This window comes from Aegilops tauschii, chromosome 7 (genome assembly GCF_002575655.3).
Source record: "Aegilops tauschii subsp. strangulata cultivar AL8/78 chromosome 7, Aet v6.0, whole genome shotgun sequence".
Lineage (NCBI taxonomy): Eukaryota > Viridiplantae > Streptophyta > Magnoliopsida > Poales > Poaceae > Aegilops > Aegilops tauschii.
The window spans coordinates 306,522,005-306,594,093 of NC_053041.3; the positions used below are offsets into that span (position 1 = coordinate 306,522,005).

Consider the following 72,089-nt stretch of genomic DNA (forward strand, 5'->3'; position numbering starts at 1 on the left):
AGCCCCGAGCGCGACGAAGATCCCCGATTCGTCTTCTTGCCTTTCGCCGCCCCCGTCGGCTTCTTCGCGCGTTCCAGCGCCGCCATCTTTTCCTTCCTCATGGCGGCAGAGCGGTGGCATCGAGAGTGGAGAAGCCGGATGCAGTGGAGGAACAAGAGGAGGAAGAAGGAGAATGGACACGCACAGTGCAGACGCCTCGGCCTCGCCGCTTTTAAAGGCCCACTTCCGAGTGGCTGACGCGTGGGCCTGGGTGATCCTATCAAATACCTCAACAGTCACACGCGGGATACGTGGCGAAAAAGGTGGCGCGGAAATTGAAACGTTCCTGTTTATCCACTCCGCTTGCCACGGCGCGCTCCGCCCGGCGCGCTTCCCCGAAATTTCGAATCCCGTGAAATCCGGGATCCGCCGTAACCAATCACGCAAAAGATTTTGCGTCAAAGACAACACTCGACGGGTGACGTTATAAAACCAATCGACAATTTCTGAATCGATCAGGGCGACTGAAACGAAGCCGAAGTTCCAACACTGGCCTCCGTTCAGAGATGAATAGTTGAGAAACACAAGAGTCAAAGCAAGATCAACTTCAACCTTCTTTTCATTCGGACCTCAATCCATTCGGGGGCTAATGATGAGGACATAGACCTGGGGTAGGGTAATAGGCCTGACCTATACGTCCTATCCAAGGTTACTGTCTTAGAAGCAAAGAAGCTCAAGAGACAACAGGGAGGGCCCAACAAAGGTGTCGAGTGCAATCCACTCGACCTACCAGTCACTCGGAGACCCCTCCTTCCTTAGGTCACTCGACCACTCGATCATTCGACCATGCAAGAATCCATTCGACCTGTTTGAAGACCAGGAGTCATCCAGAACAGCAACGGGCAAGCGTCCACTCTGTAGTCTTTAAGGCCATTAAGGCATTTAAGGCTGGCGTTACCAGTAACGCCACCTCTTTATGTACATTGAAATCTTGGTAACGGAGGATGGCCGGGGTCCTAGCGCACTCTATATAAGCCACCCTCCTCCTCTGGCACAAGGGTTCTCACCCCCTGTAACACACACACGCATAATCTAGTCGACCGCCTCCGGGCACCGAGACGTAGGGCTATTACTTCCTCCGCGAAGGGCCTGGACTCGTAAAACTCGTGTGTAAAACTTCACCATAGCTAGGATCTTGCCTCCTCATACCTACCCCCCATTCTACTGTCAGTCTTAGATCCACGACAGAAGGCACCTGCAAGAGAGTGCCCATGTCTAAGGCCAGAGCCTCAACACAGGAAACCATTGAGTTCACTCTTGAACCAAAAGAGGCTGGTGAGGGCAAGAAGAGAAAGGAAAGGGTCAAGAAGACCATAGCCAGAGTAATTGGAAGATCCTCTATGATAAAAGACCCAGCTGAGGATGAAGAAGATGAAGAAGAGGATGTTGCACCAGCACCTAAAGCTCAAAAGCTGACAGGGGATGCCATCAAGTCTGGGGCTGCTTCATCTAAGCCCAAGACTGCCCCCAAAGCTTCTGCTCCAGCCCCCAATACTGCACCAAAGAGGAGCACAAGAAACATACCAGCTGGTGAGAAGAACAAGGCCCCAGTGCCTGAGATTGAAGAAGACAAACATGAGGAAGCCCAAGTGCTCAGGAAGCTAAAGCCAAAGATCCCTGACCATGATGACAATCATCCAGTGGCTGAGAATATGGAAGTCAGAAAAGATGCAGGTCTCAAATTGTGGAGACAATCAGATCCATATGCTGTGAGGAGAAGGACCGCTGTGGACTATAGATTTCACACCAAGGAGCAATAGGACTTCTATGAGACAATTCTTTTGGATAAGAAGCCCATAGTGTGTGACATGAAGTGGGTAGACTAGAATACATCGACAACAATGAAGACCACTTTCCATGAGTGCATGAAAGATTCAGACTCAATGGAGTAGATACTTTTGTGGGTCAGAAACTGACCAAGTGGAATGATGAGCTCATTATGCAATTCTATTCTATAGCTCATTTCTATCCAGATGGAAGGATTGTATGGATGTCTGAAGGTACAAGGTACCAATCAACAGTTGCTGCATGGGCCAAGCAGATCAATGCCCCTGTAGAGCTTGAGGATGACATAGATGTCTATGCCAAGAGAAAGAAAGATCACAATTCCATGGCCAACATTGTAACGCCCACGATGCGGCTATATCTCCCACGTGTCGAGGCAAGACTTAGAGGCATAACCGCATTGTGGTTTTGTCGCAAGAAGGGTCATCTTCACACAATCCCATGTAATGAACAAGAATGGGATAAAGAGTTGGCTTACAATCGCCACTTCACACAATACATAATTAAATCATACATCATTCAAGATACACACATAGGTCCGACTACGGAACCAAAAGAAAAGAAGACAACCCAACTGCCAGATCCCCGATCGTCCCAACTGGGCACCACTACTGATCAAAATGAAAAGAAACAACACAACGAACAAGATCTTCATCGAGCTCCCACTTGAGCTCAGTTGCGTCACCTACACTGGTCTCATCGGCACCTGCAACTGTTTGGAAGTATATGTGAGTCACGAGGACTCGGCAATCTCACACCCGCAAGATCAAGACTATTTAAGCTTAAGGGTAGGAAAGGGGTAGTGAGGTGGAGCTGCAGCAAGCACTAGCATATATGGTGGCTAACATACGCAAATAAGAGCGAGAAGAGGAGCAACGGAACGGTCGTGAACTAGCAACGATCAAGAAGTGATCCTGAACTCCTACTTACATCAAACATAACCCAGAAACCGTGTTCACCTCCCGGACTCCGCCTAGAAGAGACCATCACGGCTACACACGCGATTGATGTATTTTAATTAAGTCAAGTGTCAAGTTCTCTACAACCGGATATTAACAAATTCCCATCTGCCACATAACCGCGGGCACGGCTTTCGAAAGATAATACCCTGCAGGGGTGTCCCAACTTAGCCCATTATAAGCTCTCACGGTCACGAAGGATATTCCTTCTCCCGGGAAGACCCGATCAGTCTCGGAATCCCGGTTACAAGACATTTCGACAATGGTAAAACAAAACCAGCAAAGCCGCCCGAATGTGCCGACAAATCCCGATAGGAGCTGCACATATCTCGTTCTCAAGGCACACCGGATTGTCCAAGCTTCCGGTAGGCCAGACCAGAGTTGCCCCTGGTGGCCACCGGCGACTGACAGGTTGGACCAACACTCGAAGGAGCACTGGCCCGGGGGGGTAAATAAAGATGACCCTCGAGAGCGCGACTCCCAAGGGAAAAAGGCTAGGTGAGGCAAATGTAAAACCAAGGTTGGGCCTTGCTGGAAGAGTTTTATTCAAAGCGAACTGTCAAGGGGGTCCCATAAATCACCCAACCGCGTTAGGAACGAAAAATCAAGGAACATAACACCGGTATGACGGAAACTAGGGCGGCAAGAGTGGAACAAAACACCAGGCATAAGGCCGAGCCTTCCACCCTTTACCAAATATATAGATGCATTAATAATATAAGAGATATTGTGATATCCCAACATAAACATAATCCAAATGGAGCAATCTTCATCTTCACCTGTAGCTAGCAACGCTATAAGAGGGGCTGAGCAAAGCGGTAACATAGCCAAACAACGGTTTGCTAGGAAGGGTGACAAAGGTTAGAGGTTCATGGCAATTTGGGAAGCTTGAAGAGCAAGTGGTAGGTGGCGCTGCATAGCAATAGAGCGAACAACTAGCAAGCAAAGATAGAAGTGATTTCGAGGGTATGGTCATCTTGCCTAAGATCCCGCTAGGAAGAAGAACGAGTCCATGAAGAAGACAAACAGACGGAGTCGAACGAATCCTCACAACTCCGGAAAGAAACCGAAGCTAACGAGAGAAGCAACCCGGAAAGAAACAAACAACAAAGTAAACAACTACCACATACACATGGCATGATGCACAAACAAGTATGATGCATGACCGGTTTAAAGAGGCATGGCATGGCAAAGTGCACAAACAGAACTACCAGTTAAGTGGAGCTCAATATGCAACGAGTTGCATATTGACGAAACACCACAACAATTGTTTAGTTCTCTCGGTTATATACCCAACAATATTAAAAGTTGATTAACATGGCAAGAGGTGAAGCATAAGTAAACTAACTATCTAGGCAATTTAAATGAGGCCGGAACAACAAACAATAATTCCGGAAAATCCTCATGTCATTTAGCAATTTTAATGCAAACATCAATTGTAAACATTTAAATGTTGTTATCATGATGCGAATGACATATGCAAGTTTTTAAGCAATTTTATAAAACGTGGACAAGAGCATGTTATGAAGCATTTGTTACCGTGGTGGAACGAAAAAGGGTGCCACGGCAACGATAACGAAAATGATGCCACGGCAACATATCGGTTCCGGTAGCTCATGGAGATACCGGCGCAAAAGAGAATTGGGCGGATGTGTGAAACACGCAAGAGATGGTGGGGTGCTCCCGGTTACCGGGTTCCCACGGTACGGCGGCATGGCAATCGAGGAACGTGCAAAGACCTCTCTCGGACACGGTGCACACACGAGCAACTCATACAACACATGCATTCGTACACGAGCGTCGCCTCGGGGTTATACCTTCGAAGCGTGCGTTTTCGGGGCGGATCGAGTCGGTGCGATGTAGAGGAAGTAGTTGTTCACGGGGTCATCGTGGAAGTAGTCGTTCTCACGACGGTAGTGGAAGTAGTGGTACATATTCCGTAGATGCTCGGGGTCACGACAAAGAACTTGACGTCCACGGGGTGTTCGCGGGTCGACGGTAGTGGTACACGTTTCGTAGTCGTTAGAGTCATCGGTAGAGGAACTTGGTGGTCCATGTAGTCGCACTTGGCGCATCCGAGGGGTACTTGGTGAAATCACGTAGTCGTACACGGGTCGTAGAGGAACTTGATGCATCTGAGGTCTTCGAGTTCATAGTTGTACTTGGCGTTCGGTGCGGTAGTCGTTCGGGCGCCGTGTGTCGTGGTACTTGGCGGTCACGACGGTCGTCGTGGTACTTGTCAGTCCGCGAAGTCGATCTCGGGGTCTTGGCGTATTCATCGTGGTCAAAGTTGCATCCAGCAACAACAGGATCCGGAGTTGCAGAGGCAAGGAGCAGGCCAACGACGAGGCTCTCGGCAGCGAGGGCCAGCAGCAGAGCCACGGATGCGGAGTGAGTGAGAAAAGCGGTGGCAGCAAGAACTTGGCACACAGGCGAGGGGCTTGGCGCACAGAGGAGGCCAGCGGGAGGAAGAACATCGTCAGGCGCGCTCGGCGCCGAACTTGCTGAAACCGGTCGCGGGAGGTCGCCGGGGTCCCGTTCCTGCCAGTCCACAGCGGAGGCAGGTCGACGGACTTGGGGCTCGGGCAGCAGCAAGGAGGCGATGGAGCAGAGGCGTCCACGGGGTCTTCGAGGTCGAGGCCGCCGGCAGCAGAGGCTACGACGCGGCCGGGCTTCGGCCGTCAACAGCCCTGGTGGCCGGGACGGTCGATGGAGGAGGCGAACGGCGGGTTGGTGGCGACGAGGAGAAGCAGGAGGAGAGGCGGCGCTGAGGAACCTTGGTCGTCGGCGGCGGCGGCGAGCTGGGCGGCCTAGACTCGCCGGCCGGAGGGGCGACGGGGCATGGCTTCGGGCGCCATGGGAGGCAAGGCGTGGGCGCCGGAGGAGGACGAGTGAGGGGAGCAAGAGGAGGGAGAGATGGGGATCGGGCGCAAGGTAGCGGCGCTGGAGGGAAGGAGATGGGGATTCGATCGGGCTAGGGTTTGGCTTAGGTGGGCCGCGGGGATGGGCCGGCTTGGAGTTGGGAGGCCCAGCTGGGCCGGCTGGGGGTCTCTCTCTTCTCTCTCCCTTATTTCTTTGGCAGAAAGAATTAGAGAAAAGGAAAAGAAAGAGAGGGTTAGAGAAAGAATTTGCGCATGCGGACAATTTTCCCGGGCTCATAAAAATGTGCTTGATCCAGGAAAAATAGAAAAGGCCAGATTGAAAAATATAAATTCAAAAGCATTTGAATAGGAAGTGAGGGTTGGGAAGGTCCAAAAATGATCAGATTTTTGGTGGAGCTCCGGAAAGTGAAGAAAGAATATATGGCAAGATTGGAGACCAAGAATTAAGATAACAAAGGCATTGGGATATTTGCAAGTGTGTTATGGTGAACTCCAATTAATGGAATATTTTAATATAGTTCCCTAATAATATTGGGAGGATATATGTTATAAAGAGAAATCACCATGTGCATTTCCCTCGATTTAAATGGATCGAAGATCCATGCAATTTACTTAGTTGAGTTTTTAAAAAATTAATGACATGATGGCATGATGACATGATGCAATGAAAAAATAAAAGAGCAAGCACAAAAGAAACACACGGTGATCACGAAAAATATGGAAGTCTTCTGAAGCGTCGGTCTCGGGGCGTTACAACACTCCACCACTACAAGAGGATCTCGTCCCGAGATCTAGGATGGCACCGGAGAGAAACGGAAGAGGAAGAGGTAAAACAAATTGCTTCTTTGACAAAGGAGTGAAACCAAAAAACCTTGAGAGGTCGCAAAGCTTGAAGAAATGACACGACGGAGGTGAACAAAATTTACAACACTCCGTTCAGCAAGAGGAACAAGGACCATTACAAGAACCTTGTAGGTTGAAAAACAAACAAAAATGGTTAAGATGGACAAGAAGTACATGCAAGCACTCCGGTTGAAACGAGATGTATAAGGAACGATAAAGATCAATTATGACAACACTCCGGTTAAAACAAGATAGAGAAGGAATAAGAGTGATATAATTTGGGCAGCACTCCGACTGTAAATGGAAGGAATTGAACATGATCTTGACAAGATGAGAGGATACTCGATGAAATTAACAACACATTTCCTCCGGAACTAATGAAAGAATGGCACAAGGGGTAGGAAAGATTTCAGACAGCACTCCGTTTGAAAAGGAGACAAAACTTGACAGAATGGGAAGAACTTGAAAAGAGGGCACGACACTCCGGTTGGAAATGGATAAGCACGAAAAGAACACGGTCCTCACAAACCGAGAAGATGAGTGAAGAGAGCAACATCACAATGCCTCCGGAAGAAATAAATAATAGAAGATAGATCCTTGGAATAAAGAATGTAGAAGAAAATGACAACTTCTGCCACAAATGAGCTTGGAAAGCATCCTTCCAAGAAGGTAATAACGGAGTTGATGGGAAATCAACAACGAAAAGAACAAGCTTGTAGTGGGCTTATGGAACACATCTCAAAATTATGAGGTGACAAACGGCCACTAAAGGAAGCCATTGGTTTGAGTGAGAGCACCAAGGCGATGAAAAAAACTTCTTTCACCAAGAGGATAGGAGAAAACTTGGATCATTGATAAGCACCATAATAGCAACATTCCTTAGGGAAGGCTTTAGGTGAAACATGACACAAGATAAATCCAACGAAGAGATTGGTGGATTTAAAATATCTCATTCTTGACAACATGTGAATCATGAAACGCGAACTCAAATTGTCAAGAATGACATAACACCACCTCAAAACATAAGAGAGAAAGAATTGCACTTCGGAATGCAAGATGAAGAATGCTTGAACTTCTCAAAACAAACATGTGTTGAGCACCATGTTTATTTTAGAGTATAGCTTGACGGATCTTGACTCCAAGAGAAATCTTGAAGAACAATTGAAGAATGAAAAGAATCCTTGACGAACCACCCTGTAGAGCCTCCATGAAGAACTCCGGTAATAAAATAATGATCAAACGAAAGGGAAAGTTGAAAAGAACTCCGGGAGAAGCCTTGCAATGATTAGATGAAGCTTTGAAATGATATAATCTATAAAACATGGAACTCCGGAAAGAAAAGATGAACAACTTGCAACCGAGAATTTGATATCAAGAACGAACTCCGGAAGAAGGAATTACTCACTTGGAGGAGACAAGAATAAGAATTACATTACGCGTATCCTTCACCAATTTAGATTGATGACAAACAACGGATTTGGCATACTACTTATTCTCGTAGAAAGGATTAAGATAGATATTGTTGGGGATCGTAGCAGAATTTTAAAATTTCCTACGCATCACCAAGATCCATCTATGGAGTATACTAGCAACGAGGGGAAAGGAGTGCATCTACATACCCTTGTAGATCGCGAGCGGAAGCGTTCCAATGAACGGGGTTGATGGAGTCGTACTCGCCGTGATCCAAATCACCGATGACCGAGTGCCGAACGGACGGCACCTCCGCGTTCAACACACGTACGGAGCAGCGATTTCTCCTCCTTCTTGATCCAGCAAGGGGGAAGGAGAGGTTGATGGAGATCCAGCAGCACGACGGCGTGGTGGTGGAAGTAGCGGGGATCTCGGAACGGCTTCGCCAAGCTTCTGCGAGAGGGAGAGGTGTTGCAGGGGGAGAGGGAGGCGCCAGGGGCTGTGGTGCTGCTGCTCTCCCTCCCCCCACTATATATAGGGACCCCTGGGGGGCGCCGGCCCTGGGAGATCAGATCTCCAAGGGGGGCGGCGGCCAAAGGGGAAAGGGGGGTGGCTTCCCCCCAAGCCAAGTGGGGCGCCCCCCACACCCAGGGTTTCCAACCCTAGGCGCAGGGGGAGGCCCAAGGGGGGCGCCCCAGCCCACTAAGGGCTGGTTCCCTTCCCACTTCAGCCCATGGGGCCCTCCGGGATAGGTGGCCCCACCCGATGGACCCCCGGGACCCTTCCGGTGGTCCCGGTACAATACCGATAACCCCCAAAACTTTCCCGGTGGCCGAAACTGGACTTCACATATATAATTCTTCACCTCCGGACCATTCTGGAACTCCTCGTGACGTTCGGGATCTCATCCGGGACTCCGAACAACTTTTGGCTTTCCGCATACTAATATCTCTACAACCCTAGCGTCACCGAACCTTAAGTGTGTAGACCCTACGGGTTCGGGAGACATGCAGACATGACCGAGACGCCTCTCCGGTCAATAACCAACAGCGGGATCTGGATACCCATGTTGGCTCCCACAGGTTCCACGATGATCTCATCGGATGAACCACAATGTCGAGGATTCAATCAATCCCGTATACAATTCCCTTTGTCAATCGGTACGTTACTTGCCCGAGACTCGATCGTCGGTATCCCAATACCTTGTTCAATCTCGTTACCGACAAGTCACTTTACTCGTACCGTAATGCATGATCCCGTGGCTAACTCCTTAGTCACCTTGAGCTCATTATGATGATGCATTACCGAGTGGGCCCAGAGATACCTCTCCGTCATACGGAGTGACAAATCCCAGTCTGGATCCATGTCAACCCAACAGACACTTTCAGAGATACCCGTAGTGTACCTTTATAGTCACCCAGTTACGTTGTGACGTTGGGTACACCCAAAGCACTCCTACGACATCCGGGAGTTAAACGATCTCATGGTCTAAGGAAAAGATACTTGACATTGGAAAAGCTCCAGCAAACGAACTACACGATCTTTTATGCTATGCTTAGGATTGGGTCTTGTCCATCACATCATTCTCCTAATGATGTGATCCCGTTATCAATGACATCCAATGTCCATAGTCAGGAAACCATGACTATCTGTTGATCAACAAGCTAGTCAACTAGAGGCTTACTAGGGACACGTTGTGGTCTATGTATTCACACATGTATTACGATTTCCGGATAACACAATTATAGCATGAACAATAGACAATTATCATGAACAAAGAAATATAATAATAACCATTTATTATTGCCTCTAGGGCATATTTCCAACAGTCTCCCACTTGCACTAGAGTAAATAATCTAGTTACATTGTGATGAATCGAACACCCATAGCGTTCTGGTGTTGATCATGTTTTGCTCTAGGGAGAGGTTTAGTCAACGGATCTGCTACATTCAGGTCCGTATGTACTTTACAAATATCTATGTATCCATTTTGAACACTTTCACGAATGGAGTTGAAGCGACGCTTGATATGTCTGGTCTTCCTGTGAAACCTGGGCTCCATGGCAAGGGCAATAGCTCCAGTGTTGTCACAGAAGAGAGTCATCGGGCCCGACACATTGGGAATCACCCCTAGGTCGGTAATGAACTCCTTCATCCAGACTGCTTCTTGCGCTGCCTCTGAGGCTGCCATGTACTCCGCTTCACAGGTAGATCCCGCCATGATGCTTTGCTTGCAACTGCACCAGCTTACTGCCCCTCCATTCAAAATATACACGTATCCGGTTTGTGACTTCGAGTCATCCAGATCTGTGTCGAAGCTAGCGTCGACGTAACCCTTTACGACGAGCTCTTCGTCACCTCCATAAACGAGAAACATATCCTTAGTCCTCTTCAGGTACTTCAGGATATTCTTGACCGCTGTCCAGTGTTCCATGCCGGGATTACTTTGGTACCTTCCTACCAAACTTACGGCAAGGTTTACATCAGGTCTGGTACACAGCATGGCATACATAATAGATCCTATGGCCGAGGCATAGGGGATGACACTCATCTTTTCTCTATCTTCTGCCGTGGTCGGGCATTGAGCCGTGCTCAATTGCACACCTTGCAATACAGGCAAGAACCCCTTCTTGGACTGATCCATATTGAACTTCTTCAATATCTTGTCAAGGTACGTACTCTGTGAAAGACCAATGAGGCGTCTTGATCTATCTCTATAGATCTTGATGCCTAATATATAAGCAGCTTCTCCAAGGTCCTTCATTGAAAAACACTTATTCAAATAGGCCTTTATACTTTCCAAGAATTCTATATCATTTCCCATCAATAGTATGTCATCCACATATAATAAGAGAAATGCTACAGAGCTCCCACTCACTTTCTTGTAAACACGGGCTTCTCAATAAGTCTGTGTAAACCCAGACGCTTTGATCATCTCATCAAAACGAATGTTCCAACTCTGAGATGCTTGCACCAGTCCATAGATGGAGCGCTGGAGCTTGCATACCTTGTTAGCATTCTTAGGATCGACAAAACCTTCCGGTTGCATCATATACAATTCTTCCTTAAGAAAGCCGTTAAGGAATGCCGTTTTGACGTCCATTTGCCATATCTCATAATCGTAGAATGCGGCAATTGCTAACATGATTCGGACGGACTTCAGCTTCGCTACGGGTGAGAAAGTCTCATCGTAGTCAACCCCTTGAACTTGTCGATAACCCTTTGCGACAAGTCGAGCCTTATAGATGGTCACATTACCATCCGCGTCTGTCTTCTTCTTAAAGATCCATTTATTTTCTATGGCTCGCCGATCATCGGGCAAGTCAGTCAAAGTCCATACTTCGTTTTCATACATGGATCCTATCTCGGATTTCATGGCTTCTAGCCATTTGTCCGAATCCGGGCTCGCCATCGCTTCTTCATAGTTCGAAGGTTCACCGTTGTCTAACAACATGATTTCCAGGATAGGATTGTCGTACCACTCTGGTGCGGAACGTGTCCTTGTGGACCTACGAAGTTCAGCAGTAACTTGATCTGAAGCTTCATGATCATCATCATTAACTTCCTCCCCAGTCGGTGTAGGCACCACAGGAACATCTTCCCGCGTTGCGCTACTTTCCGGTTCGGAAGGGGTGACTATCACCTCATCAAGTTCCACTTTCCTCCCACTCACTTCTTTCGAGGGAAACTCTTTCTCCAGAAAGGACCCATTCTTGGCAACAAAGATCTTGCCTTCGGATCTGAGGTAGAAGGTATACCCAATGGTTTCCTTAGGGTATCCTATGAAGACACATTTTTCCGACTAGGGTTCGAGCTTTTCAGGTTGAAGTTTCTTGACATAAGCATCGCATCCCCAAACTTTTAGAAACGGCAGCTTAGGTTTCTTCCCAAACCATAATTCATACGGTGTCGTCTCAACGGATTTCGACGGAGCCCTATTTAAAGTGAATGCGGCAGTCTCTAAAGCATAGCCCCAAAATAAGAGCGGTAGATCGGTAAGAGACATCATAGATCGCACCATATCCAATAGAGTGCGATTACGACGTTCGGACACACCGTTTCGCTGAGGTGTTCCAGGCGGCGTGAGTTGTGAAACGATTCCACATTTCCTTAAGTGCGTACCAAATTCGTGACTTAAATATTCTCCACCACGATCTGATCGTAAGAACTTTATTTTTCTGTCACGTTGATTCTCAACCTCACTCTGAAATTCCTTGAACTTTTCAAAGGTTTCAGACTTGTGTTTCATTAGGTAGACATACCCATATCTACTTAAGTCATCAGTGAGAGTGAGAACATAACGATATCCTCCGCGAGCCTCAACAATCATTGGACCGCACACATCGGTATGTATGATTTCCAATAAGTTGGTTGCTCGCTCCATTGTTCCGGAGAACGGAGTCTTGGTCATCTTACCCATGAGGCATGGTTCGCACGTGTCAAATGAATCGTAATCAAGAGACTCCAAAAGTCCATCTGCATGGAGCTTCTTCATGCGCTTGACACCAATGTGACCAAGGCGGCAGTGCCACAAGTATGTGGGACTATGGTTATCAACTTTACATCTTTTGGTATTCACACTATGAATATGTGTAACATCACGTTCGAGATTCATCAAGAATAAACCATTGAACAGCGGAGCATGACCATAAAACATATCTCTCATATAAATAGAACAACCATTATTCTCGGATTTAAATGAGTATCCATCTCGAATTAAACGAGATCCAGATACAATGTTCATGCTCAAAGCTGGCACTAAATAACAATTATTGAGGTTTAAAACTAATCCCGTGGGTAAATGTAGAGGCAGCGCGCCGACGGCGATCACATCGACCTTGGAACCATTCCCGACGCGCATCGTCACCTCGTCCTTTGCCAGTCTTCGCTTATTCCGCAGTTCCTGTTTTGAGTTACAAATATGAGCAACCGCACCGGTATCAAATACCCAGGAGCTACTACGAGTACTGGTAAGGTACACATCGATTACATGTATATCACATATACCTTTGGTGTTGCCGGCCTTCTTGTCCGCTAAGTATTTGGGGCAGTTCCGCTTCCAGTGACCACTTCCCTTGCAATAAAAGCACTTAGTCTCAGGCTTGGGTCCATTGCTTGACTTCTTCCCAGTAACTGGCTTACCGGGCGCGGCAACTCCCTTGCCGTCCTTCTTGAAGTTCTTCTTGCCCTTGCCTTTCTTGAACTTAGTGGTTTTATTCACCATCAACACTTGATGTTCCTTTCTGATCTCCACCTCCGCTGATTTCAGCATCGAATATACCTCAGGAATGGTCTTTTCCATCCCCTGCATATTGAAGTTCATCACAAAGCTCTTGTAGCTCGGTGGAAGCGACTGAAGGATTCTGTCAATGACCGCGTCATCCGGGAGATTAACTCCCAGCTGAGACAAGCGGTTGTGTAACCCAGACATTCTGAGTATGTGCTCACTAACAGAACTATTTTCCTCCATTTTACAGCTGAAGAACTTGTCAGAGACTTCATATCTCTCGACCCGAGCATGAGCTTGGAAAACCATTTTCAGCTCTTCGAACATCTCATATGCTCCATGTTTCTCAAAACGCTTTTAGAGACCCGGTTCTAAGTTGTAAACCATGCCGCACTGAACGAGGGAGTAATCATCAGCACGTGATTGCCAAGCGTTCATAACGTCTTGGTTCTCTGGGATTGGTGCTTCACCTAGTGGTGCTTCTAGGACATAATCTTTCTTGGCAGCTATGAGGATGCTCCTCAGGTTCCGGACCCAGTCCGTATAGTTGCTGCCATCATCTTTCAGCTTGGTTTTCTCTCGGAACGCGTTGAAGTTGAGGACAACGTGGGCCATTTGATCTACAAGACATATTGTAAAGATTTTAGACTAAGTTCATGATAATTAAGTTCATATAATCAAATTATTCAATGAACTCCCACTCAGATAGACATCCCTCTAGTCATCTAAGTGAAACATGATCCGAGTTAACTAGGCCGTGTCCGATCATCACGTGAGACGGACTAGTCAAGATCGGTGAACATCTCCATGTTGATCGTATCTTCTATACGACTCATGCTCGACCTTTCGGTCCTCCGTGTTCCGAGGCCATGTCTGTACATGCTAGGCTCGTCAAGTCAACCTAAGTGTATTGCATGTGTTCCGAGGCCATGTCTGTACATGCTAGGCTCGTCAACACCCGTTGTATGCGAACGTTAGAATCTATCACACCCGATCATCACGTGGTGCTTCGAAACAACGAACCTTCGCAATGGTGCACAGTTAGGGGGAACACTTTCTTGAAATTATTATAAGGGATGATCTTACTTACTACCATCGTTCTAAGCAAATAAGATGCAAAACATGATAAACATCACATGCAATCAAATAGTGACATGATATGGCCAATATCATTTTGCTCCTTTGATCTCCATCTTCGGGGCACCATGATCATCTTCGTCACCGGCATGACACCATGATCTCCATCATCATGATCTCCATCATCATGATCTCCATCATCATGATCTCCATCATTGTGTCTTCATGAAGTTGTCACGCCAACGATTACTTCTACTTCTATGGCTAATGCGTTTAGCAACAAAGTAAAGTAATTTACATGGCGTTATTCAATGACACGCAGGTCATACAAAAAATAAAGACAAATCCTATGGCTCTTGCCGGTTGTCATACTCATCGACATGCAAGTCGTGATTCCTATTACAAGAATATGATCAATCTCATACATCACATATATCATTCATCACATCTTCTGGCCATATCACATCACATAGCACATGCTGCAAAAACAAGTTAGACGTCCTCTAATTGTTGTTGCAAGTTTTTTACGTGGCTTGTATAGGTTTCTAGCAGAACGTTTCTTACCTACGTAAAACCACAACGTGATATGCCAATTTCTATTTACCCTTCATAAGGACCCTTTTCATCGAATCCGTTCCGACTAAAGTGGGAGAGACAGACACCCGCTAGCCACCTTATGCAACTAGTGCATCTCAGTCGGTGGAACCTGTCTCACGTAAGCGTACGTGTAAGGTCGGTCCGGGCCGATTCATCCCACAATACCGCTGAAACAAGATAAGACTAGTAGCGGCAAGAAGAATTGGAAACATCTACGCCCACAACTGCTTTGTGTTCTACTCGTGCATAGTAACTACGCATAGGCCTGGCTCATGATGCCACTGTTGGGGATCGTAGCAGAATTTTAAAATTTCCTACGCATCACCAAGATCCATCTATGGAGTATACTAGCAACGAGGGGAAAGGAGTGCATCTACATACCTTGTAGATCGCGAGCGGAAGCGTTCCAATGAACGGGGTTGATGGAGTCGTACTCGCCGTGATCCAAATCACCGATGACCGAGTGCCGAACGGACGGCACCTCCGCGTTCAACACACGTACGGAGCAGCGACGTCTCCTCCTTCTTGATCCAGCAAGGGGGAAGGAGAGGTTGATGGAGATCCAGCAGCACGACGGCGTGGTGGTGGAAGTAGCGGGGATCTCGGCACGGCTTCGCCAAGCTTCTGCGAGAGGGAGAGGTGTTGCAGGGGGAGAGGGAGGCGCCAGGGGCTGTGGTGCTGTTGCTCTCCCTCCCCCCCCCACTATATATAGGGACCCCTGGGGGGCGCCGGCCCTGGGAGATCAGATATCCAAGGGGGGGCAAAGGGCAAGGGGGTGGCTTCCCCCCCAAGCCAAGTGGGGCGCCCGCCACCCCCAGGGTTTCCAACCCTAGGCGCAGGGGGAGGCCCAAGGGGGGGCGCCCCAGCCCACTAAGGTCTGGTTCCCTTCCCACTTCAGCCCATGGGGCCCTCCGGGATAGGTGGCCCCACCCGGTGGACCCCCGGGACCCTTCCGGTGGTCCCGGTACAATACCGATAACCCCCAAAACTTTCCCGGTGGCCGAAACTGGACTTCCCATATATAATTCTTCACCTCCAGACCATTCCGGAACTCCTCGTGACGTCCGGGATCTCATCCGGGACTCCGAACAACTTTCGGGTTTCCGCATACTAATATCTCTACAACCCTAGCGTCACCGAACCTTAAGTGTGTAGACCCTACGGGTTCGGGAGACATGCAGACATGACCGAGACGCCTCTCCGGTCAATAACCAATAGCGGGATCTGGATACCCATGTTGGCTCCCACATGTTCCACGATGATCTCATCGGATGAACCACGCTGTCGAGGATTCAATCAATCCCGTATACAATTCCCTTTGTCAATCGGTACGTTACTTGCCCGAGATTCGATCGTCGGTATCCCAATACCTTGTTCAATCTCGTTACCGGCAAGTCACTTTACTCGTACCGTAATGCATGATCCCGTGGCTAACTCCTTAGTCACCTTGAGCTCATTATGATGATGCATTACCGAGTGGGCCCAGAGATACCTCTCCGTCATACGGAGTGACAAATCCCAGTCTGGATCCGTGTCAACCCAACAGACACTTTCAGAGATACCCGTAGTGTACCTTTATAGTCACCCAGTTACGTTGTGACGTTGGGTACACCCAAAGCACTCCTACGGCATCCGGGAGTTACACGATCTCATGGTCTAAGGAAAAGATACTTGACATTGGAAAAGCTCCAGCAAACGAACTACACGATCTTTTATGCTATGCTTAGGATTGGGTCTTGTCCATCACATCATTCTCCTAATGATGTGATCCTGTTATCAATGACATCCAATGTCCATAGTCAGGAAACCATGACTATCTGTTGATCAACAAGCTAGTCAACTAGAGGCTTACTAGGGACACGTTGTGGTCTATGTATTCACACATGTATTACGATTTCCGGATAACACAATTATAGCATGAACAATAGACAATTATCATGAACAAAGAAATATAATAATAACCATTTATTATTGCCTCTAGGTCATATTTCAAACAGATATAGCGCAAACTTGGGAAGGTCTTCATCGAACCACCGGTAGGATTGAAACAACGAATAAATTGATATGATAACGAAGGAATAGAAAAATCTTGAGCGAACCACCGCGAGAATTGAAAACAATTAAAGAAAAGAGGACGAAACACCGTAAGAAATAAAGAACGCGCGAAAATACTCGAGGGAATTTAGATACATGAGAACGAATAGATCACGAGCTGACTAGAGGATACTTGAACGATGCACCGGGAGAATATGGAGATGAACGAAGAGACAACAATTTAGAATAATTGGAGAACAAATCTGAAAACTTAGAACGAAGAAATCTTCTGAAATGATGGCCTTTGGATGATCAAGAAATGAAAACAACTCATGAAATGCTCCAGATGGGTAAGAAAAGAATTCTCACAATCGAAAAACAATTATGAGAGGATGGCATAAGCTAGAACTATGAATTTTCAAGAGAACGGACCAAGATTTAGGAGAAATTCTTCTTCGGTCTTCAGATGTTGAGAATGACGATGAGAAACACCATCATGAATTGTTGAGATACCTCGGGATGAAAATTGGAAAGGTTGAACCAACGATGAAAAGAATTTGAAAGATCTTGGAGAAAGACATTTGACTGATGATAATTCATTCTTACGTCAAACTTTGCAATGAATTTGAGAGTAACTCCGGAAAAATTAGAAGAGTCAGGTAAGATCCTGGAAAAGACCTGTGGGTTAGGGCCCACTCAAAAGAAACACCGTTGAATGATTAAAAGAAAGATTGCGCCGATTGAATTAAATGGCTTGAATGAGATAACAACCTCAAAATAGCTTGAACGGATTTGGAATGGAAATGTGAATCTTCTGAGATATCTTCGGCACTCCAGAACAAATGAATGGCGAGAAGTGGATGATTAAAAGGTACACCAGCATGAGAAAGCATTTGAAAGGAGGAAAGGGCTAAGATCGACACTGAAAGCTTGAATTGAATTCACCGGAGAAGAAAAAGGAACGAAGAATAATAAACTCGAAGTTCCGATAGTATCTTCATGAAGAATCACCGGGTGAGAACATTGAAGGAAAACAATGAAGAGACTTCACGTGAATAAAATGGATACTTGGTTAAGACATCTGCTTCCTTGAAGGAAAAGGGTGGGAGGGCGGGAAAACAAAGACAATTTGGGACGGATGAAACAAACAACGTTGGGAAAAACTGAGAGGTGATCTTGTGAATGTTGAAAATGATCGGATCCACTTGAAGAGAAACACGCCGGTTGGAAAAGAATTAACATGACGACCTCGATGATCAAGAAGGATTAGTATTCACCTAGCAATATGAGAACACCGTTTAGGGAAGGTATGGATTCGACACTTGACATTGAAGCAACTCGAATACCACAACTTAAAACAAAACAAAGGATTGGCTTAGGAAATAAGCCGGAACAAACATATGATAGAGATTTCGTCCGAAGTTTTCGTGGTGGGGCCCACACGGGCTCGATCGTACAGCACCATCATGTACAAGGCAGTGCACATGACATACGAAGCGTCCCCGAGTCGGCATGGCCAAGGACTCTTTAAGACACTACGAGACCACTGTAAAACCAACCGTGGAAAGGCGGACCACTAGACGTCGAACCCCAATCTCATATCATGCATCTATCGGAAAGATATCCTAAGAGATACTTGAATTCCCACTTATAAACTCCCGAAACTTTCTGGTTATGCAATCAGGTGTTGGGGATACAGGGGACACAAAAATATATCACCCAAACTAGCAATCCCTAGATCCAGCTGTATCCATCCGTCAACACATAACCAAGAAATCTTTGGAAATCGTTTACCTCAACCTTCGAAAAGCACCCATTATACGAGTTATGGCAATACTCCTGAACTCCCGCCCCAGTACTGGGTGGCGTCGAGGTGATCTCACCAACAACTGCATAAAAGAGATTTCGATGTCGGCGAAACTCAGGTATTCCAGAACTGCAACGATAAAATTGTGACGACAACACCTCGGAGCTCAACTCCCTGGGACACTGCCACAACCCCTAAATGTCAGGAGGCACCAAGAACAATGTTCTCGTCACGAAACCATCGGAACGATTCCAAGATACCCGCGTGATCCTAAAAACAATTTAGTGAAATTTGAGGAGAGAAAAGTCAAAACTTCTACGTCAGGAGGCCTCACCAGAGCGACGAAGGGACTGAGGAGTAAAAAGAATCCTACTCTCCGATATATATAATCCTAAGACTCAAAACATTTTCGTTCTAGACTCAACAAGGTCAGCGATTCGATCAAGCAGGGGGCTCCTAAGTCGGGGATGGCTCTGATTACCAACTTGTAACGCCCACGATGCGGCTATATCTCCCACGTGTCGAGGCACGACTTAGAGGCATAACCGCATTGTGGTTTTGTCGCAAGAAGGGTCATCTTCACACAATCCCATGTAATGAACAAGAATGGGATAAAGAGTTGGCTTACAATCGCCACTTCACACAATACATAATTAAATCATACATCATTCAAGATACACACATAGGTCCGACTACGGAACCAAAAGAAAAGAAGACAACCCAACTGCCAGATCCCCTATCGTCCCAACTGGGCACCACTACTGATCAAAATGAAAAGAAACAACACAACGAACAAGATCTTCATCGAGCTCCCACTTGAGCTCAGTTGCGTCACCTGCACTGGTCTCATCGGCACCTGCAACTGTTTGGAAGTATCTGTGAGTCATGAGGACTCAGCAATCTCACACCCACGAGATCAAGACTATTTAAGCTTAAGGGTAGGCAAGGGGTAGTGAGGTGGAGCTGCAGCAAGCACTAGCATATATGGTGGCTAACATACGCAAATAAGAGCGAGAAGAGGAGCAACGGAACGGTCGTGAACTAGCAATGATCAAGAAGTGATCCTGAACTAACCGCGGGCACGGCTTTCGAAAGATAATACCCTGCAGGGGTGTCCCAACTTAGCCCATTATAAGCTCTCACGGTCAACAAAGGATATTCCTTCTCCCGGGAAGACCCGATCAGTCTCGGAATCCCGGTTACAAGACATTTCGACAATGGTAAAACAAAACCAGCAAAGCCGCCCGAATGTGCCGACAAATCCCGATAGGAACTGCACATATCTCGTTCTCAGGGCACACCGGATTGTCCAAGCTTCCGGTAGGCCAGACCAGAGTTGCCCCTGGTGGCCACCGGCGACTGACAGGTTGGACCAACACTCGAAGGCACTGGCCCGGGGGGGTAAATAAAGATGACCCTCGAGAGCGCGACTCCCAAGGGAAAAAGGCTAGGTGAGGCAAATGTAAAACCAAGGTTGGGCCTTGCTGGAAGAGTTTTATTCAAAGCGAACTGTCAAGGGGGTCCCATAAATCACCCAACCGCGTTAGGAACGAAAAATCAAGGAACATAACACCGGTATGACGGAAACTAGGGCGGCAAGAGTGGAACAAAACACCAGGCATAAGGCCGAGCCTTCCACCCTTTACCAAATATATAGATGCATTAATAATATAAGAGATATTGTGATATCCCAACATAAACATAATCCAAAATGGAGCAATCTTCATCTTCACCTGCAGCTAGCAACGCTATAAGAGGGGCTGAGCAAAGCGGTAACATAGCCAAACAACGGTTTGCTAGGAAGGGTGACAAAGGTTAGAGGTTCATGGCAATTTGGGAGGCTTGAAGAGCAAGTGGTAGGTAGCGCTGCATAGCAATAGAGCGAACAACTAGCAAGCAAAGATAGAAGTGATTTCGAGGGTATGGTCATCTTGCCTGAGATCCCGCTAGGAAGAAGAACGAGTCCATGAAGAAGACAAACAGACGGAGTCGAACGAATCCTCACAACTCCGGAAAGAAACCGAAGCTAACGAGAGAAGCAACCCGAAAAGAAACAAACAACAAAGTAAACAACCACCACATACACATGGCATGATGCACAAACAAGTATGATACATGACCGGTTTAAAGAGGCATGGCATGGCAAAGTGCACAAACGGAACTACCAGTTAAGTGGAGCTCAATATGCAACGAGTTGCATATTGACGAAACACCACAACAATTGTTTAGTTCTCTCGGTTATATACCCAACATTATTAAAAGTTGATTAACATGGCAAGAGGTGAAGCATAAGTAAACTAACTATCTAGGCAATTTAATGAGGCCAGAACAACAAACAATAATTCCGTAAAATCCTCATGTCATTTAGCAATTTTAATGCAAACATCAATTGTAAACATTCAAATGTTGTTATCATGATGCGAATGACATATGCAAGTTTTTAAGCAATTTTATAAAACGTGGACAAGAGCATGTTATGAAGCATTTCCTACCGTGGTGGAACGAAAAAGGGTGCCACGGAAACGATAACGAAAATGATGCCATGGCAACATATCGGTTCCGGTAGCTCATGGAGATACCGGCGCAAAAGAGAATTGGGCGGATGTGTGAAACACGCAAGAGATGGTGGGGTGCTCCCGGTTACCGGGTTCCCACGGTACGGTGGCATGGCAATCGAGGAACGTGCAAAGACCTCTCTCGGACACGGTGCACACACGAGCAACTCATACAACACATTCATTCGTACACGAGCGTCGCCTCGGGGTTATACCTTCGAAGCGTGCGTTTTCGGGGCGGATCGAGTCGGTGCGATGTAGAGGAAGTAGTTGTTCACGGGGTCATCGTGGAAGTAGTCGTTCTCGCGACGGTAGTGGAAGTAGTGGTACATATTCCGTAGATGCTCGGGGTCACGACAAAGAACTTGACGTCCACGGGGTCTTCGCGGGTCGACGGTAGTGGTACACGTTTCGTAGTCGTTAGAGTCATCGGTAGAGGAATTGGTGGTCCATGTAGTCGAACTTGGCGCATCCGAGGGGTACTTGGTGAAATCACGTAGTCGTACACGGGTCGTAGAGGAACTTGATGCATCTGAGGTCTTCAAGTTCATAGTTGTACTTGGCGTTCGGTGCGGTAGTCGTTCGGGCGCCGTGTGTCGTGGTACTTGGCGGTCTCGACGGTCGTCGTGGTACTTGTCAGTCCGCGAAGTCGATCTCGGGGTCTTGGCGTATTCATCGTGGTCAAAGTTGCGTCCAGCAACAACACGATCCGGAGGTGCAGAGGCAAGGAGGAGGCCAACGACGAGGATCTCGGCAGCGAGGGCCAGCAGCAGAGCCACGGATGCGGAATGAGTGAGAAAAGTGGTGGCAGCGAGAACTTGGCACGCAGGCGAGGGGCTTGGCGCACAGAGGAGGCCAGCGGGAGGAAGAACATCTCAGGCGCGCTCGGCGTCGAACTTGCTGAAACCGGTCACGGGAGGTCGTCGGGGTCCCGTTCCTGCCAGTCCACAGCGGAGGCAGGCCGACGGACTTGGGGCTCGGGCAGCAGCAAGGAGGCGATGGAGCAGAGGCGTCCACGGGGTCTTCGAGGTCGAGGCCGCCGGCTGCAGAGGCTACGACGCGGCCGGGCTTCCGCCGTCAACAGCCCTGGTGGCCGGGACGGTCGATGGAGGAGGCGAACGGCGGGTTGGTGGCGACGAGGAGAAGCAGGAGGAGAGGCGGCGCTGAGGAAGCTTGGTCGTCAGCGGCGGCGGCGAGCTGGGCGGCCTAGACTCGCCGGCCGGAGGGGCGACGGGGCATGGCTTCGGGCGCCATGGGAGGCAAGGCGTGGGCGCAGGAGGAGGAGGAGTGAGGGGAGCGAGAGGAGGGAGAGATGGGGATCGGGCGCAAGGTAGCGGCGCTGGAGGGAAGGAGATGGGGATTCGATCGGGCTAGGGTTTGGCTTAGGTGGGCCGCGGGGATGGGCCGGCTTGGAGTTGGGAGGCCCAACTGGGCCGGCTGGGGGTCTCTCTCTTCTCTCTCCCTTATTTCTTTGGCAGAAAAGAATTAGAGAAAAGGAAAAGAAAGAGAGGGTTAGAGAAAGAATTTGCGCATGCGGACAATTTTCCCGGGCTCATAAAAATGTGCTTGATCCAGGAAAAATAGAAAAGGCCAGATTGAAAAATATAAATTCAAAAGCATTTGAATAGGAAGTGAGGGTTTGGAAGGTCCAAAAATGATCAGATTTTTGGTGGAGCTCCGGAAAGTGAAGAAAGAATATATGGCAAGATTGGAGACCAAGAATTAAGATAACAAAGGCATTGGGATATTTGCAAGTGTGTTATGGTGAACTCCAATTAATGGAATATTTTAATATAGTTCCCTAATAATATTGGGAGGATATATGTTATAAAGAGAAATCACCATGTGCATTTCCCTCGATTTAAATGGATCGAAGATCCATGCAATTTACTTAGTTGAGTTTTTAAAAAATTAATGACATGATGGCATGATGACATGATGCAATGAAAAATAAAAGAGCAAGCACAAAAGAAACAGACGGTGATCATGAAAAATATGGAAGTCTTCTGAAGCGTCGGTCTCGGGGCGTTACAAACATGTATAAGGAGATTCCTGACAAGGCCTTGGATACTATCTGTTGTTTGGACTAGCCACTATTAACACCATCTTGAGGCACACCTTGTTGCCCAAATCAGGAGATCACAGGATGATCAGAGGCCATTCCATCAATTTGCTTCAGTTGTTTGATGTGTCCCAGAAGTTTGAAGTGATGAGTTTGATTGTTGAGACAATCAGGAGGACTGCTGCAGACCAGAAGAGATCATGTGGGTATGCTCCACACATCCAGATGCTCATCAACTCCAAGATGGGCACAGGCACATACTTGTTGGATAAAGAACACCTTCCCTTGAGGCCTAACTTTGAGGACAATACAGTTTTCATGGATGATGAAGATCCCACATCAGTAGAGGCTCAAGAGAAGAGGGAGAAAGCAAAAGAGAGAAGGCAGCCAAGATGCCAAGTGCTAAAGAGGCTTCACAAGTCTTCCTCAAGTCAAAGCAAGATCAACTTGGATATCTTATTCAAGACACTTTGAGGATTGAGAAAGGATTGGCCACCCTGACTCAGAATCAAGAGAGCCTGGAGAGGATCATTGAAACAAAGTTCTATGATCTTGACTTGAAGGTGATAGAGATGCAGACAGCTGTTGAGCAGCTCCAGGAAGAAGCTGAAGAGAGGAAAGGGAAAGCAACCACTGATGCTTTTTAGAGAGTGCCTAGGGCCCAGAGATCTGCAGCAGTGCCTGTGACAGACACAAGAGCTACTACGTCAGCACCTGCAGCCACAGCTTCTATAGCCCCTCCAGTTGCCACTCCACCAGCTCCAACAACCTCAACAGATGCATTCGTCCTTGGAGTCCTCTCAATGCCACCTCCCGAAGATCAAGCCTAGAGAGATGCATAGCACTATGCATGTTCAAGCTTTTTGGTAACTTGTTGCCAAAGGGGGAGAAAGTGTATAGATCATAGGCTTCGAGAGAGAGATTTGCTTCTTTTTGCTATCTCTTTTGCTACTTGTTTGATACTTATTTATTTGTGTACTTGCTTGGATGATACTCTATGTCTATATGTGTGAGATACGTGTATGGTCATGTGTTTGATCATATCCTACATTAATGTTTGTGCTTGAATGATGATATTATTTATCTCTCTTGTATGATCATTCACTTTGCCTTGGTGATGAGTGCATATTTCATATTCTATCATTTTGAGCGCTCCACCAAGATGTATGTGACATGGAAGAGTAACCCATGATCCTAATCGATTGTGCATTTGCATTCAAAAGCAAATTTTAAATAATGCACAAATTTAGGGGGAGCTCTTGCTTATCACATACTTCTCAAAGCGATGATATATTTCATTCTTATTATCATTTGTCGAAGCTTTGATCTATATGTTGTCATCAATTACCAAAAAGGGGGAGATTGAAAGTGCAACTAATCCCTGGGTGGTTTTGGTAATTCCTAACAACATATAGCTCATTGAACTAATACTCTTTCAAGATGATCATTTCAGAAAGTTCAATGATTGGCATGGCATGGACTAAAGATGTGGACCCCTCAAAATGCTAAGGACACATATTGGCTCAAGCTCAAGACTCTACATTTTCATTTTAGTGATCCAAGATCACATTGAGTCCATAGGAAAAGCCAATACTATTAAAAGGGGATGAGGTGTTGCTTAATGGCTTGCTTGCTCAAAATGCTTAGTGATATGCTCCAAAAGCCCTCAACCACTTTCTCATATCCACATATGTCCTAAACCAAAAGTCAAACTCGGCCCCATCGATTTGATCTATCCGGCGCCACTGAGTTCATTTGACATAGCCACTACCAGAAACCCTAATCAGTGTGGTCTCACCAATAGGGATCTCGGTCTCACGAAGATGGGATTGCAAACTCTCTATTTCCCTTCGTAACGTTTCGGTCTAACCGAGATGAGCGATCGGTCCCACCGAGTTCGCAATGCAAACTCTCTGTTTCCTCTTCGTAACGTTTCGGTCTTACCGAAATGAGCAATCGGTCCACAGAGTTTGCCTGACCAACTCTCTGTTTGCCTATTACAGAAATCGGTCTCACCGAGTTCATGTGATTGGTCCCACCGAGATTAGGTTATTCCCTAATCCTAATGAAATTGGTCCCACCGAGTTGACATGTCGGTCCCACCGAAAATCCTAAGGTTCACATTTTGAACTAGATCGATCTGACCGAGTTTGAGTATTCGGTCTCACCGAGTTTGGTAAATTGTGTGTAACGGTTCGATTTTGTGTGGAGGCTATATATACCCCTCCACCCTTCCTCCATTCATGGAGAGAGCCATCAGAACATGCCTACACTTCCAGCATTCATTTTCTGAGGGAGAACCACCTACTCATGTGTTGAGACCAAGATATTTCAATCCAACCACAAGAATCTTGATCTCTAGCCTTCCCCAAGTTGCTTTCCACTCAAATCATCTTTCCACCAAATCCAAATATGTGAGAGAGAGTTGAGTGTTGGGGAGACTATCATTTGAAGCACAAGAGCAAGGAGTTCATCATCAACACACCATCTATTATCTTTTGGAGAGTGGTGTCTCCTAGATTGGTTAGGTGTCACTTGGGAGCCTCCGTCAAGATTGTGGAGTTGAACCAAGGAGTTCATACAGGCAAGGAGATCGCCTACTTCGTGAAGATCTACCCTAGTGAGGCAAGTCCTTCATGGGCGATGGCCATGGTGGGATAGACAAGGTTGCTTCTTCGTGGACCCTTCGTGGGTGGAGCCCTCCGTGGACTCGCGCAACCATTACCCTTCATGGGTTGAAGTCTCCATCAACGTGGATGTACGATAGCACCACCTATCGGAACCACGGGAAAATCTTCGTGTCTACATTGCGTTTTCTCCCTTCAAACTCCTCCCCTTTACCTTCATATGCAATGATTTACATTCCGCTGTTATACTCTTAGAATTGCATGTGTAGGTTGATTGCTTGACTTGTGATAAGTTGCTAAAATCTGCCAAGACTTAAAATTGGGAAAAGGCTAGATTTTTATTTGGTCAAGTAGTCTAATCACCCCCACCCTCTAGACATACTTTCGATCCTACAGATAGCTAGCATGATGTTTTCATGGCTTGTCCGTTTTTTGATGTCATTGCTACGCTCGATCATTGCACATCCCGGTACACCACCGGAGGCATTCATATAGTCATATCTTTGTTCTAGTATCGAGTTGTAATTCTTGAGTTGTAAGTAAATAAAAGTGTGATGATCATCATTATTAGCGCATTGTCCCATGTGAGGAAAGGATGATGGAAGCTATGATTCCCTCACAAGTTGGGATGAGTCTCCGGACTAAAAGAAAATAAAAAGAGGCCAAAGATCCCAAAAATAAGAAAAAGGCCGAAGAGCCCAAAACAAAAAAAGAGAGAAAAAATTTAAAAATGAGAGAAAAAGAGAGAAGGGGCAATGCTACTATCCTTTGCCACGCTTGTGCTTCAAAAATAGCACCATGATCTTCATGATAGAGAGCCTCCTATTTTGTCATTTTCATATACTAGTGGGAATTTTTCATTATAGAACTTGGCTTGTATATTCCAATGATGGGCTTCCTCAAATTGCCCTAGGTCTTCGTGAGCAAGCGAGTTGGATGCACACCCACTTAGTTTTCTTTTGAGCTTTCATACACTTATAGCTCTAGTGCATCCGTTGCATGACAATCCCTACTCACTTGCATCGATATCAATTGTTGGGTATCTCCATAGCCCATTAATTTGCCTAGTTGACGTGAGACTTTCTCCTTTTTGTCTTCTCCTCACAACCACCATATTCTATTCCATCTATAGTGCTATATCCATGGCTCACGCTCATGTATTGCGTGAAAATTGAAAAGGCTTGAGAACATTAAAAGTGTGAAACAATTGCTTGGCTTGTCATCGGGGTTGTGCATGATGAAATACTTTGTGTGATGAAGATGGAGCATAGCGAGACTATATGATTTTGTAGGGATAACTTTCTTTGGCCATGTTATTTTGAGAAGACATGACTGCTTTATTAGTATGCTTGAAGTATTATTGTCTTAATGTCAAATGATAGACTATTGCTTTGAATCACTCATGTCTTAATATTCATGCCATGATTAGATTATATGATCAAGATTATGCTAGGTAGCATTCCACATCAAAAATTATCTTTTTTATCATTTACCTACTCGAGGACGAGCAGGAATTAAGCTTGGGGATGCTAATACATCTCCGTCGTATCTATAAGTTTTGATTGTTTCATGCCAATATTCTACAACTTTCATATACTTTTGGCAACTTTTTATATTATTTTTGGGACTAACATATTGATCCAGTGCCCAGTGCCAGTTCCTGTTTGTTGCATGTTTTTTGTTTCGCAGAATATCCATATCAAACAGAGTCCAAACGCGATAAGAACTTAAGGAGATTTTTTTGGAATATATGTGATTTTTGGGAAAAAGAATCAACGCGAGACGATGCCCGAGGGGCCCACAAGCCCTAGGGGCGCGCCCCCCTACCCTGGACGCGCCTAGGTGGTTTGTGGCCACCCCGTAAGGCGGTTGGTGCCCTTCTTCGGCTGCAAGAAAGCTAATATCCGGATAAAATCGTGTTAAAATTTCAGCCCAATCGGAGTTACGGATCTCCGGCAATTTAAGAAACGGTGAAAGGGCAGAAAACAGGAGCGCAGAAACAGAGAGAGAGAGAGAGAGAGAGAGAGAGAGAGAGAGAGGGAGAGATCCAATCTCAGAGGGGCTCCCGCCCCTCCACCGCCATGGAGGCCAAGGACCAGAGGGGAAACCCTCCTCCCACCTAGGGGAGGCCAAGGAAGAAGAAGGAGGAGGCTGGCTCTCTCCCCCTCTCTCCTGGTGTGCCGGAACGCCACCGGGGCCATCATCGTGACGATGATCTACACCAACAACTTTGCTGCCATCATCACCAACTCTCTCCCCCTCTATGCAGCGGTTGTAACACCTCTCCTCCCCGCTGTAATCTCTACTTAAACATGGTGCTCAATGCTATATATTATTTCCCAATGATGTATGGCTATCCTATGATGTTTGAGTATATCTGTTTTCTCCTATTGGTTGATTGATGATTGTGATTGGTTTGAGTTGTATGTTTTATCATTGGTGTTGTCCTATGGTTCTCTCCGTGTCGCGCAGCGTGGGGGATCCCCGCTGTAGGGTTTGCAATATGTTCATGATTCGCTTATGGTGGGTTGCTAGAGTGACATAAGCTTAAACCCGAGTAAGTACGTTGCTTGCGTATGGGAGTAAAGAGGACTTGTTACCTTATAATGCTATGGTTGGGTTTTACCTTAATGATCTTTAGTAGTTGCAGATGCTTGCTAGAGTTCCAATCATAAGTGCATATGATCCAAGTATAGAAAATATGTTAGCTTATGCCTCTCCCTCATATAAAATTGCAACAATGATTACCGGTCTAGTTATCGATTGTCTAGGGACAAATAACTTTCTTGTGACAAAAAGCTATCTACTAAAACTAACTTAATTGTTTCTTTATCTAAACAGCCCCTAGCTTTTATTTACGTGTTCTTTATTATCTTGCAAACCTATCCTATCCCACCTACAAAGTAATTCTAGTTTCATACTTGTTCTAGGTAAAGCGAACGTTAAGCGTGCGTAGAGTTGTATCGGTGGTCGGTAGAACTTGAGGGAATATTTGTTCTACCTTTAGCTCCTCGTTGGGTTCAACATTCTTATCGAGAAAGGCTACAATTGATCCCCTATACTTGTGGGTTATCACGTCCTACTGGTTTCGGTCATTCACAATGGAGGGATACCTCGTGCGACGGCTTACAATGGTGTATGATATTGCTACTAAGAGTTTTCCTATCTGAAGATAGATGATCAGGAAGAACCCTAGACCCCCCCCCTTTATATAGACAGGAGAGGTCTAGTGTTTACATGCTGGATGCGATCTGGGGCACCTCCATCCTCTAGTCTTGGGCGTCAAGAAGGTCATCTAGACTCCTAGGGTTAGCGCCACGCCATGGGCCCGTTGGGCCCCCTTGTAATTGATGAGCTCGGGCTCCTTGGCATTAGCCACCCCCGGTACAGGACCCCGCCACCTACCGTGACACCATGGTCAAGCTGGGCATCAAGGAGAACTAGCTGCAGGCCAGTCGGACGGTGTTCCACGGCATCGTGCTAGGGCACTCCTGCTCCCCTATTGGTAGGATCCGCCTGGACGTTTCATTCGGCACCAAGGGCCACTTCCACCGCGAGCCGACCTGGTTCGAGGTGGTCGACCTGAGCAGCCCCTACCACACGCTCTCAGGTCGCCCCGTGCTGGCCAAATTCATGGCGGTGCCCCACTATGCCTGCGTAAAGTTGAAGACGTCGGGTCCCAAGGGCATCATCACCATCGCCGACGACTACAAGAAGTCCCTCGAGTGCGCTGCAGCCGGCTCCCGGCTGGCCGAGTCTTTGGTCATCGCTGAAGAGAAGCGCAGTTCGACCAGCTCGTGGCTCTGGCGAGCGAGCGGGTAATAACCCACAAGTGTAGGGGATCAGTTGTAGCTTTTTTGATAAATAAGAGTGCCGAACCCAACGCGGAACTAAAGATAGGATTTATATTCCCTTCAAGTTCTATCGACCCGATACAACTCTACACACACTTAATGTTTGCTTTACGTGGAACAAGTATGAAACAATTTTGTAGGTGAAAGGATAAGTTTGCAAGGATAAAACTAGATGTACTTAGTGAGAATAAAACTATGAGTAATTTTCAAGATAATAAAATTTAGTTGTTTAGTAGAAAGATTTTTGTAACACAAGAGAAGGATTTGTCCATAGGCGATCGATAACTGGACCGGTAACCATTATCGCAATTTTATATGAGGGAGAGGCATGAGTTAACATACTTTCCGTACTTGGATCATATGCACTTATGATTGGAACTCTAGCAAGCATCCACAACTACTAAAGATCATTAAGGTAAAACCCAACCATAGCATTAAGTAACAAGTCCTCTTTACTCCCATATGCAACAACCCCAAAATAAAACAGAGGGCACAATAGGACAACACCAAAATAAAACACGCAACTCAAACCAATCACAATCAACCCATAGGACAAAACAAATCTACTCAAACATCATAGGATAGTCATATACATCATTGGGAAATAATATATAGCGTTAAGCACCATGTTTAAGTAGAGATTACAGCGGGGAGAAGAGGTGTTACACTGCTGCATAGAGGGGGAGAGAGTTGGTGATGACGGCAGCGAAGTTGTTGGTGTAGATCGCCATCACGATGGTTGCCCCGGCGCACTCCGACGCCACCAGGAGAGAGGGGGAGACTGCCCCCCCCCCTCCTCCTCCTTCTTTCGTGGCCTCCCCCCTAGATGGGAGGAGAGTTCCACCTCTCGTCCATGGCCGCCATGGCGGCGGAGGGGCGGGAGCCCCTCCGAGATCGGATCTCTCTCTCTCTCTTCTTTTTCGCCTTCTTGTTCTCTGGTCCTTCACCGTTTCTTAAATTCTCAGAGATCCGTAACTCCAATTGGGCTGGAATTTTAACACAATTTTTTTTCAGATATTATCTTTCTTGCAGCGAAAGAAGGGCACCAACCGCCTTACAGGGGCTCCGCAAGCCTACCAGGCGCGCCTGGTGTAGGGGGGGCGCCCCTCGAGCTTATGGGTCCCTCGGGCATCATCTCGCGTTGATTCTGTTTCCCAAAAATCACATATATTCCAAAATATATCTATGTAAATTTTTATCGCGTTTGGACTTTGTTTGATATGGATATTCCGCGAAACAAAAAACATGCAACATATAGAATTGACACTGGGCACTGAATCAATATGTTAGTCCAAAAAAATAATCTAAAATGTTGCCAAAAGTATATAAAAGTTGTAAAATATTGATATGAAACAATAAAAAATTATAAATACAACGGAGACGTATCGGCATCCGCAAGCTTAAATCCTGCTCGTTTTCGAGTAAGTAAATAAAAAGATGAAAAGGATAAAAAAATATTGACAGATGACTATTGCTCGGCAGATATGTTGGGGTTTGCAAAGCAGAGGATTGCCCAATCTGTATACTGATGCCGCCTAAGAGGGACCCAGATGATCTGCACTGATACACAGAAGTACTGTAGCAGTTGATTTGGGCCCTTAGACTTTGATTGGATGGTGGAGATTTGTCCTTAACGCACTTCTGCGTCGTAGTGGCACCTACTACGCTCAACCTGGTATTTGCAGAACGACGGGAAAGTAGCAGGAAAAAGTGGTATACTTCGTTTCAAGAAACACAGATGTAGTATGTACAAGATAGAATAAAGCTCAATTCAAGGAGTTGCACTATATTTATCTTTGCTGTTCGTGGACAATTTTCATCAGCAAGAGCACACAAACCATTGTTGACTCTGCCGCTGCAAAGAGAAACAAAACGATTCTATAACTACATATGAAAAACCACTCACTGACTCAGCAAGCCTCGGTTTTTCGAGAAGGCTCTTTGAAGCAATCAACATTGCAGAGGCCCATTGATCTAATCATCTCGCCAAGCCTGCCAAAGATTCCCAAAGGTCAATGCGAAAAAATGTGAATCATACAAAATTTGATTTGACCTCAGAAAATGATTGTTACATAGTCTATGCTGATCGAGTACTCTGCAAGATGGTGCAAGAGAGGAGGCTGAGGGAGGACCAACCTGTCAATGCTTTTCCTTGGTTTGTCTGTCTGTTCATTTTCATCTCTTGTCCTGTCAAATGTATCGACACTTCTCCTTGATCTCTCCTTATGTGTGATGGACCTTGCCTTTTCCCTGACGTCTGTACTTCGACGGTGTTTATCTACACGTTCAGTGCTCAGCCTAGGAGGCTGCTCATGCCTTGAGCTCTTCCTCGATGGCTCTAACCTCTGCGAGGTCATCAAATGCGGCTCAGAAAGAGCGACGCTATCTGAAGGTTTTTCATTTCCAGCTAGCAACTTCTCACTCTCAGGTGCTGCTTCTTTTCCAGCAGGCAACTTCTCTACAGCCGACAGAAACTTCTTCAGATGCCTTATGTACACTGGGAAGGTCTCCAAGTTACAGTGGTCGCCTCCCTCGATCCACAGAGGCTCATACTTCTGTTGGCTCAGCTCCCATATCCGCTTTCCATGGGAAAAATCAACAACATCGTCACTTGTACCCTGAGAAGAAAGGGAAACAGGCCACCATGTTTATCTGAAGCTATGCACGGATTACACAAGGAGCATATCAGATATCACTACAACGTGTGGATGTATTTAATTCCAAACTTACATGAATCACCAGAACAGGGCATTTAACAAGGGGAATTTTCTCGATGTTCTGTAACAAAGCAAATGTCTGTTAGTGTAGACAAAGCATGTGAGGTCTTTCAGTATTTCTCTTGATAGTTCAGCTAGTGAAGCAAACCTTATATATGTCAAACCAGTACGTTTTCTTCACAGAATACATGACACGCAGGCCAGAAAGTATGGGACTATGCAGAACAACTGCTCTTATGTGATGCAAGTGAGCAGCTAAATCAACAGTGGGGCCACTACCGACAGATTGACCATAAAGAACAATGTCTTCTTCCCTAGTCCCATAAACCTCCACAAGGCATTTATATGCAGACTCTATGTCAGCAAATGTATTAGCTTCACTTGCCTGAAAATGGAAGGCGCAGAGAGATTGTCTCAACAGAGTTTATTTTTCTAACCATGAGATAAACACATGGGATGGAACAATCTTCCATAAAAACAAATGGAATTAGCCAAATGCAAAAAAGGATCCCTTAACAGAAGCACTCACGTGGGAATCAGATTTGTGGCCTCTCCCATGACAAGAATATTAAGCTATTAAATGATTTCCACCTGCCTAAAACCTTTTTTAACTACTCTAATATAAGCAGGTATTGCTCCTCTAGCGACATGATAGAGCATTAGTTTCAAGAAAGAGCAGAAAGTATTATTAACCTTGCCTGATGACCGTCCATAACCAGAATAATCATACCTGCGAAAATTGAGCAAATTATTATCAAGGCACCAAAATGGGGTGTTGATACATCAATGATCAATGTTACCACTAAAAGTTGTAAATGGAGAATAATACAAGGCTTGCTAAGGCATCACGGAGAACGTAGGCTTGTAGCATTGGAGCATTATTTAAGTAGCTTACCTAGAATGACTAAATCTTCACAGAGGTGAAGTTGTATATGCCATGCAACGATAAAGCCATTTACTCAATGGGCACCCAATTCACTAGCCAACAGGTCAGGCTAACATAAAAGGCAGAGTAACAGTCTTTGAACATCTGTTCCAATTTTACGCAGTCAGCTTTAGTCTGTTATAAGCTGCAAACCTCTGACCGATGAAAATTTACTGCAAAACGGTCGGTTTTTGTACTAATTAATCCAACCAAAATCTTGAATGCATCATGCAGACTGCACATCACCTCTATTGGACTATTTATCCTACATTAGGCATTCATCCATTATCATAAATTAAGAGGATATGCAACTTAGATAGGTGAAATACTTGTCTTAAGGGTGAAATCAGGAAAACTGCAACTGAAGGCATTTTAAGTCAGTATCACGTATAATTTCAGCTCAGATGGCATCAGAATAAACACTGTGGGTGGGAAGATTGTCCGAACCAATTTCAATTTGGTGAAGAGCAAGAGTGCACATTTGCTAGAAACCGAAATTGTTGGCTTTCCATCAATTTTGGTATTTTGATGTAATTGTGTGCCCTAATTTGGGAGTAACAATAACTGGACCTTATATGTTGGCTCAGCATTTTGCTTTTAATTGTAGTTACACTAGAAGATAACTGTGCATTGCAGTGGGATTTTAGCACAAAATGAAAAGGCAGAGGTTTTACTAATTCCTTGAATGAGACAGCCGCGTAGGGGCACACGGAGAAATAAGCAATAAATGGCTAACTGGGGCCCGCGCTTTGCCCCAGTTCTTTTGGATATTGACAACGAAAACCCTATTCCTACGTGCAAGTTACTAAAAGAACTCTATGTACTAGTTCATTTGGATCATAACCACCCCCATAATTTTAGCTAACCGTTTCCAGATTTCACTAGTACGTAAACTTTTTGTGAAACCCGTATGTATGAATAGCATTGCTCTATTGACAATATGCTTATACTAGCAACACTAATAAATGTATAATTAGTCTTTACGGTCTGTTATGGCGCCGTAAACAAAATATGTCTTTTCAGATATTAAGTTTTGTTCCTACATAATAATGGTATAATACACGCCCCTTCATAAAACTAAATAAATTAAGATTGAGATGTCTTTTCATGATAAAACACAAACCCAATATTATAACTCCATCGATTTTGTGTATAATCAAAGCCCATCTTGAGTTTCTAATGTCTAAGGATTGCGCGGCTGCGAGGCGGGTGGCGGCGCGTCCGTCTTGGATCTAGCGCTGGGATCCAGGTGGGCGGTGCGGGTGGGGCAGCGGCATGGCGTGGTTGTTGCTCCGGCCGTGGGCGGCGGCACGCGGAGGTCCGGCACATGGTGGTGGCCTCCCAGGGGCGCGGCGGCTACACAGTGGCTTGGCGGATCTGCCCGCGGCGACGGACGGCTTTTCTCCGGCGTCGGCTCGTTTGCGGTCAGACCGCTTCGACCTTCGCTCCATCTCCTCGTCGTCCGAGCAATACTTCAGTCCAAGGGCTGGCCCTCTCCCAGCTGCGGCCCATCGCCCGTCTCGCGCCCGGCAGCAGGACCGAGCCTGTCTCGTGCCCGGCGGCAGGATCGAGCTCGTCTCACGCTCGGGGCTGCATGACGGGGCAATGGAGGCCAGCTTTGGCCGGCCTATTGGGTCTCGGCGCTGGGGGCCATCCAGGGGTGCGAAAGGCAGGGCCTTTCCGCTCGTCTCTTCGGTTGGGGTAGCGACGGGTCTCGGGTCAGGTGGTGCCTAGGTCTTGGATGCCGGGGCGGCGGCCCTGGTGGTGGTAGCGCGGTGCTTTTGGGCAGGGCCCGCGACTTGGTGCTGCCCGGTGGCCATGGCCGTGCGGGCGGCGTGGCAACCGGTGTGTGGCGTTCGGTGGCGGTGAGTGTTGGCCGGGGTGAAAACCTGTTCTTTCTTCGGACAGACCAGCGGCGGCGAAGCTCGTTCCCTTCTTGAAGGCGTCGTCGCGGCTCTCATCGCCCATCGTGTTGCTCCAGGGGAAACTCTGATCCTCGGATAGGGCGGTGGCGGCGCTCCGGTGTCGTATCCTTCCTGAAGGCGCCGCCTTGGAGCCCATGGATCGTCGTATGCGGCTTCATCTCTTCGTAGATAGGGGTGGTGTTGCTACGCTCAGCGCCTGTGTATCATGCCTTGGGTGTGTGCGTTTTTTGTGGTGGCGTGCGTTTGTATCGGGATGTTGGTGATCATTGCTTTATATATAAAGTGGGGCGGAAGCCTTTTTCGGTAAATATCTTGACTTAGCTTGATCTAGTAATACGAACCCAAAATATTATAGTTCCATCAATTTGTGTGATTATTAACTTGTAGATTAGTAATGCATGCCTTCATACCCTGTATTGTGAGAGTATCCAATGCACCCGAGCCTGTGGTGCTCCAGGTCCCGGTCTCAGTCCACTCATCCAGAAGTCGTAAAACATTCTGTGGAAAAAGAAACAGCGTGTGGGCACAATATACACTGACCATGCTATAGAGTTTCAATTCAAAACTTAAAACACAACTCAAGAACTCTAAAAAGACGAATCTCTTAGTGAATAGTTGCTACTCTAAACTGTGGTGTGAATTGGCCCATTATCTCAATTGATAGTGTATTTGTCATCTTTGTTTTTTTCTTTTCGGATGATCTTTGTTTCACAAGTTATGTTTCAAATTTGGATTTAGTAGAATGTTACGTTGTCACTGTGTTTATTGCACTCTATTTTTTTGTTGAGCTCTTTGAAGTTCTAAAGATGGTTGCACCAGAAGCTCTGGTGCACTGAATACGTTCTCACCATAGTATTAGCCCACGGTTTTTTAGATGACCCATGTTGTTTTAATTTGTCATCAGGTGCAGGCTGCTCATGGTGAAGACTAATAGCCTTAAACTGAGTTTGTTACGCGTGTTGAACCCGCCGACACTCCTGCCATGTCCCAATCCAACACAAGAACAGAGTTATACCATGTATCTTTCGGAAAAGATAAACTGAATGAGTTAAAAAAGGAAGTGTTACGAAGCTTCAGGCCAAAGGGTGTCAGGTGCAGAGTGTAGTTCAGTTATCTATTCTGAAGATTCAGTTATCATGCGGCTGGGACGCTTCAGAGTTAGGAAGATCGGACGGCTCGCATCGCTCGCCTGTCACTGTACCGTTCCACCCGGTTGCTTGTTACTGTTTCCCGTTTAGCCAGTGTCATGGCTATATAAGAGCCTGCGCAGAGCGCGTGTAAGCATGGAATCATTATGAGACTTATCTCTAAACAATGTATACCTAAACATTCCTCCGAGAGGTATATTCTATAGCATATTCAATACCTCGGTTCCAGATCGAAACCCTAGCGCGTGTTCATCCCCAAAATTCCCCAGATCCACTCGTCTGGTCGTGACAATTGCTATCATGAGCCATACGTTCTCTCGGCGGCGCGATCGCAAGGCGCAGTGCTGAAATGTTTTCCCTCCCTTTCCCACCCTGATTCAGAGGCGTTGGTGGCATTCGGCGGCGGTGAAGGCGGCGGAGCAAATTCGTCGGCAGCTCGGACGGCAGTACTGGTTGCTAGAACACACTGTTCTGGTGGTGAAATTCCAGGTACGTGCCCGGGTGGTGCTGATTTGGAGGCGGATTTCTGTGGCGGCAGCAGGATCTAGTAAGTGGTTCTGGTTGCTGCCTTGTTGCGGTAGTAAAATTCCTCTCCACTGAATTAGATCATGGGGCGATCGAAGCAGAGTATCGACGACGCAGAGCTCGCTGAATTGCTTCATCTCAAAGAAGATGTGCTGGCAAATCGTGAGGAGACCACAGGTTAGCGTGATGAAGTTGATTTGCTGAGGAAGGAAGTTCAGATCTCAAACTCCAAGCATGAGGAAATGAATAGTCTTGTCCACAGTGCAGACAGCAGTATTTTCTCTCAGTGAGCAACTATCTACCATTACAGATGTGCTCAAGACACTTGGCACTCAAGGGGTTTCAGGCTCAGCTCAGCAAATTCCAAGACCCACGGATCAACCAGTTACCAGAGTGGAACAACCTGTTGCAAACCAACAATTGTCAGAACTAAAGGAGGCAACAGATCCAGCTACAAAACCACTAACTGAAGAATTGAGGAAGCGTCTTTTGTTGGAACAAGAGAAAACTAGACAGTTTACTCTCCTCAATGCTGCAAGACTGCCACCTATTCAGGTGGGACAGAAATCAGGCCCTCCTGGTTTTAACAGGGCTAATCCCCAGGAGATTCAGTCTGAAGCTGCAAGTCCTACTGCTCACCAGAAGTGAATGTGATTTGGGATGAGTACTACAAGAATTATGAAAAGGAAATGAGAACACAATTTCTCAAAAACATAACCAAGGGCCCTAGAATGGAATTTCCTAGATTTGATGGGGACAACCCTGGTGGATGGATCAGACAGTGTGAGAAGTATTTTCAAATGTCTGGTGCACCTAGTGTTTATAAAATGTCACTTGCACAACTTTATTTCGTTGACAGAGCTGATGTATGGTTGAGGAGATCAGGTCTACTGAAGAAACACCCTACTTGGTCACAATTCTGTGATGAAGTGCTCAAGAGGTTCTCTCCTACAAGCTCCTATGATCTACTCCCTTCGTTCCAAATTACTCGTCGTGGTTTTAGTTCAAATTTAAACTAAAACCACGACGAGTAATTTGGAACGGAGGGAGTAGCTGATAGATTTAATGCTTTCAAGCAAGGAAATATGTCTATATCTGAATATACAGACCAGTTTGAGTCCTTGATGGCAGAAATGCAAGAAGAAAATCCTTCATTATCTGAACAGTGGTTTATAAAATGCTATGTCAATGGCATGAGATCTCACATCAAATTTCAGCTCAGACCTTTAAGACCTCCCATATTAACTGAAGCATATTGGCTAGCTGTAGATATGGAGCAGTCTCTTCCTCCAAAGAAATCAAACTTCCAAAGTAGTTATAAGAAGAATAACTACAACTCTTTCAAAACTCCAGGGTTTGAAACAATGTTGCCTGAACAAAAACTGCCTGCAACAGCACAGAAGGCAAGAGAGCCTCGAAAGTGTTGGAAATGTGGTGATAACTGGTTTCATGGGCACAACTGCAAACAAGCCCCTGTTATAAACATGTTAACAGGGGAAGAACAAACAGATCAAGGTGAAGAACAGAACTCTGGGTCAGAAGAGGAACAAGAGAATGCACCTGCTGCACAAGACAAATGCATGAGAATATCTGCTCAAGCAATGGACCCTGATAGTGTTAATACTATTTCTATCCTGATTCAAGTTGGAGGAAAACAGGCTGTTGCTCTTGTGGATTCTGGAAGTAATTCTACTTTCATGAACCTCCAATTTGCTCCCAAAACTTCTTGCACCATTTTGAAGGACAAAAGCAGATCAGTAGCAGTAGCTGGTGGGGGCAAGTTATGGTCTGGAGCTTATATCCCAAACACATATTTTACTGCAGCAAAACAGAAATTTCTTCAAACTTTCAGAATCCTGGAAATTCCTGGTCATGATGTAGTTTTGGGATGTGATTGGTTAGCTAAACATAGCCCTCCATCTTTTGATCACATACAAAGATCAATCACTGTTTATAAGGACAGACAACTACCTGTCACTATTCCTGCCTGTGACACTCTTGCCAATGCTATTGAGGTGGATGAGAAGGAAATGAACAAACTCATTCTTAAGGGGGCACCTGGTTTTGCATTGTACCTGATAAACAATACAAGGGACAAGCCTAAGAAAAATACAGATATTGCTGTTGCTGAACCTACAGAAGACAGTACTGCTGCACCTACAATAATCAGCACTGAAGCAGTACCAACACCAGGGCCGTACCCCAGCAATTCGGGGCCCGGAGCGAAGTCACAATTTAGGACCCATGTATAAGAATATCAATTAGGCCATTAAAAATATTTTTTAGTACGAATTTCTCAAAGAACTAAATCATACCAAAAGAAAATTCTCAGAACTTTGAGCTACAAGTCTATCGCATTTATTCTCAACATAAATGTTGTCAACATTACCATCAACATTAGCATCTACTATATGAGATGTTGGCAGCCTTTTTTTTCCTCTTTGCAGTTTGATGTTTCAGTCTTTAATCCCCTGATTTCCTTAGGCTATAATCGCCTGATGAGTACTGATATATTTAGTACTTATACAAAATTGGGGGCCCTGTGCAGCGGCTCCGCTTGCACATGTCCATGTACGGGCCTGACCAACACACTTTGAGCATGGACTTTATTTAAGGATTGCCAAAGTCACAAGGGAAGGAAGTAATCTTTGTTGTTGTGGACAGATTAACAAAGTTTGCACATTTCCTTCCTCTATCACACCCTTTCACTGTCAAGACAGTGGCTCGGGTATTCATTGATAACATCATTAAACTGCATGGTCCTCCTATTGCCATAGTATCTGATAGAGACAGAATCTTTACTAGTCAGCTCTGGAAAGACATTTTCTCTGCACTGAAAATTGAACTCAGATATAGTTCTGCTTATCACCCTCAATCAGATGGCCAGACCGAGAGGGTCAACCAATGCATTGAAAACTACTTAAGATGTTTAACATCATCTCATCCAACTCAGTGGGTGAAACACCTACCAATGGCAGAATACTGGTACAACAGTTGCTTTCATTCTTCTCTGCGAAAGACACCATTTGAAGCTCTTTATGGTTATCCACCTCCACAAATCAGTGAATATGTCATACATGATAATGAGGCCAAGGAACTGTTAACTGACAGACAACAACTGTTGTCTAATCTGAGAAGCAACTTGCAGAAAGCACAAGAGCGGATGAAAAAGTTTGCTGACAGAAAACGTACTGAACGAGTTTTTCAGGAGGGTGACATGGTCTATCTAAAGATGCAACCGTATCGTTTAAATGCTTTTGGAGTTAAATCTCACATTAAACTCCAAAGCAAGTTCTATGGCCCTTTTCGAGTGCTCCACAAAGTGGGAAATGTTGCTTATCACCTTCTGCTTCCAGCTGGGACCAAGATCCATCCAGTTTTTCATGTCAGACAGCTCAAGGGTCATATTGATCCCAATGTAGTTCCTTGTGCAGATTTACCGTTGGTGACCGATGAGGGTAGCATCAAACAAGAACCGGTGCTGGTGTTACAGACACGCCAGATTCCAAGAAACAACCTACCTGTGGTTCAATGGCTGGTACAACGGGAAAATCTTCCTCCGGACGACTCCACTTGGGAAGATGCGGATTTTATTAAGCACGCATTCCCTGCATTTTTCAAACAAACAGTCGAAGGCTGGCATCATGGGCGTTGAGTACTCCTTGAGGACAGGTTCGTTTCTTCGGAGGGGCATTGTCAGGTGCAGAGTGTAGTTCAGTTATCAAGATTCAGTTATCATGCAGCTGGGACGCTTCAGAGTTAGGAAGATCGGACGGCTCGCATCGCTCACCTGTCACTGTACCGTTTCACCCGGTTGCTTGTTACTGCTTCCCGTTTAGCTAGTGTCATGGCTATATAAGAGCCTGCGCAGAGCGCGTGTAAGCATGGAATCATTCTGAGACTTATCTCTAAACAATGTATACCTAAACATTCCTCTGAGAGGTATATTCTATAGCATATTCGATATCCTCAGTTCCAGATCGAAACCCTAGCGCGTGTTCATCCCCAAAATTCCCCAGATCCACTCATCCGGTCGTAACAAAGGGTCTTGATGTTCTTGTCGAGCCTTACTGATCATGGTCCTTATAGCCCCGTTGCAACTCACGGACAAGTACCTAGGTTTCTGTAAATAAAATGAATTCTGCGATAGAAATGTAATTTAATATATGTAGGTCATGGCCATTATAGCCACCGGCCACAACACAATTATTTCGTCAACCAAATATAATACCGAGTACTTTCTATAAACGAAAAAAAAATCAGAAACAACAACTACTCCCTCCGTCCCACAATATAAGATCGTTTTTCAAGCTAAAATAGGGAGACATCTTTTATTGTGGGACGGAAGGAGTAGTTTTTTTTTTCTGATAAATTCCCAAGGCACTACTTTTAGCGTGCACGACCACTCATGCATCAAGTCAGAATATAACCATTTGCTCCTAAGATGACCCAATCACTGAAGATTCTTGCTCCCTCAACTAATGCAAATCAAGATGAGATAAATGGGCCAAGTGAAGACACGAACACTTACCCCATGATGTTGACGTGGAGGCGAGCGCTGAACTCTATGAAGAGCTCATACATCTTGCCGAGGTCGGCGGCATTGCCGTGCGAGTACAGCACGGTGAGACTCGCCTTGGGACACCCTACATACATAGCAATGATCTCCGTGCCCCGCCGCGTCCGGAGGCGACGTGCCTCCACCCCCTCCCTCCACAGAACCCCCGTCATCAACACCCTTCTAGAAAGTGCTGCAGCGTCACTCCCCGCCGGAGCCACGCCCGGCGGAGGCGGCTCCTCGTCCACCACGCCGTAAGACGGTGGGTCGGGCGGGAAGAAGGCGAACTTAGCGGCCACCGAGGACGTCACACCACCCATACTCGCTGACCTCAGACCTGCGGCGGCAGCGGCATTAGGGTTGAACCCCGGTCTGGGAAGGTGGAGGCGCCAGAGCAGGCGCGTGGCCGTGAAAGTCGACTTATTTCAGGGGCTTTAAAGAAAAAGGTTCGGTGCCGGGGCTTCACTGCCTAGGGGCTGTATGGAAGCACTGATTTTACCCAGGGAGTGGGTTGTAACTCATGGAAAGCATAACAGGTTTATCGGGGGAGAGGGGTGGTGAAACAGAACCGCTAGCGAAGAATTAGGGGGAGAAATTGCCGGGAGAATTAATGCAAGGGCGAAGCTAGGCGGCTGACTAGGGTTGTAAACGAGTCGAGTTCGAGTGAGTTGGAGTTTGCTCAGCTCAACTCAATTCGTATTAAAATTTAAGCGAGCTCAAACTGAGTGAAGCTCAAGATTGAGCGGTAGAAAATGACTTGTGCTCAACTTGTAACGATCTTTAGTCGACCTCGAGTTAGTTCCGAGCTACAGTGTCGTGGGAATGAGTCTGACAGTAAGAGTAGGGGGTACGTAGGAGGAGGCAGTGTCCTAACTACGGTGAGGTTGTACACACAAGTTTACGAGTTCAGGCCCCTCTCGGAGGAGGTAAAAGCCCTATGTCTCGGTGCCGCTAATGCTTGTCGACTGGATATGTGTTGAAGTTACAGGGGGTGCGAACCCTTGTGCTAGAGGAGGGGGTGGCTTATATAGAGTGCGTCAGGCCCCTCGTAGCCCTCAGTTACACAGGGTTCAATGTGAGTTAAGACTGGGACGTTACTGGTAACGCCTGCTATTAATGATCTTCATGACGACGGAGTGAATGCCTGACCGTTGCCATCCTGGGGTGACTCTAGCCCTTCTGCACTCTGAGTGATTCGTTGTATAGTCAAGTGTTGTTACCATGGTCGAGTGGAATCTTCCATCGAGTGGATTATACTTCAGGGTGATTTCAGTCGGTATATTCTGTTGAACTTTGTATGTCTCCGACTTTAGGGCAGTGTCCTTGGGTAGGGTGTCTAGGTCAGGCCTAAGACCCTACCCTAGATACATGTCATCGTCATTAGCCCCCAAATGGATTGAGGTCCGAGTGAAGAAGGGTTGAAGTTGGTTCCGACATGATTCAATGCTTCAAAGGCGTTTCTTCAAGGTCCTGAAAGCATACTGGTACTTTAACCCTGCATCAGTCGCCTTGATCGATTCTGGTCTTTGGGATCACCGAGTGGATTACGTTGCATATCTCCAAGTACATTGGAATGTGATATCTTTGGTGCGATTGACTGCTCTGTGGTTCCCGGATCTCGTGGGATTTGAAATTTGGAGAAGCGCGTGGGACGGGGCGTGGCGCAGTAAGCGGAGCAAATAGATAGGGACCCCTGTAAAAGTGCGGTTAGGCGTATGCCTAACAGGGACGTGTTGCGTGTGTATATAGCCATAGGCTAGAGTTACAAGATTCGGTAGTAAGGTCGTGGATTGATCCCCAAGTCATCTATACAGGGATAAGGATCGATCACAACAACCTAACTAACCGGGGTACAACACGCACACCATCTTTATCTCTAATGTATATACAGTTTATACATACACCGTATATACGTACAGATATTCTAACACTCCTCCTCAATCATAACTTTACTAAGTTGAGATTGCCTTTAAAGTCTTCCAACTTGCGCCATAATAAGGCTTTGGTAAAACCATCGGCAACTTGATCATTGGTGGGAATGAAACGAATGTCAAGTAATCTCTTGGCTACTCTTTCACGCACGAAATGATAGTCAACCTCAATGTGTTTTGTTCTTGCATGAAACACATGATTTGTAGAAAGATATGTGGCTCCAATATTGTCACACCATAATCGAGCAACTGGAGAAGAATTCATGCCAAGTTCATCAAGTAATGCTTGAACCCATATCAGTTCAGCTGTGGCATTAGCCAAGGCTTTATATTCAGCTTATGTGCTGGATCTTGAGACTGTAGCTTGCTTACGTGCACTCCAGGAGATTAGGTTGGGTCCAAAGAAAACAGCAAACCCACCAGTTGACCTCCTATCATCTGGACAACCTGCCCAATCTGCATCAGAAAAAGCGCTTACCAGTGTTGAGGTTGACTTTGTAAACTTCAGTCCAGTACTCATAGTACCTCTGAGATATCTAAGAATCCTCTTAACGGCAGTCCAGTGTTGAAGCGTAGGAGAGTGCAAGAACTGGCATACTTTATTCACAGGAAAAGATATGTCAGGTCTTGTCAGTGTCAAATATTGCAATGCACTGATACGTCTCCAACGTATCTATGATTTTTTATTGTTCCATGCTATTATATTATCCATCTAGGATGTTTTATATGCATTTATATGATATTTTATATGATTTTTGGACTAACCTATTAACCTAGAGCCCAGTGCCAGTTTCTGTTTTTTCCTTGTTTTTGAGTTTTACAGAAAAGGAACACCACACGGAGTCCAATTGATGTGCCAATTTTTGATGATTTTTTATGGACCAAAAGAAGCCCTGGAGTAAAATAGTTGGGCCAGAAGAGTCCCGAGCCGTCCACGAGGGTGGAGGGCGTGCCCCCTGCCTCGTGGACGACTCGGAGACCCCCCTGACGTGAGACCGAAGCCAAAGATTCCTATAAATACAGAAACCCTCGAAAAGAAACCTAGATCGGGAGTTCCGCCGCCGCAAGCCTCTGTAGCCACCAAAAACCAATCGGGACCTTGTTCCGGCACTTTGCCGGAGGGGGGATCCCTCACCGGTGGCCATCTTCATCATCCCGGTGCACTCCATGACGAGGAGGGAGTAGTTCACCCTCGGGGCTGAGGGTATGTACCAGTAGCTATGTGTTTGATCTCTCTCTCTCTCTCGTGTTCTTGATTCGGCACGATCTTGATGTATCGCGAGCTTTGCTATTATAGTTGGATCTTATGATGTTTCTCCCCCTCTACTCTCTTGTAATGGATTGAGTTTCCCCTTTGAAGTTATCTTATCGGATTGAGTCTTTAAGGATTTGAGAACACTTGATGTATGCCTTGCATGTGCTTATCTGTGGTGACAATGGGATATTCACGTGATCTACTTGATGTATGTTTTGGTGATCAACTTGCGGGTTCAGTGACCTTGTGAACTTATGCATAGGGGTTGGCACACGTTTTTGTCTTGACTCTCCGGTAGAAACTTTGGGGCACTCTTTGAAGTTCTTTATGTTGGTTGAATAGATGAATCTGAGATTGTGTGATGCATATCGTATAATCATACCCACGGATACTTGAGGTGACATTGGAGTATCTAGGTGACATTAGGGTTTTGGTTGATTTGTGTCTTAAGGTGTTATTCTAGTACGAACTCTAGGATAGATCGAACGGAAAGAATAGCTTCATATTATTTTACTACGAACTCTTGAATAGGTTGATCAGAAAGAATAACTTTGAGGTGGTTTCGTACCCTACAATAATCTCTTCGTTTGTTCTCCGCTATTAGTGACTTTGGAGTGACTCTTTGTTGCATGTTGAGGGATTGTTATATGATCTAATTATGTTATCATTGTTGAGAGAACTTGCACTAGTGAAAGTATGAACCCTAGGCCTTATTTCGAAGCATTGCAATACCGTTTGTGCTCACTTTTATCATTAGTTACCTTGTTGTTTTTATATTTTCAGATTACAAAAACCTATATCTACCATCCATATTGCACTTGTATCACCATCTCTTCGCCGAACTAGTGCACCTATACAATTTACCATTGTATTGGGTGTGTTGGGGACACAAGAGACTCTTTGTTATTTGGTTGCAGGGTTGTTTGAGAGAGACCATCTTCATCCTACGCCTCCCACAGATTGATAAACCTTAGGTCATCCACTTGAGGGAAATTTGCTACTGTCCTACAAACCTCTGCACTTGGAGGCCCAACAACGTCTACAGAAGAAGGTTGTGTAGTAGACATCATGCACCTACTACACTTCTATAATTCGTAGAATCTTCGGTTCCCAGTGGTTCACCATTTTCCTTTGAGAGTGTTTCCAAAGTTGAGAGAGGCATGTTTGCAACCTTATAGTCCATCATACCCTGCTCGCTTTAGTACTTCTGCTACATATTTTTCTTGACTCAATAGTATGCCATTATCAACCTTCTTCACCTCTATTCCCAAGAAATAATGCAAGTCACCAAGATCCTTCAAGGCAAAATCCTTCTTGAGATCTTCAACCAATGCCATAGATGCTTCCTGTGAAGAACTAGCCACAATGATATCATCAACATAAGCTAGCATGAAAATAGCGATTCTTCCCTTTTTATAGAAGAAAAGTGAAGTGTCAGCCTTTGAAGGTTTGAAACCAAGTCTTTGTCGTTTCTCACTCAACCTGGAGTACCATGCTCCAGGTGCCTGTTTCAATCCATACAAAGCCTTATCAAGCTTACACACATGATGATGTTTTCCTTTAACTTCATATCCAGGAGGTTGCCTCATGTATACTTCCTCCTCCAGAACGCCATGAAGAAACGTATTCTGCACGTCAAATTGACGAAGGCTCCAATTGTTTGACACTGCAATAAATAGCACAAGTCTGACAGTAGCTGCTTTCACAACTGGACTAAAGGTGTCCTCATAATCTATGCCCTATCTTTGTTTAAATCCCTTAGCAACTAGTCTAGCCTTGTATCTGTCTATTTCTCCACTAGCTTTTCTTTTAATTCTGTAAACCCATTTACAGTCAATGATATTTCTACCTCTAGCAGGAGGAACTAAGTGCCAAGTTTTATTTCTGATGAGAGCATTATATCCTCATCCATAGCATTTTTTCAATTTTTACTTTCAAAAGCATCATGCAAATTATTCGGTTCTCCAGAGACAGCAAGTCCAGCAAACTTACCCTTGTCATACCTGACCGTACCATCTGTACGTATTTTGGGTTTTGCACTATCGTGTTGGGATCTTGTGCGCTGTGCTACGGCAGGAACTGCTGTATTTGTGCGCTGCACAGAAGATCCTGGCGAGGACGCTACAGACGCGCCAGATCCCGCAGTAGACGCGCCGGATCCGAGACGGATGCTGTCGAGGCAGCTGCAGCCGAGGTGTGTGCACCGGATCCAACGCAGATCCTCTGCGCCTCGGTTTCAGCCCGTGGCGCCTATTGGGCCACCTGGCTTTCCTCCATTGGCCCGCTGGTATGTGGAGAGGGCCGCGCCATCTGGCGGCTTGGGGAGGCCGCCGCACCACCGCTGCCGCCTGTTGGCCCTGATGCAGTTGCGTGATTGGGCGACGCGTTGTCTCCTCCAGGAGTGGTGCCACTGACCTCGTTATTCGGTGCGGCAGAGGACAGATCGTCATCGGGATCCCCGCCGGCAGCCCCTGAATCATTTTTGTGTTCTGTGCCTGTCTCTTGCTGCATAAAATCATGGCCAAAAACAGGATTTCCACCCAAATTTATAGCAAGATTTAATGCATGAAAATCAACCGATGTATCAGCCATACACTCCCCATGATCAGAAGCGGAATTTTCAGAAAGGAGAACTTCGGATCTAAGTAGAGCTCCGGTGTTTGGATTTAAGGAGGCAAAAGGGAACACTGTTTCATCAAAAACAACGTCCCGAGAGATATAGACTCGTCTAACAGCAATGTCAACATTACAAAAAAAATACACTTCCGTGATGATACGTGTTTGTCACAGTAGGTCACGTTTTCTATCATGCGTGTACATCCATGACAATTTTATGACAGAATCAAGATAGTCATACCTGTGCTGTCATAGAAGTGTTCCATGACATTACCAAAATTATCATCACGGAAGTGTCCACTTCCATGACGATAAATCGTGCGTCATAGAAGTGCTTTCGTCAAGGGTGACCGACATGTGGCATCCACCGTAACGGAACGCCATTAAGCTATCGGGTCCGGTTTTGGATCCGATAACCCGTTAACAGCCCGGACCAATGGGACGTGTAACATTCTGATTAGCCGGAGGAAACACGTGTCAGCTCATCAGTGGGTCAGATAGGCGCCTATGATATGTCGACACGTGCGACGGCCCACCACCGACCCATTTAGCTTACAAAGGCCGGCCCGTTTGACTTGGTCAAAAGTTAGCGGGCTGGCCCATGAAAAGCCTGTCAACGGTCTCTTCGCAAATAGCCCATTTTACGGCCCGGTAACTCACGACCCGTTAGGGCCTACCCGAAATCGGCCCAACAACGTCATGTGGGCCGTCGAATATAACACCAGCCCGTTTCACTTTCGACCCATCTATGGCCCACGACGTCTTTTGGCCCATATGAGGCCTTCGTATCTTTAGGCCCATTAAAGGCCCATGGTGACTCTAGCCCAGAATGAACAGTAAATTTCTTTGTACCCGTTAACGGCCCATGATTCACATGGCCCGTTTCCAGCCCGTGTTAGCTTTCGGCCTACTGACGGCCCATACGTTCTTGGGCTCCTTTCCGGCCCTCGATTACTTCCGGCCCGTTACTGGCCTGTTCGCCTAATGGGTCAAATTCGGCCCGTGGCAATAGTCGGCCCGTTCCTGGCTTGTTAACCCATTGTGCCGTTTCCAGCCCGTCCTATATTCTGGCCCATTAACGACCCGTTATGCCTGTGACAGAATTAAGCCTTTGCTATCCTCCGGCCTGTTAACGGCCCGTTACCATGTTGGGCCGATACCAATTACGCCCGTTTACGGCCCATGTAGACCCATTTATCCGACGGCCCGAGGCCCACCGATTCTACGGCCGTGTTGGAGGCCCATTTAAAGACGGCCCGTAGGAGGTCCATGGATCCTACGGCCCGTAGCAGGGTCATGGTTACCATGGTCCGCATATGGCCCATGGTTGTTGCGGCCACTAGCAAACCAGGGAAAAAGAAGACTAGGAAATAAATAAGCCCGAAACTAATGCTAGGCTATTAAGGCGATTGCACAGATTACATCCACTGGGCATCAAAGATCGCCACCAGTGCAAATATAGGGAACAACCTACACTATACAAAAATGGCTTGTTGTTTTCTTCAGCCGGTGGCTGCACATTAAGAACAAATTTTATATCGCAACAAAACAAATTACAACTATAAAACAAAAGGAAGGTTGGCATAAAAGTTAACAGTCTGGCAGATAAATGCACCACCAGAAGTTCAGAAGCTCAGTTCATTTGACCTGACTATTACACTTTCATGCTATATTGTCCGATGGAGCACCATAACCTTCGCCTTCATTTCTCCTAGGCTCCTGAACAACATAGCAAATGTCTGATAGTCTGGTTTGAAAACCATGGATATCTTGACGACATCGAACAATGCATGTCCTTGTTTCATAAAGGGTCTCTGTTAGGGAACGAACTTGTGTCTGGAGCGCAGATATAACATTGTTTTGAGCCTGCATATCTTGATCATGAGGCAGTTGGGACGAGATTGCCTTAACAACCAACCCAGTATTATGCAGGAACGTGCTTTTGGCGCTGTTAGTGGATAGGTACTGACCCACTGCAGCAAGAGCTGACATTGCGGTTATATTTGCATCGCCACCTTCAGAAGGTGGCGGTTCCACCATTTTTTTCCATAGCTTTCTGAAAAGTTGAGTTTTTACATTAGTAGTACCACAACAGAAGATATTAAGGAGGCATCAAGACCAAACAAAATAGCTTTAGTCTATATACAGAACTTATTCTGGTGAACCCATGTAAAATATTAGTTGTATTTTATTGCAAAGTACATAATAAAACCAGGTTCCAAACATATGACCATGTACCATGGCTAATGTATTGTCTAATTCTTCACATTGTATTGACAGCTAAGGATAAAGAGACAAAGTTTATAATACGGTAAGCATAATATGACATCATTCATATCACAAAAACAACTGAGAACAGACAAACAGGCAATTGTAACGTTGTGTGGGCAAGTCCAGCATGGAACTAGATTACAGGTCAAGATCAAAGGAACATCACTCCTCTCTTTTAAACCTTGTAAGGTGCAATGATACGCTAAGACAATTGTGTATAAAATTGAAAAGAGTAATAGACATTGGCTGCAAACCATGCAGTTCAAGGCATGAGTCAGAGTAAGTAGTAGTTAAAAGGCATGAGGATTAAGGACTTACAACAACGGCTTTCAATGGTGTAGTCATGCCCTTCGTCTTGCTGGTGTGACAGTCCTTGAAGATTTCCACAGCATTTGGTTCAGGTACTTTTTGGTCCTTGCGGGCTTTCCTCTGCATTTGGAACAAGTCAATATAAATCGGATAATATGGTATAGCAAAAAGAGTGAAACAGCAACTAATTACAAGAGCCTCACAGTGTGCAATATAGCTACGAGATCCTATCGTCTGTTGGAATTTCACTTTCGTACGGTTGGCCTTGTTCTTTGAACAGTTCACCTACAAGAAGATAGATTTGTGTGGCACATGCATAAATAGGACTTCAACATGTGATCTGATCACATATATATAATGTACCTGATACTTCGGATCGGACCAGTGTTTAACGAGGCCTCTCGAGTCTTCATCCGATATATTTTCCACTGGAGATGTTTGGGCAAGTTCACTGTTAGCCTTGCCTCCAAAGTGAGTTTTCCTCAAGTTATACTTATACTGTCATAGAGCAGACTTGAAAACATGGGTGCAAGCTTGTCTGGTTGCATCATCTTGGCTATCCAACTTGAACCTCATCTGTTGACAATTATGGGAGTCTCATTATCAGCAACCTAGAAAGTATTGGACAAAGCAAGACGATATTACTAGTTTCCATACATAACCATACTTACAGATAAATGGTCAAGGAAGGTGTTGAACTGGGTTTTGTCTTTGTCATTCCTATACTGAATCCATGTTGGGAGGATGCGTACATGACACCTAACAGCAACCGCTGCCTCTGATACTAACTTGGTTGACTCTATAGCATCACGTGACCTTTTTAAACCTGCCTCAAAACGGATCTCCATTCTTCCTCCTCTAGATTTAGTTAACCTATCGAGCATTATCCCTGATGTTTGTTTCCTCTTGTGCCTAGGTGCTAGTCCAACAACAAACATAGGAAGTGTTAGTGTACATCAAACTGTGAGACTACATATAAAGAAGCATGCAACTGTAACTTGACTCCAGCAACTACCTTCTTGCTGTTGAAGCTCACAAAGTTCATCTGGTCTTGCCAACTCATCTCGTGTCAAGAGTGCTTCGGAAGTAGTGTCAGGTGGCAAGGGAGCTTGGGAACGTGCTGCTAGCTGAGTTGACCAACGAGTAAATCGTGCAGCTGGTGGTACTGTGGAAGGTGTTGCAACAACTAGGGTTGTCTCTGCTTGTTTGGTGGCAGCTATTTGTTTCTGTTTGGCTTGTTCTGCAGCTCGTGTAGCACAGGATACCCTGTCGGTACAATTTTCCGCTGGACTCTGACCTTCTATTGCACCATCAGTACCAGTGGAATCTGCAGGATTCTTCCGCTTCCCTTTCCCTGACGTTCTATGTTGCTTCCTCTTTCTCTGTGCCATGTTAAGTCAAGCCGACAAGAATAACGAATAACAATTTAGTTCTTCAGAACAAATTGATGCGTGATACAGACGAACTGAACTTTGATGTTAGACAACCACATGATAGGAGGATGTAATATGTATGCAAAACAGGACGTCATGAGATAACCAGAACTATGATGTGTAAACTAAGCAGAAGACATTTCACCAAATTAGAAGCAATGCAATGGAAGGTAGACACCATATGAAAGATGCTACAAATATCCCTCTGCCAAGTTAACAGTGTCTCATCATAAATGTCGTTTAAACAAATGTGAATCAGTACAAGAAATAAATCATATGCAAGATGCAAACAACATCACACTACCAAGTTAAAGGTCTCTCGTCATTAGTGCCATTGCATATTCACAACTTATGATGTGTAAACTAAGGAGAAGACATTTCAACAAATTAGAAGCAATGAAAGCTAGACACCATATGAAAGATGCAACGAATATCACTCTACCAAGTTAAAACTGTCTCGTCATAAGTGCCATTTCAACAAATTAGAAGTAGTACAAGCTAGAAAAGAATGCGAGATGTAACCTATATCACACTCCCAAGTTAAACGTGTCTTATGATAAGTGATTGTTGCAGGTTACACAACAGTAGTACTTTGTTGTAAGAACATGGTGTGATAGACAGATATTGTATGTTCTAGAAACAGGAACACGTGTCTTATTCACGAGTATAATGTGTAAAGTAAGCAGATGAAATTCAACAAAATTAGAAGCAATATAATAGACATCATACATAACATGCAACCACATATAACAGTGCCAAGTTAGGGGGAGCACCTGTGATGGTGCACTAGGGGAGACGTGCTCATCATCAACACAGCTATGTTGAGTGTCTATGCATGTGTTGTTTTGGAAATCATCTTGGGGGGGGGGGGTGGAGGAGTAGAATCTGTAGAGGCCCTCTGTTTGGAAGGAGCACCATCATCTGCTACCTTGCTAACTTCCTTCCGCTTTATTGATTTTGAATTGTCAAGTAAAACCGACAAGAAAAAGCAATAAAATTCACTCTTCAGGACTCATTCGTGCATGATACTGACAATCACTACTTTGATGTAAGGCAAACACATGATTCCAGGATGAAATAATACGAAAAACAGGACGGCATGGCATATTCACAACTGTTTGTGTAAACTAAGCAGAAACCATTTCAACAAATAAGTAGCAATGCAAGCTAGACACCACATGAAAGATGCAACCAATATGACTCTGCCAAGTTAAAAGCGTCCCATCATAAATGGCATTTCAACAAATTAGAAGCAGCGCATGCTATAAATCATATGAAAGATGCAACTAATATCACACTGCATATACTAAAGGTGTCTCGTCATATTGATTTATGCGGGATACAAAAAAACAATAGTTTTATGTAAGGACATGCTTAATAGACAGATGTACTATGTACTAAAAACAGGAAGGCATGTCACATTAACAGGTATAATGTATAAACTAAGCAGAATAGCACATGCAATTTAACCAGATTAGAAGAATTACAATCTAGACACCATATGCAACATGCAACGACATATCACGCTGCCAAGTTAGAGCAAGCACCTGCCATGCTAGTGTAGGGGAAATGCGGTAATCAACTATAGAGCTACGTTCACTATCTTCATCTAGCCTTCCTGTTTCTTAAGAATCATGTGGGGAGGCTGATGCTGCAATCTTTAAATGATGATCTTTTCTCACAGTAGTCCACTTGCCTGACTGCCTCATCATAAGTGATTGATGAGGGATACACAAGAACATTAGTTTGATGTAAGAACATGGTTAATAGACAGATGTACTAGTATTTACCAAAAACAGGAAGGCATGTCATATTCAAAGGTATAGTGTGTAAGCTAAGCAGATGCAATTTAACCAAATTGGAAGTAATACAAGTTAGACATCTGGCTGGAGTGGTGAGCATGATCATCTAGGACCTGAGAGCCTGGTGGGAGGCGGGCTGCTTTGCCACCATCACGGCTTTTTAGTTGGCTTCCAGGTGATGCATGTCTGTGATGGGCTTGTCACTGGCTCAGCCAGTGCCCTGACTAGCTATTTGTCTTCTGGTGCTCCTGGGATGGTGGTTCATGTAAAAAATATCTTTCCTTATCTTGATAAAGACCGACTTCGGCCTTTCGAATACAGGCTAGACACCATATGCAACATGCAACCACATATGACACCGTGAAGTTAAAGCAAGCACCTCGGATGGTGGTTCACGGCGAGCGAGATCATCAACTTCAGAGCTACGTTCCCCGTCTCCATCTGCTAACACTACATCCTTTAAAGTCTTGAAACGTGTCTGGCCTAGCCGCGTACCACGCTGCAGCAACTTCTCTCTACTCTTTTCTGCTTCTGTCAAGGCAGGGTCTGAAATACCCTTGCATAAAAACACAATAGTGAGAGTATGGGTGAAGTGTGTGCAGAACTAGTGCACTGTAAAAGTAGCAGATAGCAGGTGGCTGAAAAATAAATGACAGGAGACATATGATAGCTCTACAACATTGCATGGCAAACAAAATTAGATTCTACTTAGTATGATTTTGTAATATATGAGCACAGGAAATGCAGGTACTCCTCCAGCACACCACAACATGTGGTCCTATCAAGATAACAGTCGACTGAAAATAAATAGGTCAGTCGATTTTTTTATGAACCGTCCGGTCTATAAGGAACGGGCAGATGGCCTTCGTCTACCTCCCGCCAGTCACTATTGACGATCTTTTTCGAACCGCCAGCGACCACTGGCCCAGACCCCTGCCTTCGCCCCTCGCCCTCTCCTCGACCTCACACCACCGCCGTGCTTGGCAGCACCCCCAGGCCATCCCTTTAATCCCGGCCGACCTCCAGATCGGGCGCCAGCAGCTCTAGGCCCCACACGCCCCTAAGATAAACACCGAGGCGCTGCTTCCCCGGCGTAATAGGCGGACTAGCGCCTGTTACGCCGGGAATGCTTCCGTTAATTGGGAATCAACTGACCAGGAATTGAAATCCAGGGGGGCGACGGACCTCTAGCTAAGGTGAAATAGTATATGAGGAGAAACCTTGTGCATCGCGAGTAACTAGGAACATCTAGTATCAAGAAGAAGCGGTCAACTAGTGTCTTCTGTGGGATGAATACCGTACAAGCAGACACGTAAGATTTGCACGAATAAGTGTAGAGGAGTACCATTTTTGGTTGCTGGTGTGGTCGCCTCCACATGTCGCGCCGATCTTCTTCTTTTTGCCGGGGAAAGCGATGTTTAGGGGGAGGGTGCAGGCTTGGACGAACCCATGGCCAAATTGTTGACTGTGTTGCCGTGGCCGTATGTCGGCGGAGGGGAAGCAGATCCGAGGCGACGAAGGACGGCGTAGCAGGAACAGCTCCGGTGCAGTGGACGGTGGCGAAGTTGGAGCGGCAGCGGTGAGGCACTCACTCGTTGAAGGTAAGCCAGAAACACGCAGGACGACGTGGTTGAACTGGCTCAGGTACGGACGGCTCAGCCTCGGCTTCAACTACTAGCCGTGGAGGGCGTTGCGGTTGAGGTTGCAGTGGACGATGACGTCGGGGTATCGGCTCCGGCGTGATGGAGGAGGGCGGCGGTTGATGGGTGGGATGGGGTGGTGGACGGAGGACGCCGGGGTTTCGCGACTGGTGGAGAGGTAGTTTTGGTGCCCACGGAGTACGAATGGGGAATTGGACGGGGGGCGGGGGCGGGGGGAGCTAAGGGAGAACCATGTTTTGGTCTAGGACGCGCTTGTTTTTGGCTTTTTTGAACAGATGGGATGCGCTTGTTTGAAATTTGGGGAAAGTACAAACTTTACCCCCCTCTTAAATTTCGGACCTACTGCGGGTCGGGGTAGGATGGTAATCCCAGGTGTCCCAAATAGTGGGCGGGAGAGATTTCGGCCGCGCGCATGTGTGCTTAGGCGGCCATTGTGTATGAATGTTTTTCGGAGGCGGTTGTGTGGCGTCTAGATGAAGCTACAAACCTACCCCGGTTTATACCTTTGGACGTCGGGCCGGTAGGTTTCACGAGTCGGAGTTAGAAAAGTAATTTCCTTCTACTACCAAACATTGGTCTCACGCGGTTTTGGGCGAGTAGATTCTCTTTTGGCGCTTCGTTCAAAATTTTGAAACAGAAGCATTCACGTTTAGAGTACTCTTGAACTTTGAGGATTGACCTAAATAGACAACGTTAAATTTGACCTTGTATGTTTGAAAACCTCATTAAATTATCCGCTTCTTTCTGAAATTTTGACACTTGAAAATCCTATAACTACGATTATTTTGGAATGGAGGAGCTAAATTTGAATCTATTTTGTACACGACTATATATGCTATTATGTACAAAATCAGAGAAAAGATTGGTGCCCCCATAACTTAGGTATGATTTAGAAATGCCATGATATCGAATTCAAATAAATGAATGGACTTCATGTTGAATTTGATTTTTTTAAACCACCTTAAGTTGAATTCAAATGTATTCTAGTTCATAGCTAGCTATTTATAATGTTCATTGTGTAACTTTCGTATGTATAATGTGCTTTACACACACAACATGAACTATACTCACATTTATATTCGATTGCTAAAGCGATGCATTGTCTGGAGTTCAAAATACTAACTATGTGGATCAATTATGTCGAATAATAACATAGACATGCTCAAATTCGATAGAATCTAGATGCCTGATGGATCAATGACCGTTCCTTACGCGAATTGCAAATATCATGATCCCATCCTAATATTTGGATACAATTTATATCTTTAATCAATGTGTACATCAGTCTTTTACGTGTAGTTTCACTCTCCATCGGTGGTCTCTCACACATGCTCACACACTCTCCCGAGGTGTCTTTCTCGCAAACATGCTCTCGATATAACCCTCCCTCCCTCTCGTAACCATTTACAACTGTTTTCACTAACCTTTATCACAAGCACTCTTCCTCTCATAAGCATACACACGCACAATCCCCATCGACCCTTTCTATATAAATAGACCTGCCTACGTGTCTCCTGTACGCACATTATCTTTAGGCCTGTCTCTCACGCATTGTCTCACACCTCTCTTCCTAATCGACGAGTATGATTCTAGCAGAGCATTCTGTAGGATGCCCCTTAAAGTTAGGTTGGATGAATAGTAATATCAGAGATAAGGGGTTATCTTAGTCCGATAACCCAGGGTTACAAATCCTAGCCGGCTTTGTCAGTGGACACAGAGTCCTTCACAATTCTGCTATCGTTGTCTTGTACGACAAGTCATCTCCATGGGTCTCCCTAAATGCATCATGGGCCGACCAATGTGGCGCAGGACGGAACCGAACCAAGGGCCTCACCTCTGCCCCAGGTCTCGTTATCTTCTCACACCCACATATACCAACACAGACACCACACAAAAAAAAATCTCCTCATGCCTCTATACCCTCCCCCCTTGCATATACACACTCAAGGGAATCTCTTGCCGTGACATCATATTAGTATCTCTCTCTAGACCTCTCTCATTTCTCGTGCTATCTCTCCCACGCCCCCTCCCCCCGCCGGCCCCTCTATCCATGCCTCTCTCGAATACGTAATACACACACATACCTCTCTAGGCCCTGCCAAATACATCAACTACACATTCACACATGTTACATCACGTACCCCATTGATCTAAAAAGCCCTCTCTTCACGTTTATTTCGCATACAATATTCCTTTTGAATAAAGTGTGGCCAAAAAATTATTTTAGAATTCTACATATATACAACATTACAAAGTTATATGGAGGAGTATGAACGTTAATTTGCATTGCATGGTGCCCACAATGATATTTATTCCGCACTGTGAATTTTTATATTTTATACTATGTATAAAGTTAGTCATAATAAAGAGAAACTAAGAGCATCTCTCTCCCCATCGCATACACCCCCTCTACGCCCCTTTCACGTATGCACACAAACTATCTCCAGGTCCTCTAAAAGCAAGCCCCCAGCACATTCACGCATGTTTCATCTTTCTCTCGCGATTTATACAGTGACGATCATTGTATTTGGAGCGAAAGCACGATACATACATTGGACTTCAGAATCCACTCATTATGGTCACCATTTACGTTTTGTGGTTATTATACAGTCACGGGCTCACCGTACAGCTCTGTATTTGCTCAAGACACGACTAGTTGACCAGTTAAACGCTCCACGTTGCACCTCTAGTGTTGCATCACATTATCTCACTACCATTGGGCCCACCTGTCGACTTGTATATACTCTTCTACACTCTTATAAAAAACAGAGTTGGTGATGATGGTGTGCCTGCCATCCCGCAACATAGGCGGTCCGATTTATATCTGACGGATAGGAAGGAAACTATGGCAATTTTGCAAAAAGGTACCCACACACCTCTCCACATTTGCAAATAAGGCCTTCCCTCGTTCATCCTTTTCTCTCACAAGATAAACTTGTTACATGCAACGCACGGGCATCTTGCTAGTAAGAATGAAAACAAACGACAAAAAAATATTGGACGGTGGTTCGAAGTCATGACCGCGGGCACAGCGGACAAGGTGGCCTTGTATTGGTATGCTGAGCCGTCTGCTTTATCACACAGGAGCTAGTGTGGTGATTATACACACACGCATGCATGCACACGAACTGCATGCACGCAACACTCACACGAACACAGGCAGCCACGCATGCACGCAACATTCACACGTACACACGCAGCCACGCACGCATGCAACACTCACACGCACACACGCATGCATGCATGCACACACCACACGACCAACACACACTCTCACGCTCAAGTGCTCAACCTACACGTGCATGCGCACACATCAGGCCCTGACAGACACATACACAACCAGGTGATTCCTGCGCACGGGTTGGAGTCTTATCGCGCCTGGGTAAATTTGTGTTTATCTGACCTTTTTCCTATGTGAACTGACATGTGGGACCCACAAGGAACGTCGTCAGTTTAACTAGTCAACATGGTGCCACGCAGACTATTTGGCCGGTCAACAGAGTGCAATCCGATGTTGAACGGTGAGCAAGTGACCGTATAATCACCGCGAAACATATATAGCGACCGTAATGAGAGTATTTTGAAGTTCGGTGACCGTATTACACTTTTCTCTCTGTAGGCCCTCCAAAACTACATCTCTACATGTTCTCGCATGTTACATCTAACAACTATGCAATACAGCACTACTACTACACTCTAACACAATAAATCATATGCGTTTTTAGTTTTACTAGATATCATATTGTTACTTAATTATTTAGTTTGCATACATTAAAATTGCCTTTGAAATGTATGGCCAGTATCATCTACCACGCGGGAAAAATCCCGCCCTTTCCTGTTTAATCGGGTTTGTATCGATGGATCGTGCGAAATAACAAAACTATAGTACTATACAGTACAAGTGACAGTTCACGGGGCCGCCGTGTCGTGTACTCCTCCGTCGTAAGAGTGGAGCACTCGCTTTCATAAATGTTCTAGTCCCGTTCGCCGACATGTGGGACATCATGCTACCGGGTCCACGTGCCATACCGAAATACAGTGCAGAGCAGCAGGGGTGAAGCACCCGAGTCATGGCGCCGGCGTAGTAATGAGCAATGAGGCGTCAAATCACAAAGCTGCACCTTTCCCGCAGTTAAGTTGGAGGGACGAAGTAATAATGCTAAAAAAAGAAGTTGGAGGGACGAAGAAACCATCATTTCACTCATTGCTGAATCTGCTTCTCCCTCATCTTCTTCAAGTTTTTTTTATAAGATCTTCTTCAAGTTAACCACGTGTTGCTTCTGCCGTTGTTCTGCCTCATGTGGGACGCGGATCGGCTTGGTAAAGCAGTGACACGTGGGACCGCATGTTAGCAAACCGCCAGGCCAATGTCCTCTAAAAATAAGAAACCTCCCCCGCCATCCGCGCGGCAAAATCACCTCCTTTTTACTAATCTTGATTCTATAATTTTTTAGATCAATATAATTGAGATTTGTATAGATAGCACACAGGAGCAAAACCAAGTGGTACGGTTAAGGGCATCCACAATGTGTAGACAAATGTGAAAATAGCTTTTGGCATCGATGGGAACCATTGTGGACGGTGCTGCCAAAGCCAAAAAGATGGAACCGAAGCTCCCTGATTGATTGATTGAAGGAATAGAAAAATGCAACATCTCTCCTCTTGCTCCCCTGCTCGGATGCATGTACAGTATAGAGCACAGAGTCTACTCCCCTGTCCCTTCTATCACAAATCACAAAGCATTGAGGCGTCAAATCACAAAGCACAGACGAAGCAACCATCATTTCACTCTTCGCTGACTCCGCTTCTCCATCGTCTTCTTCGAGAAACCACCTCACTGCACTAAGCTGGACGGACGACGCTATTGTGGAGTACTAGTAGTACTAGTACATTTACGCATCCTTTGGTTCAACGGACTTCCTGGATGCAAATAAGGCGGTTGTCTCGGCTTGTAGGCAGCACTTGCGTCCGGTGGTCTCCCTCAACGGTGTTCTTCGTCAAATGCACTTTGTCAAACCACAACGGTCGAGATATCGTCAACGTCACCGCAATGGGGAAGGAAGTCAAATAGTTACTACCTCCATTTTTTTGTACACAAGGCTAGTATATCAAAATTACAATTTGCAAAAGGCCACTAACACTAATCGAGGGAAAATTGATGGGGTTTGCCTCGTACTAGCAACCAAGGACATTAATATACCCTTGCATGCATGCGGAAGTGAGAAGGTTGGTTTGCATGGCGCTGCATTAATCAAGCGATGAGGAGTGAGATGGTTAGCTCTTTGGGCTTTGGAGAAAAAAATATGCATTAATTGACACGTCAAACGAGGATTTGTATCGATTAATCCCGCGAAGGAAAACCCTGCCTTTCTTTATTAACACCAGTACTCCTAGTATGTACGTACTTATCCTGTTTGGGTCTAGGCCTTGCATTGCCATACTTCACCACACATTTTTGCCAAGCTTGCCTAAAGTTTTCAAATGAAAAGGAGGTACACTTGCGCACGGCTGTCGCGGTCGCACCGCACCCTCACACGGTCGCTCTGCACCCTCACACAATCGCTCTTGCACGCCGCAAACCCAACCAAGGGAACGCACCCTCACTGACACGTGCTACCGCATGTGAACAAACCAAACTCAGCCATCCTACCGCTGACACATAATTTTTGTTCATACAGTATGTTTATCCAACCGCATGTTGGGGAGGATCCGTACGGCCCGTGCGGTGGTCTATTGGGGAAGAAGAAGAGGTGAGGAAGAAGGGTTAGGAGACGTAGGATATTCATCCAACAGCCTGAAATGGTAGACTGACCCAAATGATGAAAGTCAGGCGACTTGCATAACAATATATGTTTTTACACAGCAAAAGATCCCTAAAAACAACAACATAAAGAAAGACTATCACTGCTCGCGGAACGAGACGGCCTCGTCGTCTTTGGCTGGCGGCGCGAACCAGCCGTAGCTGCCGACGTGTGTCTCCGCACTGTGGTTGTCCTCGGCCTCCAGCTACTCGTTCACGCGGAGCGTGCGGGCGCTCTGCACGGACGAGAGCACCGCCCGGTTCAAGTCGAGGACGTCCAGTTCCGCCTGCAGGAGGGCCTCGATGGAAGTGGCATCCGCACGCTCCGCGTCGAGTTGAGCCTCCGCCGCCCGGTTCAAGTCGAGGACGTCCGGTTCCACCTGCAGGAGGGCCTCGATGGTAGCGGCATTCGCGCGCTCCACGTCGAGTTGAGCCTCCGCCGCCCGGTTCAAGTCGAGGACGTCCGGTTCTGCCTGCAGGAGGGCCTCGATGGCAGCGGCATCCGCGCGCTCCGCCTCAAGTTGAGCCTCCGCCGCCCGGTTCACATCCACGACATCCGGTTTCACCTGCAGGAGAGCCTCGATGGCAGCAGCATGCGCGTGCTCCGCGTCGAGTTGAGCCGCTGCCTCCTGGTCCTCCTTTAGTATCGCCAGGTTGAACCGTTGGTCCGCCTGCACCATGGGGGACCCGGACGCTGGTACGAAGTTGACGTCCATCGTCTCATACCCATCTGGGGCCTTCTGCGCCGCGACCTCCGCCATGAACATTGGATCGGCTTCCTCCTCCTCGTAGCTTGGCTCCAGAGAACTCGGGGATTGGCCCGCCACAAAGCGAGCTTGGGAACGGAGGTCTGTGGCGCCGACCACCACCGCGATTTCTGCGCGGCGCTCCGGCGTCAGCATCTTGTAGTACGTGATCTTGCGGCGCACCATGGCTTTCCGGCGAACTAGGAGATGCTTGATGCGGGCTAGGGGATCGAAAGGTGGGGGGGTGAGGGAGTCCTGGACTAAGGGGTCCTCGAGCGTCCGGCCTGTTAGCCATGGGCCGGACTGATGGGCTGTGAAGATATGAAGACCGAAGACTCTCACCCGTGTCCGGATAGGACTCTCCTTGACGTGGAAGGCAAGCTTGGCGATCAAATATGAAGATTCCCTTCTCCGTAACCGACCTTGTACAACCCTAGTCCCCTCCGATGTCTATATAAACCGGAGGGCTTAGTCCGGAAACGAATATATTCATTACCATAGTCAAACATGCTAAACTTCTAGGGTTTAGCCATTACGATCCCGTGGTAGATCAACTCTTGTAATGCTCATATTCATCAAGACCAATCAAGCAGGAAGTAGGGTATTACCTCCATAGAGAGGGCCCGAACCTGGGTAAACATTGTGTCCCCCGTCTCCTGTTACCATCGACCTTAGACGCATAGTTCGGGACCCCCTACCCGAGATCTGCCGGTTTTGACACCGACATTGGTGCTTTCATTGAGAGTTCCACTGTGCTGTCCCCAAAAGGTTCGATGGCTCCTTCAGTCGTTAACAATGATGCTGTCCAAAGGAAAACCTCCCTCCCCGGACAGATCTTCATGTTCGGCGGCTTCGCACTGCGGGCCAACTCGCTTGGCCATCTGGAGCAGATCGATAGCTACGCCCCTGGCCATCAGGTCAGATTCGGGAGCTTGAACTATGTTGCAGATATCCGTGGAGACTTGGTCTTCGACGACTTTGAGACCACGGCAGCCGCTCCCTGTCCCTACGGTGAACATGGCCTAAATCTGTCACCGGTACATACTCAGGAAATTGCACCTGTAACTACTCTGGCCCTAGATCCGGAGCAGATTGCGCCATCCGAGGACGAGAAGCTCAACCCCACCACGGAGGCCACAGATTCCGCGGCATTGGAGCCGCACACAGACTTAACCTCATGTGATATCTGTGTCACTGGACCTCCGGACTCGTCTCCGGTTATAAGCTCCAAGCCATGCGCGTCCGCAGACGTCGAGCTTGATCAGTTATTGATCTTTGAATTCAGCGCCGCAGACGTCTTCCGACACTTGCCTTTTGGCGATGTGCTAAACTCATTAAAAAATCTGTCCTTGGCGGGAGACTCACAGCCGAACTATGTCCGGTTTGAACTGGAGGCTGATGACGGGGAATTTCGTTTCCCACCCGCCACCCACTACATAGCCACTGTCGAGGACTTAACCGACATGCTTGATTTTGGCTCCGAAGACATCGGCGGTATGGACGACGATGCCGATGAGGAGCAGGGCCAAAACCCGCCGTTTACCGGACACTGGACGGCCACTTCTTCGTACGATGTATACATGGTGGATACACCTAAAGAAACTAACAACGATGACAAAGAGGATCCAGTTGAGGACAAACCTCCTGAGACACAGCCCAGACGCTGGCGTCAGCGGCGCCGCTCTAAGCCACGTCGTGCAAGAGACAACATCGGCACCGGAGAAAACAATACTCCGGACGATGTCGAAGACAATGAAGACCCTATTGGGGCAATCTTCGAACAGGATGAACGGGAAGACGAGCACGTTAGCCCTGATGAACTAGCCATACACGAAGACTTGGAGGACAGTAATTATCTTCCGCTCTCTGAGGTAGAGGAGAGCCTCCGCAACAAGGATTTCATCGTGCCTGAGGAACCTCTCGAGCAGGAGTGCTTTAAACGCCGGCTAATAGCCACTGCAAGGAGCCTGAAAAAGAAGCAGCAGCAGCTTCAAGCTGACCAAGATCTGCTCAATGATAGATGGACCAAAGTCCTGGCCGCCGAGGAATACGGCCTTAGTGGCCCAGCCAAAAATTAACCGAAGTACAAAATTGCTACCTCAGTTCGATGATGAGGCACTGAAGCCCGTACAATCATCGCGCAACACGGCCGACCGACCGCCACGCGGTCGGGATAAAGCGGCAACTCAAGCCGAACACGAGACCGCCCCACCTCACCGTAAAGGCAGGAATAAAACAGCTCGGGTTATACATACGATCTTCGGCAGGACCTGGACTGTAGAGCAAGACATACAAGATCGATCTACGGATCGCGAGGACGTGCCTCGACACGCAACGACGGCTACCTATTCGGACGTGACAAACCTAGCCATGCCCGGGCCGAAAACCGCAAACGAACTCCATCGGAGGTACATCGCAGTGTAGCCTAATATAGAGGTGCCGCACACCCTCTTTGCTTCACAGACGAAGTAATGGAGCATGAATTCCCAGACGGGTTTAAGCCCATGAATATTGAATCATACGACGGAACAACTGATCTCGCGGTATGGATCGAGGACTTCCTCCTCCATATCCACATGGCCCGCGGAGATGACCTTCATACCATCAAATACCTACCACTAAAACTCAAAGGACTAGCTCGGTACTAGTTAAACAGTCTGTCGGAAAACTCTATTGGTAGCTGGGAGGACTTGAAGACGCCTTCCGCAACAACTTCCAAGGAACATATGTCCGGCCACCGGATGCCGATGACTTAAGTCACATTGTCCAGCAGCCCGGAGAGTCAGCCAGGAAGCTCTGGACTAGGTTCTTTGTTAAAAAGAACCAAATCGTCGACTGTCCGGACGCGGAAGCCCTAGAGGCCTTCAAACACAGCGTCCGGGATGAATGGCTCGCCCGCCACCTCGGTCAAGAAAAACCAAAATCCATGACAGCCCTTACCGCTCTAATGACCCGCTTTTGCGCGGGAGAAGACAGCTGGCTCGCTCGTAGAAGCAACAGCGCCAGGGATCCGGGCACTTCCGAAATCCGAGACGGCAATGGCAAGCCACGACGCAGCGAGCACAAACATCGCAATGATAATGAATGAACGCACGACACAATGGTCAACGCCGGATTCAGCGGTCCAAAACCCGGTCAACGGAATAAGCAATTCAAGGCAAACAGAGACGGACCATCCAATTTAGACAGGATATTGGATCGACCCTGCCAGATTCACGGCCACCCCGACAAGCCAGCTAATCATACCAACAGAAGCTGTTGGGTCTTCAAGCAGGCCGGCAAGCTCAACGCCGAACACAAGGGGAGGAGGCCACCTGGTGATAGCGACGACGAAGAGACTCACCAACCAAATACCGGGGGGTCAGAAGCAATTTCCCCCCGAAGTAAAAACAGTGAACATGGTATACACGATACATAACTCTACAAGGGAGCAGGAGAAGCACTCCCTCCGGACTGAAGACCATACTGTGGCAACTTCAGTATAAAGCGGTCTTATTAAACCGCATACCTTGTCGGACATTAAGCCACCGGTCTCCATTCAACAGGATCGACCAATTCCGGAGCGGAAATAGCAGTTTGGCTTCCGCCGCCCACCTCATATATCTGCGAAATTTGTACCGCGCATACATAACTATGCACTTAAGATACCCTGGGCATCGGCGGAAGCACAATAGGAACGAGCCTGCAAGCATTGCCATAACCTTTATCTCTTTCTAATTACTCTTTCTCTTTCACTTACCACAGGTGATGTAAGGGATAATCATCTCACGGACTCTATCGGAGTTCGGATTCGTACACTCACCCAAGGGCTATTCCCGTCAAGGAGTCCCCTCACCAAGGACAGGCGGCGCAGACATGCGACAGGAGGTCCAAAATAACTTTTTGTAGACCGCACTCTTTATTTCGAGCCTGTAATGTGCCTTCCCCCTCCGCCTTCGACCCCAGGCATGTCAAATAGCCAGGGTTGCGGCTTTTTTATCTATAAAATAACGATTGGCATATCACTCAGGTCCCAGTAAACATAATCCGCATCCAGCATTCGCTTTTTTCTAAAAAGAACTGAATTTGGCTCCTATGGTTGTTTCACACATACACCTCGACATAACCTGCCAGGGGCTCGGTATGGGAACAAATGAGTTGCCGACAAGTCCGAACAGCTTTATAGCGCACTTCGGCATCGCGAGTTTGGCCTTATATGCATCAGCTCCGAATCATGTCTTGGGTCAATAGTTGGGTTGCCCGGCTCCTATGCTTGCTAGGGTAGTAAAGGGAGAACTACTGCGATTGTGCTTCCGGTTCATCTGGTCAAGCACCTCAGTAGAGAAAGCCGAAAACTGACTCTCATGATGTGGCGAGAGCTGGTCAACCACTCGATGACTTATCAGAATCTTTCGCGATTCCCTCCATATTATACGAAGGACCTTTTTCTTCAGGTCATATATGTAACGCACCATATTGGAATAAGCCGTACACATACCAGGGGCTATATCGTAGTCCCCCCTATAAAACTCCTATGGCTAAGTGAAAGTGTTAACGCCCTATAGTCCGATTGCCTCGTTCACCGCATTGACACCTCCTTAATGGACCAAGACGTTGGGTTAAGAGTGATTAAATGCTTTCCCGAACACCCCCGTACTTTATACGAGGGGGCTGAAGCCGGCGACTGGAAAACTTTCAGATTAGTACAAAAACGGCCGCACAGGAGGAACAAAAGTTTTAGGTGAAACTACAAAAAAATAGTGTAATATTGTCTTTTACAAATTTCCATACATTTCACTCGAATATCATGTTTTTCGAGCATTTACCCTCTATCAAGCGGGCACCCTCCAGGACATCCTCGAAATAATGCTTTGGCGCGTGATGGTCCTTTCCCTTGGGTGGACCATTCGTTGCAACATCAGTGGCCTTCATCTTCGCCCAGTATGTCTTGACACGGGCAAAGGCCAGCCGTGCACCTTCAATGCACGCTGACCGCTTCACGACGTCGATACGCGACACCGCATCAGCAAGTCGCCGTGCCAAACCAAAATAACTATCCGGAATTGGCTCGTTCGGCCACAGCCCGATCACGACGTCCCTCATAACAGAACTGGATAGTCTATGGAGCTTGGCCCATTGGGTCATCTATTCGTTCAGCAACAGTGGGCGTTTTGACGCACCGAACTGCGACCAGAAAAGCTTCTCCGTTGCACACCCTTCTTGCGCTTGGTAAAACTACGCCGCATCGGAAGCACTCTTCGGCAGGTCTAATAATGCGCCTGGAGAACTCCACACTTGATTAAGCGGAGCATAATTCGGATCACCGAACTTAGTTTGCAATAAAAAGGGCTTACCAGCCGCGATCTCTCCAGCTTGCCGGATGTCCTCCCGGGCCGCTCTAGATTCGGACCGTGCTTCTTTCGCCTCTCGTAAGGCCTTGTTAAGATCAGCCATTTTGGCTTTATTAGCCTTCTCGAGCATTTCACAGTGGCTAGCGGCATCCTTTAGCTCACGCGTCATCATGGATATTATCTCCTCGCATTGGCGCCGAGCAGCCTGTTCGGCCTTTAACTCGGTAGATGCCTTCTCGGCAGCCGCATTATTAATTCGGGCCTGCTCTTTGGCCCGGGCCAGCTCAGCCCGAAGGATCTCGACCGCGGTGGCACCATCTGCATTAATGCATATCTCAGTATACAATATTTCGTGTGATGCCCACATTACAAAGCACGCGCTTGTAAGGACTGCCCCAAAAACATACCTTGCGACTCGTCAAGACGCTTGTTGATAAGCATAAGGTCATCTCCCGCCATATCAAGCTTCCGCTCTAGATCAACAACTTCTGTAGTCCGGGCGGACGCCCGGGAAGCAACAGCCTGCATTTCAATTAATCATATTATTTCCTGGAAATATCTTTTATGATCCTCAGATCGCCTCCCTTGGGAAGCCAATCCGAGTCTTAGGGGCTACTACCTATACACATGTGTAGTGTGTGAGCCAAGCACAATAAAAAATATTACATTACAAACCTCGAAGCCTTTTAGCAGGCTCACGAAGGCTTCATTCAACCCGATTTTCGCGGATAGAACCGTTTCAACCACCGTACCCATCAAGGTACAATGTTCCTCTGAGACGAACGCCTTTTGCATCATGTTCGTCAATACATCCAGCGCTTCGGGATCTCCGGAAGCTGCCGTAGGAGTACGGCCTCCCTTTGAAGGGATCCGCTTAGTCGTCCCTATGATTGTCTCCGGCCGTAGGCCGGACAGCTCGGGGCCTTTGTTGTCGGCCCCCGGACTCTGGGCTACCGAAGTATTACCTTCGGGTTGTGTCTTCGCCATCTCTTGCACCACTTGTTGGTCAAGAGAGACCCTCCGCGACGACACGTCAAGGTCGTCCGCCCTATTGGGCAAGGAGACCGGTGGAGGCGTCTCGCTCTCCATCATCTCTGGGAGAAGGTCCCCCGAGGAAGAGGATTGCTGAAGACTGTTCGCCGAGCTGCAAAATAACATATATTCTAGATGTTACCTCGTTCACAAGAAAGGGACGGGATATGTTTAAAAACACCCTCATTCACTTACGGTTTGCCTGAAGGCTTGTCCTCTCCGTGGGACCGCGCGATGACGTCACCCTCTGATAACCCACAAGTATAGGGGATCAATTGTAGCCTCTTTCGATAAGTAAGAGTGTCGAACCCAACGAGGAGCTAAAGGTGGAACAAATATTCCCTCAAGTTATATCAACCACCGATACAACCCTACGCACGCTTAACGTTCGCTTTACCTAAAACAAGTATGAAACTAGAAGTACTTTGTAGGTGTTTTTGGATAGGTTTGCAAGGTAATAAAGAGCACGAGAATAAAAACTAGGGGCTGTTTAGATAAAGACACAACTAAAGTAAATATAGCGAGTGTGGAAAAGTGGTGGTAGGAGTTGCGAAATTGTCCCGAAGCAATTGACTACTTTACTAGACCGGTAGCAAGTTTTATGTGGGAGAGGCCACTGCTAGCATGTCATCCCTTACTTGGAATTCTATGCACTTATGACTGGAACTATTAGCAAGCATCCGCAACTACTAACGTTCATTAAGGTAAAACCCAACCATAGCATCAAGATATATTGGTCCCCCTTCAATCCAGTATGCATCAATTTCTATGCTAGGTTGAAGCTTCTGTCACTCTTGCCCTCCAATACATAGTCCTATCAACATACAACTAACCCTATGGTGTGATCCATGCGCGCGCTCATATGATGGGTGTGACACCCCAAAATTTTGACCTTGTTTTATTAATTAAAATTTTGCCAGGAAAATAAATTTTTATCTTCTGGATTTATCTCTTGATTTCAGAACCTCTCTTTTCTTTAATATTGTGGAGTTTTTACCTCAAGTGGAAACTTTCCAAAAGTATTATTGGACTTGCATGCTCTCTCAATAAAACAATTCCTTATCAGTGGATTTAATTGCATAATTGTTTTCCTGAGCCTTATTCTTTTAAAATGATTTTTTTTCATAAATTTGGAGCCTCTGTTACACTGCAACCATTTGATAAATGCATTTAAAATTTTCACCAAAATTTGGGGAGGTCATGTGATGTTTCCACATCACTTTTATGCAAAAATATCTTTTGGTCATTGGAGATTTTGTGCTCTACACCAAATTTTCAAATCTGGTCGAGTAGGTATTTTTGCACTACAACCTATTTAAATATTCCTTTAAAAATTCTTCCAAGTGTTTGGAGATGTCGGTAGATGCATAGGATTCAATTTCATGCAAAAACCCAGTGATGTTCTTTGAAAAATTTGAGTGAACCAACCTCATTTTCATTCTGGTCCAGTTTGGTGATTTGTACTGCAACCCTAATTTATTTTGCTCTAGTGCCCATGAGCTTTTTCCTGCTGGTAGTCCTCCCTACAAAACCCTTAAGCCCAGGAGGGTGGACCCATTGGAGGATTTTTAGTGCATGCAATAAGGCCTTTTTCTTTCTGTCCAAAACTGAAAGTTTGCAAAACTTGCACTAGCAAGTTTCTGGTTTTGCCCATATGATCTTGCCATCATCACCTGCATCTAGGGAGACCCTGATATGGAGACTTTGGCCACTCCAAGAGTTGCCTAGATGCACTTAACATTCTGACGAACACCTTGAGTGCATGGACAGTTTTGGCATGTTTTCTAGTTTGCATTATGAACTTGAGCCCCTGACCCATCCAGCATGTCCACTAAGCTCCTAGCTATCCCTAACCCTGGCCTGTTAACTACCAGCATCATCCAAGCTCTCTAACACGCGCTGGCATTTCGTCGAGCACCTGGCGTGCGTGCTCTGGGCGCGGCCAGAGCGCGCGTTTTGCACGTGCGTGCGCACGGGTCGCCGCGTTGCACCCCTGGCCGTTGCTCGCCCGCAGAGCCACTCCCCGTCCTCATCCGCTCGCCAGAACGCTCCAAGCTTTCCCCTGGCGCCCTACAGCGCCGCCGTCAGAGCCCTTGGCGGCATGCCGGCGTCGGCAGTAGGCTCCTGCCATGGACGGCGCCGCCCGAGCCACTCCAGCGCGCCAGCTGCCCCTGGTACAGCTCAAGCTTATCCCCTCTCTCTGCCAGACCCCGCCAGCCAACGCCACGCACCCTTGGCTACAGAACGGTGGTCGCCGGCGTTCTTATCCACGGCCGCCGCGGAACCGACCCCAACCGTCTATAAAAGGGGCCCCCAAGCTCGCCCAGGCCCTCAGGCGACCTCAGGCAATCCCCCTAGTGCTCCCCTAGCCGCGGATTGATCGGAAGAGGCCATCTCCCCCACCTCCGGCAGGTTCGGCCGCCGCCGCCCTCCGGTCCCGCTAGTCGCCAACAGAGCCTCCCCAGCTCATCTAGCACCACCACCCGACTCCCCTTGACCGTGCGGAGCCACCCCACCTCTCTAGCCCGATCGGGAACCACCATAGCCCCGGCCCCCAAAACCACCCGAAGTCATCTCCGCCGCGAAGCTCACCGCCGGCGGCTCCCTCCGTCCCCACCTGCCTAGCGCCCGCCGGGAGGACCGCCCTGGGCTGACGGATCCATCCCCGCCCTCAGGACCCCGCGAGGAGGCGCCGTTCGTCGACGGCGATCGCCGGAGTCCTGCCTCCGTTCGGGCAGAGGAAGAGGAGGGAGAAGAGACTAGTCAAACCTGACCAGTGGGCCCCCTGGACCCACTGTCAGTGACCCAGCCCCGCCACCACATGTTTAAGTGGTCGCGTAAACCCCTCAAGTACGTCTCCTCTGCTTCGAAAGCGTATTCTCCCCCGAAACGTTTTCTTTTTCTGATTTTTATTAAAAACAGAACTTTGACTGGCTATATCTTTTAAAATAAAGCTCCAAATGAGTTGATTCTTTTTCCTACCTCTCTCGAATTTCATCTAGTTTATTTTAAGATTTATTTCAAAAATATTTAGGACAACTTTTTGTACTGTTTTTGAAATATATGTTATTTGAATATTTTTTTAAAATAGGAAATGGAGAGAGAAGAAAACTTTCAAAAAGTTTTGGAATGCACACTTCCTCTCCACAACCTGAAGGCAAGCATTCTGAACCCTGGCATAATATTTTTGGGTGTTGTTGATATGGTTACAACACCACCTTGACTTGGAGCAGACGTTATTTTATGTGACGATAGAATCATATGCGTGAGTGCATAATGAGATTCTTTGCTGTTCGAAATGGACATGCTGGTGATAGTGATCATCCTCGTGAGCTTTTCATGCATACCAGAAGGAAGCCGGGAAAGTCGTGGTCTTGGGTAGACACGAGCTTGTCCCTAGTTCCTCGTCGAGACGAGTGTGTCCGGTATGGCATGATGAGGTATGATGAGTGGTGATTCTGTCTGTTAGTTGAAATATATTTGTTATGCTAGTCATACAGGGAATACTTGAACCTCCTGAGTCGGCCATAGATCGAGTCTTGTTCCAGTAACCCCCATACTTGTTTCGTACTACCACTTGTCCCTGCCGCAGGTAGGGTACGGTTCAGTAAGTTGTCAACCCCGTCCTAGCACACACCGTACAGAGAGGCCATGGTGGAAGATACCGGAGGCATCCGGTAGGCATGCCACCTGGTCCGGGGGCATGGGTGTTTCGGTTGTAGCCGAAGGGGTAGCTCCCCTAGTTTGCGCGCGGTATAAATTTTGTGATCCCATGCTACGTCGAGGTTGTAGCCTCCCCACTTAGAGTTTTGCTTGACAGGTGTCATGGGTGATTGCAGACACCGGTAAGTTAAGCTGGTGTGTGCGGGTCAGGTGTGTTTTCAATTAAAAGACCGTAGGCGGAATTAGTCCCGATGGACTAAATAAATCCGTTACTCGTGGGTAAGGAGTACACCCTCTGCAGAGGTTAAATCTATTCGGATATCCATGGGAAAGGACTACAGTCTGAGATGGGTCTAGTGACGGTCTTCGGATGGAGAAACGGCTAAACTAGAACATTGATTATGACCTGTGACATATGAGGATTTTGATTATTATTATTGTGGACTAACCATTTACATTGTTTGAATTATTGAGTATCCCTGGGACGGTGCTACCTCCTGGATACTCACTGTGACTATTCTCTTATAAGCCCTTTATGTGGTGTCGCTCAGACGCCCGACTGTGGCATGCTTGTTATTACTATTATTTATAAGCCCTTTATGTGGTGTCGCATAGACGCCCGACTGTGGCATGCTTGTTATTTCTTTTATTTATAAGCCCTTTATGTGGTGTCGCTCAGACGCCT

At 46.6% G+C, this 72,089-nt stretch overlaps 2 protein-coding genes across 3 annotated transcripts; one reads left to right on the forward strand and one right to left on the reverse strand.

The window, feature by feature from the left end:
- The first annotated feature begins 29,225 nt into the window (after positions 1 to 29,225).
- Positions 29,226 to 29,725, forward strand: LOC141027114 (uncharacterized). Its single transcript, XM_073504049.1, has 2 exons — positions 29,226 to 29,287; positions 29,413 to 29,725. The coding sequence occupies exons 1-2, from the start codon at positions 29,226 to 29,228 to the stop codon at positions 29,723 to 29,725; spliced, it is 375 nt and encodes a 124-aa protein (XP_073360150.1).
- A 1,792-nt stretch (positions 29,726 to 31,517) lies between these two features.
- Positions 31,518 to 42,074, reverse strand: LOC109759958 (uncharacterized). Of its 2 annotated transcripts, XM_020318784.4 has the most exons (6): positions 41,529 to 42,063; positions 33,168 to 33,204; positions 32,623 to 32,859; positions 32,488 to 32,535; positions 31,894 to 32,375; positions 31,518 to 31,749 (listed from the first exon to the last, which is right to left on the reverse strand). In XM_020318784.4, the coding sequence occupies exons 1-6, from the start codon at positions 41,873 to 41,875 to the stop codon at positions 31,668 to 31,670; spliced, it is 1,233 nt and encodes a 410-aa protein (XP_020174373.1). In that variant the 5' UTR covers positions 41,876 to 42,063; the 3' UTR covers positions 31,518 to 31,667. The 2 variants fall into 2 exon arrangements, with proteins under 2 accessions (XP_020174373.1, XP_073359295.1); XM_073503194.1 differs by lacking the exon at positions 32,623 to 32,859 and having other exon boundaries at positions 41,529 to 42,074.
- Between the last annotated feature and the right edge of the window lie 30,015 nt (positions 42,075 to 72,089).

Excerpts from the sequence above, each read along its gene's own strand:
- LOC109759958 (XM_020318784.4), bottom strand. The coding sequence starts at position 41,875 with ATGGGTGGTGTGACGTCCTCGGTGGCCGCTAAGTTCGCCTTCTTCCCG. Across the intron at positions 33,205-41,528 it reads CTCCACGTCAACATCATGGG|GTATGATTATTCTGGTTATG; the intron begins GTAAGTGTTCGT and ends CAATTTTCGCAG. Across the intron at positions 32,536-32,622 it reads ACTGGTTTGACATATATAAG|AACATCGAGAAAATTCCCCT; the intron begins GTTTGCTTCACT and ends GCTTTGTTACAG.
- LOC141027114 (XM_073504049.1), top strand. The coding sequence starts at position 29,226 with ATGGGCCCGTTGGGCCCCCTTGTAATTGATGAGCTCGGGCTCCTTGGC. Across the intron at positions 29,288-29,412 it reads CTTGGCATTAGCCACCCCCG|GATCCGCCTGGACGTTTCAT; the intron begins GTACAGGACCCC and ends CCCTATTGGTAG.